This window comes from Dipodomys merriami, unplaced genomic scaffold (assembly GCF_024711535.1).
Source record: "Dipodomys merriami isolate MVZ:Mamm:240054 unplaced genomic scaffold, mDipMer1.0.p SCAF_308, whole genome shotgun sequence".
Lineage (NCBI taxonomy): Eukaryota > Metazoa > Chordata > Mammalia > Rodentia > Heteromyidae > Dipodomys > Dipodomys merriami.
This window is the reverse complement of record NW_027204582.1, coordinates 1,173,458-1,245,546: the sequence shown is the minus strand read 5'-3', so window position 1 is coordinate 1,245,546 and position 72,089 is coordinate 1,173,458. Positions and strand designations below refer to the sequence as shown.

The 72,089-nt window shown below is 45.1% G+C and overlaps 1 protein-coding gene, 1 long non-coding RNA gene and 1 other non-coding gene across 3 annotated transcripts; all 3 read left to right on the top strand.

Annotated features, from left to right (window-relative positions):
• Nucleotides 1–1,157: 1,157 nt before the first annotated feature.
• Nucleotides 1,158–3,864, top strand: LOC138840962 (uncharacterized). Its single transcript, XR_011376282.1, has 3 exons — nt 1,158–1,400; nt 1,788–1,904; nt 2,577–3,864. It is a non-coding gene; the product is annotated as an uncharacterized lncRNA (long non-coding RNA).
• Nucleotides 3,865–32,929: 29,065 nt separating this feature from the next.
• On the top strand, nt 32,930–44,533 carry LOC138840965 (arylsulfatase L-like). Its single transcript, XM_070041409.1, has 10 exons — nt 32,930–33,203; nt 35,082–35,649; nt 37,578–37,699; nt 38,577–38,699; nt 39,076–39,502; nt 40,392–40,528; nt 41,284–41,418; nt 41,508–41,670; nt 42,763–42,884; nt 43,369–44,533. Exons 1-10 carry the CDS (start codon nt 32,930–32,932, stop codon nt 43,821–43,823), a joined length of 2,526 nt encoding a protein of 841 aa, XP_069897510.1. The 3' UTR covers nt 43,824–44,533.
• A 22,598-nt stretch (nt 44,534–67,131) lies between these two features.
• LOC138840970 (U6 spliceosomal RNA) lies at nt 67,132–67,238 on the top strand. The gene has a single exon (XR_011376285.1). It is a non-coding gene; the product is annotated as a U6 spliceosomal RNA (small nuclear RNA).
• The last annotated feature ends 4,851 nt before the right edge of the window (nt 67,239–72,089 follow it).

The following is a 72,089-nucleotide window of genomic DNA, read 5'->3' as shown; positions in this document are numbered from 1 at the left end:
CCAAGGAGTCATGAGAAGCCCGGCAAGTAAGTAGAGGCATTGCCATTCTGAAATCATCTGGTATTTGAGTTCCCTGCAGGTTCTGTATTGGGGTTGGCAAGAGGTCTTGGGGGACGTGCTATAAGACAGCCAACGGGGCCGGTGGGAGTTGTCCCTCAGATTTCCTGGGGGGTAAACTATCCACTAGTGCAGAAGCTTGAGTCTGGCACTTTCTGACTGATAGTTTACAGGGTAGGCTATCCACTAGTGTGGACATTTGGGCCCATTTGTAGTCCAGCACTTTCTGACTGACAGTCTACAATGCACATGCTGTGAACATGTCTTGTCTCAGGGTTCAGTGTTTTGTCTGTGTGTCTTTTGGAATTCTTGGAATGTTTCTCCTCCCAGATTCATCCTGATGCAAGGGCTCAGAGGAGACTGGCTAACACCCCCTTAATATCTGTTTCTCTCTAGCTCCTTCTTTTTTTATGAAACTGCCACTGACCACCTGCAAGTGGCACCAGCAAGATCTTAGCCTCGGGCCTTAGCCCAGGGGGTCTGAGTACGGGGGAGAACCTGTCAGTCTGAGGGGACAGCCACTAGGAACTTCTTTCCCTTGCCCCAAGATGACTGGGAATTCTCCTCTGCCTTGGAAGACTCCTGGGTCAATGTTTGCAGGAATCAAAAAGAAAAATCTTCCCGAGGTGAGTAGAGGGGGTCCGAGTCCCCTGGTAAGTGAGTGATGTTGAGATGTTGCCCCATTCACTGAGACCTGATTTCGTCTTTGTGGCCACTTGTCTGTCTTGTTTACTTTGGTGTGTTTTCTGTTCTATGTTTTCTGAGGTAGGGAAGTTCTGGGTGACAGTGGCAGGCTCACTCAGCAAACTCTGGATTCAGCTTGAGAACAGCACAGATTTCTGGGGGCCCATTAGTCCCCAACTCAGCCTTTGGTTGTTGTTTTGTCTAGTTCCGTTTTAGAATTGGTACCAGTTTTAAATGTGAATCCTTGGTTTTTGTGTTTATCAGTGTTTTTGATATTTATTTGAACATCTCTGGGGGAATTAAAGTCTCAGCCTCCGGCTGGGCTTGGTCACAGACCTGCTAAGTCTCACTCCCCCCTTCTTTTGTTACCAAGCAGCCAAGAGGAGTGGCATGGACAAGCCTCAGGTGCACCTTCTCCTGGTGGAGGCTGCTGGAGAGGTTAGGGTGTAGATAGCAGTGAGCCTGGTCTGGACTTTCAGCTGCTCCAGACAGCTTAACAATTTGTAAAGTGCTTTTGTCAAAATTGGGTAAAAATCAGGCCCGTTCAGTTTCAGGTGACCCCCTCACCCAGCCCTCCTCCAACAGAAGGGATTCAAAAGACTGATTAGTGAAATACCTTGCTAAACAAGCAAGCCCTGGAAAAATGAAGCTCAACAAAGGTACTTCGTTTAAAAGAAATATTGTCTTAAAATTTTTTTAAAAACTTTAGAAAATGTACGTACAACTGATTTTGATTTTTTGTGTGCTTTAAGATCTGTGTGAGTGTTTTGTATGTGTTTATGAACATGTTCAAGATAAGAGTTGTCAGCATGCTGTAACAATGGGTGAGTTTAAGTTTAAAATTCAAAAGGTTATGAGGTTTGGACATTACCAAAAATTTTAAGGAATCTTCACATTGTTTTTAACGGCTTTTTAAGGATTCTTTAACTTAAAAAATAGAAAATCTGGTGTTGAGTTCTAATTTTATTCCCTTGTGGTCAGAGAGAATGCAAGGTTTCTGAATTTGGATAAGTTTGCTTTGTGGCCTAAAATGTGGTCTATTTTAGAAAATGTTCCATGTGCTGTTGAGAAAAACGTGTATTCTTGTGGAGAGCTGCGGGACCCACGACCAAAGACGGCCAGGCAGTAAGGAGTGGCCACAAAAGCAACATTGTAGCTCCTTGGTAAGATGGCGCTGGCTCCCGCCTTCTGTCTTCCCGGTGACAAGTGCTCTCTGTAAAAAAAACTCCTTATATGGCTATGACTTGGTTCCTAGTTTGCTTCCGTGTTTGCGACCCTATCGGTATATGCCACGTGGTGCTTCAGGATTGGCCATCCAGGAGACTTATAACCAGAGCGCGGGGGGGGGGGGGGGGGGGGGCGGGGGGACAGAGAAGCAGGAAGAAGTGGGCAGAAGAAGCAGGAGAGAAGATGTTGTAAAAGGTCCTGAATAAACCGCATTGAGAAGAATCCCGGGTCGCGTCTTCCTTGCTGGTCGAGGTGGTCGCGACATATTCTTATGCTGCTGGGTGAAATTTTCGGCAGATGTCTGTTAAATCTAGTTGATCTTTGCAGTTGTTTAGATCTGCGGTTTCTTTGTTGAGTTTTTGCTGAGTTGATCTATCTAGTTGGGAAAGTGGTGTGTTAAAATCCCCAACAATTAATGTCTTTGGATCTATGTAGGATTTGAAGGAAAGTAGTGTTTCTTGGATAAATTTGGGTGCTCCGTTGTTTGGTGAATAGATATTTAGAATTGTAATATCCTCCTGAAGGAGAGATCCCTCAATTAGTATGTAGTGACATTCTTTGTCTCTTCTCACGAATTTTAATTTGAAGTCTATTTTATCTGATATTAGGATTGCAATTCCTGCCTGTTTGTGGGGGCCATATCACCTTGCACCAGAATCAACTCCAAATGGATAAAAGACCTCGAGTCAAAGCAGACACTCTGAAAACATTACAGGATGGAATAGGAGAAACGCTAGGTCTCCTTGGCACAGGCTGAAAATTTTTTAATAGAGACCCAGAAACACAACAAATCAAAGAAAGGTTGGACAAATGAGATTGCATGAAGTTAGAGAGCTTCTGCATGGCAAAGGACATAGCTAGCAAGATCAATAGAAAGCCTACGGATTGGGAGATCTTCACTAGCCATACAATGGACAAGGGTCTCATATCTAATATATACTTAGAACTCAAAAAATTAAATCCCCCGACAACAAATCCTCAAAGAAACAACTGCCCAATAACTAAGTGGGCTAAAGACTTAAAGAGAAACTTCTCTGAAGAGGAAAGAAGGATGGCCAATCAACACATGAAGAAATGCTCAACCTCTCTAGCCATAAAAGAAATGCAAATCAAAACAACATTGAGATACCACCTCACTCCAGTTAGAATGGCTGAAATCAAGAACTCTAAAAACAACAGATGCTGGAGGGGATGTGGAAAGAAGGGAACCTTACTGCATTGTTGGTGGTCATGTAAAGTTGTTCAACCACTTTGGAAAGTAGTATGGAGGTTCGTCCAAAGACTCCACATAGAGCTCCCATATGACCCAGCAATCACACTTTTGGGCATTTACCCAAAAGTATACAAACAAGACCACCAGCACGACTATGTTTATTGGAGCACTATTTACTATAGCTAAGTTATGGAACCAACCCAGATGCCCCTCAGTAGATGAATGGGTCAAGAAAATGTGGTATATATACACAATGGAATTCTATGACTCCATCAGAAAGAATGACATTGCCCCATTTGTTAGGAAGTTGAAAGACTTGGAAAAAATTATATTAAGTGAAGTAAGCGAAGCCCAAAGAAACATAGGTCCCATGGTTTCCCTTATTTGCAATATCTAGTATATGTCTGAGTCAAGCAGAAAAGGTCAGATCAGGTGATGTTAGGAAAATGAACTCTAAGATATGTATTCAAATGTGTTTTTTTCTTTCATGCATTTGTTTCTAATGCATTTATAAGATTATTTCTTTGTTGCTTTGTATGTCCCTCCCCCACAGTATAACCCCTGCTTTCACTGTATTTGATGTCGGTATAATTTGTGGAGGGGAAGGGGAAAAACAAGTCGTTTAAATAAGGATACAGGTGGACCCGTTGCAACAATGAAAAGTACAAGCTTTCATGTGGAAAACCAACTTTACAACTTTGTTGAGGGGGGGAGGGGCGGGAAGGATTGGTTGGGGGGGTGGGGGGAGGCTGGGAAGGGATGGAAAGGGGAAACAAAGGAGGAGGCTACAATGCTTGATAAGAAATGTACTCATTATCTTGCCCATCTAATTGTAACCCCTCTGTACAGTATTTTCACAATAAAAATAAATAAAAATTAAAAAATTAGAAATCTGGTATTTTAAAATCTAATATTTTAAAATGCATAAGGCTGTTTATACTGTAATCAAGATATCTGGGTTAACACAAATACATTGGCTGTTTGGAATTTAGTTCCTTGGCTAAAATTTGGGGATAAATATTAGAAATTTAAGTGTAAAGGTTAGTTTAACACTGTCAAAGATGTTACCTGTTCTTTCTGTCTAGAACTGTGTATTTCATTCGAGAACCAAGAGATAAGAAAAGGGAAAACTTAGAAACCAACAGAAGACCTGTCTTTAGGGGTGAGGAGTGAACAGGCAGAAGCGCAGTTCAGCTGGTCATGTATGGTGGGACAGGATCTGAGGAAGTCCACAGATAATGGGACAGGCCCTGGGAGGAGTCCATGCATGGTGAAAGGGGGCAAACTGGCACAAAGGCAGTTCACCTAACACTAAAGAGTTGGCTTAGGTACGTGCCCATTCCATAGGAGGGGCCAAGTGGCCCATCTTTGTTCTGTCCCTTTTCCCTACAGATTGACACTGGAAACATGATTGTTAAAATGAGTGATGTGATGGTCTGATTAGTATTGCTAAAACTGCCCCTTGGACTTAACAAGAGGGTTAAAAAGTTTATTTGTATAATGTGATTTGCTTTCAATGATGTTCTACAAGTAGTATATGTTTCTAAAAGTCCTAAGGGTGTTATGTCTAGCTTCTTGGTACAGTGATGGTGATTGTAATTCTTGCATTAAGGAAAAATTGACATTTAAGTTTAAAAGTTTTAGTGTGTATCTGTTTTAAAACAAGCAGCCAAGAGACAATGAATGACACTTTGCCTCAAGATTTTAAGAGATTTTTTAAAATGCAACTAAAAACTAATGTATAGAATATTAAAAAGGAGATTAATAGGAGGCTTAAAAATTAGGAATGGATTTTTGGATATAAAGTTTAAGAGTAAAATTGTTCTTAATATTTGCCTCAAAGTGCACAAAGGAAAAATTAGGATTACCAAAATAATTGCTATTCTAGTTTGCTCTTATAGGTTTTTTTTAAAACAGTTTCCAGCAAGCCCAGAGCAAAGTACAAAGGATTCTTACAAGTTTGTTAGATGTAATTTTGGCTTTTATAAGTTCCAGGTAAGAGCATGCTTAAAAGCTACTTCTATGTTGACCACCTTGTTGCTTTTAATTGGAATAAAGTGGCCTTCTATAAGACTCATTGATCTGCAAACTGGTTCGAAGCCAGCAGAGGGAAGAAAAAGGTCCCTGTGAGACTGTCACCTCTAATCATCCAGCAGAGTGCTGAACGAGCAAGCAGAGTTGCTTTGGGACTCAAAGTGGCAGAGTGCTAACCTTGAGCTGTAGAGCTGAGGGACAGCACTCAGGCCCTGAGTTCAAGTTCAGCGACCAACTAAGGGAAATGCCAATGAGGCATTTTTTCCAGTGTGGAGAAGACACTCCTGGAACGAAAGCAATGGTGGAGCATCCAGAGGTAGTAAGCCACTGCTTGGATGGCAGAAATGTCGGATCCTAGAGTCATTTGTGCATGGCCCTTCAAGAATTGATCAGAGCCAGGAGGTCATGCGAAGACAGTTTGTAAGCATGCCTAATGTCCATGACTATTTACCTCGTAAGGGACAGGAACTTGCCATCCTGTGACAGTAGTAAAAAGCTAAAGTTATAAAATGTGGGGGATAGTTTAAATCCCAACCCTTGTATGTGCCAAAAATTCTAATTGGCAATAATTTTTGAGCTGACACCAGCTACATGAAATTCATTTCCATAGGAAAAAGTTTGTAAACCTGTAAGTGTGTTTCTATTGATATCTCTCTGAAGGTCTGCATAGGTAACTGGGGCATCATTAGAGACCACATTCCTAAGCCATCCAGAAAGATGCTTTTGCAAACCAGAAGGCTAAACAAGCTACAGTGCTGTAGCCAGAGAAATGGTTTGTGCATTTGCCAAAAGTTAAAATATTGTTCTTTGTAAAATAGGCTAAGGTTATAGGTTCCTGGCTAGGTAGGATCAACACCCCTGAGTCAGCTTAAAGAAGTTACAGAAGATGAATATTCACCCATCTTCCGCTTTTAAGAACAAGGGACCAGAGTCACTTTAAAAAGTTGTGTCCAAATAGACAGAAGGAAAAGGCATGGGAAATAGTACAGGCCTGAGCCCTCTATATCTGCCTAGAAAATCAGCCTTATTAAAAGAACTATCTAGTTTAAAAAGTTGTCATCTTGGTAAATTGTCGTGGGCTATTGTCTAAATAGTCTTAAAAACTAGTGGGGTCACAGCCTGCCTAGCCTATGCAATGTATCCTTAACCAGTCTGTGTAGGAATTTGCAGCCCAGCAGGAGGTGTGACAGTCCCTTGAAGCCACTGAAAGACCCTGCTGCTGCTGCTACAGCTTGACAGTCCCCTGGAAGAAATCTACATTGTTACCCTGACCACCTCCACTGTGAAAAAAGTAGAGTGAACTGCCTGATTCCATCACCTGAGACTGCATCCTGGTTGAAAGCTGCTAAAACTGAGATCTTGTGGTTCATTCTTTTGGGTGATATCCAGAAACCTTCTCTATTCCCACAGTGGATATTGGGGGCAAGGATATCACTGGCTTGCTTGCCTTAGGCACTTCAGTGCATAGTGACTGAAAATCCACTCTATAGTCACAGCCAAGTTTGGCTCTGGTATGGTAATAACCTGAGTTTGTTTTCAATACAGGTAGTAATGAGACCCAGCCCTGCTCTTAGCCTTAAAATCTAGCAAGTTTCTGCATCCCAGTGGTGACTTGAGGCTGCTCTGAGATAACTTGGTTCTGCAAGCCAAAGGAAAAATGGGCATTTTAAAACTCTAGCCACAAAGAAGTTCAAGGAATTGCAAACAAGAGGAGGGTAGTAAAGAAAGCCTTGGGAAAGGAATTGGGAAAAAATTAGTATCCTCTTTGGATAAAAAAGGATTTGAAAAGTAAGGATTGTCTTAAAACATTAAGTCATTGGAGTAAAGAAGACAAACCTTAGACAGTTTAAGTATGTAGTAAATGGTATGAGTATGTCTTAATATTGGAGCTTCATGAGTACTGCTGGTATAAAATTAAGTTAACTGATATACAGAGTCAGGACTGGTGGAAAAAAATGTAAGGGCCTTTGGTACTGTTAATTTTGTTACTCACAGTCGGGTCCAGTGTTGTAAACCGGCTAGGGATGTTTGTTAGAAAACGCATTAACACTGTACAGCTGATGATCTTAAAGGCTCAATATCATCTGGTACCCAATGGAGAACATGATGTGTGCCCATAAGGACCATGATTGGCCCTTAAGGCCTATCAGAAAGGGGGAAATGAGGAGCCTGAGGCCTGAGTGACTCCATCTTGAGCTAGATGTCATCTTCTGAAGTATGAGTTATGCAGCTGACCATGAGCCCGACCTGGGAATGAACAGAAGAAGCAATTCCCTGGCAACTAGGAACATAAACTATCCTTGGGGAAACCGCAGGCAGGCAGGTGCTGGAGGGCATGGTGACCCCCCGCAGTCAGGCCACAGGTGGTGTTTGTTTAAAAAAGGAACCCTGCAGTTTAGCAAGTGTGTCCTTGAGACTCCCTGTGGTGCAAGCCAACCAGTTTAAAGTACTTCAACCCTCTGATCTAACCAACAACCTGTTTCTGCTTTGTAGTGCGCCAATCATACTATAGAATTGTATTAAGAGTTTCCCTGCGATGTGTTATAATTTGTTGTAAGATGCTATGATGTATACAAAGTCCTTGCCTTCCCTAAAAATTGTATAAAAAGTACTATAACCCTGGTCTTGGGGCCTCTTAGCGTCATGGGCTGCTGCCATGTATGTGGTGGGACCAAGTTCTAGCTTGCAATAAAGACTCCTTTGCTTTTACATTGTTGATGGTCTCTGGTGGTCTTTTGGGTAAGGATTTCCAAATTCGGTTTTACACTGTCTTTCTTCCATCCTGTTTCTGGCTCCCTTATCAAAGATTATGTGCCTGTAGGAGTGGATTCATTTCTGGGTCTTCAATTCTGTTGTATTGATGGAATTCTGTGCTTCTATCGGAAAGAATGGCACTACCCCATTCCTGAGGAATTGGAAAAACTGGAAAAAATGATATTAAGTGAAATAAGCCAGATCCAATTAAATATATACTGCATGATTTTCCTCATTTATAATAACTAGAATATGCCCATAAATCTACAAGTTAATCCACTAGGTAGTAAAAGACAAATAATTATACTTGGGCATGAATAACTAACAGCAATCTAAGCATTCACATGGTGAAAACAAGGGCAGCTATTCTTAGGAGAGGATCACAATGGCTCAATACCTATGTACATATGACCATATTGCAATGAACTCTAAGAATCAATCATGCATATGAAATACATATATCTGTATATAATTTAATAGATGTCATAAAATAACCTACTTCCCGGTAATCTCAAAGCAAAATTGTAGGTTTAGAAGATAAAATTGAGGAATGTTTTCAAAACAAAAACAAATATATAGAGGAAAAAGTGGGAGAGAAAAGATAAGATGAAAAGTAGAGTAGCTATCTATTGAAGAATTCATAAAAAATTTCCAAAACTATACAAGAGAGCTGGGGTACAGCTCAGTTGTAGGACTAGACTAATATATACAAAGCCATGGGTTCAATCTCCAAGAAGGCATAATAAGGTAATAAATAGTAATAATAAAATAATTACTTGAAATAAATGCTTTCATGTTAGAGAGGCCTGATTCTTAAAACAGTATACAAATTACTCTCAATTCTTGTATCCAATGACATAAAACTACAAGAATGAAGAGGAAATAGTTTTCCTTTTCTATCCTTTCCTTTAGTTTTGTTTTCTTGTTTTCTTTTTTCCTTTGGCACTACTGGTGCTTGAAGTTGCTAAGGCTCTGACCACTATTTTTCAGATGAGGTCTTACTTCTTGGCCAAGCCTCCTTTGAGCAATAATCTCTTACCTATGGCTTCCACAAACATGAAATAACAGGGAAATTACACTATACCTAGCTTTCTGTGTTTTTATAGTTTCTCACTTTTTTTTTTGTCAGAACTGGCCCTGGATGTTGGTGTTCTAAAGTTCTGCCTTCTAATTAGCAAGCTTGGACTCAGACTATTTTCCAATGTAAACATTCGATATTGACTTCTATTTTCTAGATATCATTAAATTCTATTGAGCTTAGTATGGATCTTTATGATGTTATAAGAAGAACACAGAGAAATCCCTTGAATATTTTCCCAGTTTCTTTAAATATTTATAGAATGACATCACAAGTAGGACATTAATATTTCACAAGTGCCTTATGCAGACTTCAGTTACTTTAATTATTTTGTGCACATATTAAGTCTAATATAATTTTATCAATTCTATATTAATATATCATATTTACAGATAACGTTTCTTTACCAAAAATGAGTCTTGTCTCATGCTTCCCTTTTATAATTAAACCCACTACTTCTCTTTGTCCCATCCTAAACCTGTTTCATCCTGGCAACCAACACATTTTTTTTCTCCAACTTCTAGCTCATGCAATAAATAAGCTTTTAGAATTTCCTTCAAATCTATGGTAGATTATTGTCAGTTGTTGTATGCCTTAATAATGTATTGTATTCCCAGAAGTTGCCTTTAGTTCTGTCATTATAGAATGTAGCACAATTCATTTCCCATTTACCTGAAGAAAGCCTGAACTGACTAGAGGAAATAATGCTGGTATAAACCTATGTGTTTTGGCCTTTGGGTGAATGTTACATTTTATTTCTATGAGACAAAGCCTAAAGAACTCAATTCCTGTGCTATACTGTAGGTTGTTGCATATTTCATATTCTAGGAACCTGTCAAAATGTTTTCAGAAGTGGCTTTCCCATTTGAATTCCTGCCAGCATCCAGTTTCTATGTTTCTTGATAGCATTTAGTACGGACATTGTTGTATTATGTGAAGTAATTCTCATATATGTTTTATAATGTCATTTTAGTTTTAATGTGCATTCATTTGATGACTGATGATGCTTTTCTTGTGCTTATTTTTCACAACATGTATTTTGCTGGTTTCTAATCGATTTTTTTTTTAACATTAGGTTTTGAGCATTTTATGTAGAGTCTACATTTGAGGCATTCTTCAGGTACAGGATTTGCAAATATTTTATCCTTGACTATGGGTACCCTTCATCATCATTACCACCACCATCATCATCATCACTATTAGTATTACTATTATTAATTTTGTACATGTATGTATGGTCCTGGGGATTGAAATCAGGGCCCCTGAGATTTGTTGCATTTTGTTAACAATTTGCCATTTGAGGGGCCGGGAAGGTGGCTCAATGTAGAGCGCTTGCCTTGCATGCATGAGGCCCTGGGTTCTATTCCTCAGCACCACACAAGCAAAAAAGAAAAAAGCCAGAAGTGGCACTGTGGCTCAAGTGGTAGAGTGCTAGCCTTGAGCTGAAGAGCTGAGGGACAGCACCTAGGCCCAGAGTTCAGGCCCCACGACTGGACCCAAAAAATAAAAAATAAAAAAAAAATAAAAAAAACAATTTACCATTTGAGTCATGCCTCACTTTTGGCTTTTTTGCTGATTAAGCAGAGATAAGATTCTCAGGGACTTTATTTTGTGGGCTGCCTTCAAACACTAATACTCAAATCACAGCCTAGCTGTGATGAGATAGATGAGCACCCTGCTCCTAAATTCTATTCACTATTTGTATACGAGACTAAATTATTTTAGACTTTTATTGAGTTTTATTGAGTTATACTATATCAAGTTTTCCTTTCCAATAATTTTAATGCCATATTTAAGTATGCTTAAATTGTCAAGACATCTTCCTTTGCTTTATATTTACATCACTCTTTTGTTTTATATGCCACTTTCAAAACCTGCTTGAAGATAATATTTGAATAAATTGTTATATTTAAGTCAACGTTCACTTTTTAATTCTCCCCAATACTGTCTAATCTATCACCACTTATTAAAGAGAATGTCATTCCACAAGTGTTTGGTTTTAAACTCTTATTAAATATTCCTTGATAATATGTATGTGGCTCTAATCTGGTGCCGTCCAGACCCATTGAGCTTTATAATCTTTCCTCTATAAATATAACAATTTTACACTAATACCTTTAATATTAGACAGAGAAATATATTCCAGTTTATTTTCTTTTGTCAATGAGTCAAGAGTGCTGGTCAGGTGTTTCAAGAAATTGTCATAAACTTATAAATAAAATTGTGAAGCTAGGCACTGTCAGCTCATGCTTATAATCCTAGCTGCATAGGAGACTGAGATCTGAGGATTGCGGTTCAAAGCCAGCTGGAACAGGAATGTCTGTGAGACTCTTATCTCCAATTAATCACCAGAAATCCAGAAGTGGCACAGTTGCTCAAGTGGTAGAGCACTCACTTTGAGCTGAAGAGCTGAGGGACAGTACCCAGGCCCAGATTTCAAGCCCCAAGAATGACCAAATAAAAGGAGGGGGATGAAGCAGGAGACAATTAAATAACTTTGCTCAAATGTATCCTCCAATCCACAAAAATTATGTGTCTGTATTTACTTAGATTTTTGCCTTTATATTCAGCATTTTATAATTTTCAATGATACTGGGTGAACAACACTGAAATACATTTTGACGATGTGTGGAGATAGCACAAAGACATTAACAGAAAACAGTTGAAAAATAAGGGGAAACGGGAATGGAGAAAGACAGAAACAGGTTAATCAGGCCTTTGATCAATATGTGCATGTGCAAAATATTTCAATAAGATTTCTTCGTACAATTAATATGCACCAATTAATAAATATCTTCCAAAGGCATTGGTATTCATGTATGACATAAAGGATAAATACAGATTCTCTGGTGAAATGAAACATAGACGCGAAAATACATAATTATAGTAATTGTGTAAACGAACTAAGAAATTTGGTCAACATTCTGAGGGCTCATGTTTCATTAGACTAGAAGGCCATTGGTGTCTAAGATAATACTAAAATGTTAGACTTGAGCCTATCTTTAAGACTGCTTAATGCTAAAGTAAAATCAATAAAGGACATGTTTGGCAAATAAAGTAAAATGATCGCTTATGGACAAATGAAAATAATAATATACATATATAGTTATTTGTATATATACACATATAAATATGAAATATGCATAGGTACACATAGTATGTATATATATACACTTATTTAAAGAGATTTGAATCAGAAATATATTAAGAGCATATTAATGCCAATGAAAAACTTTAACCATCCTGAATATGTTATCCAAAAATCCAAATACATATCTCTGTAATAATATACCAACAACCAAAGAACATATTAAAAGATCATAGCATACCTAGACATTGCATACATATAGAGATTAGTGGAAATAGAAACAACAATAAGATAGCACTGCACAACCACTATTTAGAAATTGGAATCCTTATACATTGTTGCTTAGCACTTACAGTGATATAGTCAGTTTATTAAACATACTGGCAATCTTTAAGATACTACACATCTAGTTGCTCTATTATCCAGCATTTTAAGTCATAGTTTTATATACAAAATAGATTTCAACACATGACCAATGAGACACATGTACAAGAATATAGATAGCAAAACCTTTTACAATAATATATAATAAAATATTGAAATGCCCATTGAGGACATTATATAATTCTATACATGTATACAAAACAATATGGTCTATCTATCAGAAAAATTTACATGAACTTACTTGGGAAACACTAATATTACATGGGAGAAATGGATAAAATAGACTGCATTTTCTAATTAAATGAGCTTTTTAAAATTGGCACATCTGTAGTGGTAGACTATGAAGTAATGGTTGGTCAAGTGGAGGGTAGGTTGAAATGATGACAGGAAGTGACTACTAATAAATATTGGAGTATTTTGAGGGGGTAGTAATGATAAAATGTTCTAGAACTGAAGGTGATGTTCATAGTCCAACTCTTAACTTTCTATGAATCATTGTACTTTATCGAAGAATTACAGATTGCATTTGCATTAACCTTAGGAAAAATTTTAGAATAGTAGTGGGTGAATCTGAGTGTTAATTTAGCATTTAAAATCACAGAATTCTGTAATGCATAAGTTTAGTATGTTGATGAATGAGACTATCAATAAAATACGAATTGTGACATATCCTCTAAGTGACTATATATGACATTGTGAGTCAGTGAATCTTCTACAAAATTATGTAAATTGAGAGATGAGATAGGATTGAGAAGGATGAGAGACAATGATCATTAAGATGCATTGTACTGGGCTAGGAATGTGGCTTGGTGGTAGACTTACTTAGTGGTAGTGAGAAGCCCTGGGTTTGATTCCTCAGTACTACATAAACAAAACAAGCTGGAATTGGTACTGTGACACAAGTTGCAGAGTGCTAGCATGAGGAAAAGAAGCTCAAGGACAGTGCCCATTGTCAAGGCCCTAAGTTCAAGACCCAGGACTGGCAAAAAAAAAAAAAAAAAAGGAAGCATTGTATTAAGACAGGCAGTAGCAGCTCATGCCTGTAATCCTAGATACTCAGGAGGCTGAGGATTGAGTTTTGAAGCCAGCCCAGGCAGGAAAGTCCATGAAATTCTTATCTCCAGTGAAATCTGAGAAAAATCTGAAAGTGCTGCTGTTCCTCCAGTGATAGATTTCTAGTGTTCATCCAAAGGAGCTCAGGGTCAGCTCCCAGGCAAAGAGTTCAAACCTCAGGAGAGATAAAAGGAAAACAAAATAACTCACTAAACACTATTTATAAACTGCCTGGTCAAACAGCAACCCCCAATCACATACTTAAAGTTAATTAAAAATATGATTAGAATAAAATGCAAGTCATTTTAGGGACCAAACATAGATAGAATACAAAGGTTGTTTACATGGACAAAGTAAATTTTATATCACGCAGTTTGAGTTGAAATTTGTTCTTCAGTCTTATTAAATCATTTGTGAAATTGACAATAGTGCCAATTACAGATTTATTTCCTTGAGGAAAAGGGTGAATTCTGATGTCTTGTCATAGCAAACCATAGTGGTAAATTTTTTGCCTCTTTTTGAAGTATAACTGATATTTTAAAGTAGATTTGCCCTACTATAATATTAATTTAATCAATCATTTCATTAGGGCAATGTTGGTCAGATTTTTTCGAGTAAATCTTATCCCTTATAATAAATGAGAGCATGCTGTGTCAGTCTCCTATTAATATGACAAAATAGTTTATGAAATCAACTTAAAAGGAGGAAAGATTAATCTTGGCTTCTGATTTTATACATTTCAGTTTATGTTTCTTATCCTCATTGCTTTGGGTTGACACAGTACCCATGTCAGGAACATGTGATGGAGTATGTATATTCGTGGAAGCCAGGAAGAAAAGAAGAGGAGGAATAGGAGTGGGAGAGGGAGAAAGAGGGGTAGAGAGAGAGGGAGAAGGAAAATGAGAAGGAGACAGAGAAGAAAAAGAAGGAAGAATAGGAAAGGACTTTGATCTTAACGTCCTCTGATCACAAGTTCTCAGTGACCAAATCTCTACAGCTGTGCCCACTTGAAAAGGTTCACCACCTCTTTATGGCAACATAGTGAAAACTAATTATTAATCCCAATCCTTTATGATTTCAGATTTAATTTCTAGAATGGTGGGTAGATATTTCTGTACAATTGTGATAACTTCTGTTCCTAAGTATTTACTTCAATTAATCAGAGGAGCTATTTGGCATGGAGTTGGTTTGGTTATACAATTGCTGGAGAGATGAATGAAATATTTAGACTGCAAATACATTTTATTTAACAGATAAGGAAGCTTCAAGAGATTTCATTTTTGATCTTCAAAAATGACTATTTCATCTAACTCATAATGACTTGAATTTTTCATAATTTTATGGCATTTATATTCAAGTTTTTTTGTCATTTATAGTGAGGTTCATTCTTTCTAGTTGAAGGAAAAATGAATACTATAACTTCTATAGAGAGTAGGTATAATATGAATTTCCTGCCATTCAATAATGTTATATTCAAATATATAGGAATAATTGGATAAGTCATAGAATATTTTGCTTTAGTTAGCTCATATTGAGATTGATTCAATTTCTAAAAATCAGTGTTGACATAAAATATATGAAATTCAGTGTTTCTCTGAAATGACTTGGTACTCAAATCTCAGAAATACATGACCAGTAACTAAGATTTCTGCATATTCAAAAAATGTATGAATCTAAATTTTTATGTCAAAAAAGTTTAGGGTAAAAAGAATAGAAAATCATGTAGCTGCAATAGATAAAATTTAAAGTTAATGACAAATTGCTTCAGTCAGCCTGATAGATCCTATTGATTTTAGCTTACATGAGAAATTTGATTAATGATCCTTTTGTCGCTTTTGAATAATAGAGTATTCAATTTGTCCAAAGATTCTGTCATTGAAACCTTTAGTGCATAGTTTTTCATAAAAATGAAAAGTATTTTTCCACAGTACAGGTTCAGATTTAATAACTAAATAAATATCTAAATGTTAATTTGTTAAATTGACCTCTGGAATTCAAATAATAAGAAATTTATTTTATTCTTAGATATATTATATCTGTGCTGAATATGAGTGTCTCAAGCTTCTAATCCTTGCTATTCTGGAAGCTGGACTTCAAAGCCAGCCTTGGCAAGAAAGTTTGTGAGACACATCTCAATTAATCACACACACACACACACACACACACACACACACACACACACACACACACACAGAAAGCCAGAAGTGGAGTTGTGGATCAAATGTTAGGGCACTATCCTTGAGTGAATAAAAGTAAAGGATAGGCCTTGAGTTCAAATCACAAGAACAAAACACGCACACACACACACACACTCTCTCTCTCTCTCACACACACACACACACAGACATGTACAATATTATGTCTAAATTCTTATTTTAGTTTGAAGAAATAAACAATGACATGAAAAGTAATATTTGTTACATATCCTGCATTTTTGTGAAGTGCTTTTTAGTGGTTTTTAGTTTTTTGTTTTAAGATATAGCTTAGGTTATTAAAATTAATATTAATCTATTTAATAGTTATAATTCCTCATAACACATTGGAGTACAACATTTGGTATTTTTTCTATAGTGTTAAGAAGTATTCTGAGTAAAAAAAAAGAAATGAAGAATGGAAGAAAAAAGAAAGAAAGAAACAAAGAAACAAGAAAGAGAAAGAAAGAAGAGAGAAAGAGAGAGGTAGGGATGGAGGGAAGGAGGGAAGAAGGAAAGAAGAAAAGAAGGAAGGAAGGAAGGAAGGGACAAAAACAATTTAATTTATAAAATCTGATATTTAGCAGAACATAAATTTCATGTAAGTTAACTCTTTAGTAAATGCAAGGTTTCAATTGCCACTTCTCTGCATGTTCTCTATGCATGAATGAAACCAACAAATGAGGGATCATAAATAACCACCTGAATCTGTTTGCATCTGTAGTAAATATGTACACAAATCTTTTTCTCATTTTTTATACATCATTAAATAACTATTTGCAAACAATTTACATTTAGTTATAAATATTCTAAAAATTGATGTAACCAAAGGATGTCAATGTATTATATAATGTAAACTCTGGTATTTATAATGCTAATAATATTACATTCTTCATGTTATATTAATCATAACAATTACATTATGTATTTTTTCAGAGAAATTAGCATCCTCTAATTTTGGTGTCTGTGGGAGTCCTAATAGCAGACAGTAATTAAAATCAAAGGAGATCTGTATTTCTGAAAGCAATTAATTCATTGGAGATTGTTCAAATACATCAGAAGGGCCTTAGAAATATTGCACCATGTTTACATGATTACCTATGATGTGATTCAAGAGCCACTAAACAATCGTACTTCACTTTGCCATTACTATAATTATTCCCATTGTTAAGAAGAATCATTCACATAATTTACACGATATAGGTTTGTCCTTAAGTTATTATTTCTTATGAAATAATATCCAAATGATACACTACACTAAGAGTTAAAGCAAAAGTTGCAAAATATATTGGACGATGTAACTACTTCCAGATACACATTTTGAAATTGTATTCCCTGTCTGGTGACATTAGAATCAACTTTTCAGAGATGACCCTGAAATAATGATCCTGATAAAAGAAGCCCAATATAACTACTCTGCCATGTGAACGTTCAGCAAATAAATTATAATGAACCAGAAAGTAGACCCCCCATAAGACAAGGAATTGCTTTGAATAACCATTTTTATAACCAATGTTCAAGCTTCTAGAGTATGGGTAATATACTCCTGATGTTTTTAAGCCACTTACGTTGAAGTATTCTCTTATAGCAGCCCAATTGCTGACAAAAAGCAAAGGAATTTTTATTTAAATTTCAAATTTTCAGAAAAAAAGATTCATAATGTTTTATTATTGGAATTTGATTCTCCAAACCTCCAGGTTAAAAATATTTTTAAATGGGAATTTACTTGAGGTTAAACTCTCTATTCAACAATCATAATTAATTTTTTGAATATTTTAATATCTTTAACTACTTGTACAAAGGAGTTGCTATTCACTGAAACAGTTTATGGATACAGAGCATCTTGATCAATTTCACCCATTTCAACATTCTCATCCATCCCTCCCAATCAAGCCCAGTCTTTACGTATCTCAATATTATGTCATGTATGGAATTACTTGCCATTTAACAAAGCAGTTTATGTGTACAATGCACCTGGAATTGTGTTACCACTTCAACATCTTCACCCCAATTTCACACTACCCCTTGCTTTGTATATTTCAAATCTGGGAAGTATGCAATGGTTTCTTGCCTATCCTTTTCCCCTTCAATTTCCTACCCCTCTCACATTGCCCCCCACTGTCCTCTCTTGCACTACACATTTACTGGCATTTATTTTGTTGGGCTTTGACTTAATCTTTTAAGAGAATGATAATATTTTCACACTACATAGACTCTGACACTTCAGATAATTCATTTGTATCTGTTTGCATACCATCCAGTATGTTTAATAAATGTTTATAAATTTACATTTAGAATCAGCTGCTATCTACCACAAGTGAGGAAACCTAAGTTTCTCTGGGTGCAGTTAATTTCACTTAACATTATTATTTCTGCGTGTTTCATTTTCCTTAAGAATGGTACAATATTATTGTCTCTGATGGATGAATGGAATTTGAATATTTATGTGTATATATGTATGTATACATACATACATACATACTTGTAAATAGCGATCAATAAAAGTATATATGTCTTGTATATATATATATATATGTATATATACATATATATATATACATACATACATATATATGTAGGTTGCTTGATTTCCCTCATTTGTTGTATTAGAATGTGCCTATAATTCTACAAGTAAACACAATTGGATGATAAAAGTGAAAACATTTGACTTGGACATGATAAATTATATGGGATTCTAAAAATTTATACAGTGAGATCAAATGGAGGATGCCCTTTGGAGAGGATCACAAAGGCTCAATAGCTATATCAATATTATCATATAAAATAATGTTCATCAAAATGATCTCCAAGAAATGATAATGAGAGTTTTATTATTTTGCTTTTTCCTTCTGTCTTCTGTTGCTGTTTTTATTTCTGTACCTTTGGTTTTATATGTAAGTTTGGAAAGGGCAAGGGGAAACACAGAAATGGTGGGACAAAGGGTCAACAAATGTAGCAGTGCTACTCAATAGACACTACATTGAAAATGAACTATACAACTTATGGGGGAGGGAGGTTGAAAGGGAAAAACTGGGAGAACATGAGGGAAGAAGTGACACTATTCAAAAGAAAGGTGCTCAATATCTGACTATGTAATTGTAACCCTTCTGTACATCATTTTTACAAATTAAAAATGGACTTCATAAACAGGCCAGAGTAGCTATACAAATATTAGACAAAATAGGCTTTAAATTAAAAGTGGAATGAAAGTAAAAAGAGACAAAGGAGGACATTAAATATTGATAAAGAGAACTCTCCATCATGGGGATATTACAATTCTAAATATCAATGCCCTGAATCCTAGAGCTCCCAAATTCATCAGACAAATATTACTTAACCTAAAAATATGCATGCATCCAAACACATTGTTGGTTGCTTGAACACATCATTCTTACCACTGGACAGGCCATCCAGGTAAAACCTTAGCCAAAAAAACTTCAGACCTAAATAACTGCAATGACAAGCTATACCTAATAGATATCTACAGAATATTTCACCTAGCAGCATCGCAATATATATCCCTCTCAGCAGCCCATGGAATGTTCTCCAAAATAGGTCATATCTTAGATCACAAGGAAAATCTGTGAAAATTCAAAAGTAAAAATGAAATTACTCCTTGTATCCTGTCAAACCATGATGGGACCAAATTAGGTCTTGACATCAAAAGGCATTACAGAAAATTCTGAAACTCACAGAGACTGAATAACACATTGCTAAATCATCAGTGAGTCACTGAAGAGATATGGAGGTCAGTTCCAAGGTTTATGGAATTCAGTGGAAGTGAACACACAAAATACTACCTCCCCTGGGACACGAGGGCACAGGCAATACTCAGAAGAAAATTTATAGCTTTGAGTATGTACAGCAATAAATTAGAACAATCTTGAATCCGCACTAATTATGCACCAATAGGTCTTTTGAAAAACAGGAACAAGCCCAACCAAAAACCTGTAGATAAATTAAAGAAGTAAATAAATCAGAGTCTCAAAAAACATACAAGCAATCATAATTGACTTTTATATACTAGTAGCTCACAATTCACCCAATGAATGTCAATGTAGCTATTTTCAGAGATAGACTCAACCAGCTCAAATCAGTGAACAAAAAAATCTAGAATTCTAACAAGCAACATTCTGTTTGACCTTAAAAAATTCTCTGTTGTTATTATTAAGGTGATTTATAGAGGAATTGCAATTACATGAGTCAAGTAATGAGTACATTTCCTTTTATGAAATGTCTTCAGTTCCCTCATTTGTCCTGTCCCCATCCATGTGTTAAATAGTTCACTTTTATCAATGTTCAATGAACTCTACTGGTGCAATTTTTCACCCTTTTCCCTAAAGCTCTGTGCCCACCCCCCACTTTCCTGAAGACGTACAATGAATACACTAGGCACAAGGTAAAGAAGACAGAATCATCACAAACTATAAAGAACAACAAACCAAAACAAAAAAAGAAGTCTTCTGTTTCTGTATCTCATAGTTTGAGTATATACAGCATGTTATATAAATATAATTGTTTTTTATCATTAAGTCAATTCAGGGATTAAGGTGTGATAACTTATAATGTTGCTTTCTATTTAATAATGCTCTTTATTTTAACATTAAAGTTGTAAGTAACACAATTCAAGTCCTAGTGAAATTTGTTTTTTTTGTTTTTGTTTTTGTTTTTTTTGTCGGTCGTGGGGCTTGAACTCTGGGCCTGGGCGCTGTCCCTCAGCTCTTCAGCTCAAGGCAAGCGCTCTACCATGTTAGCTACAGCACCACTTTCGGTTTTCTAGTGGTTTATTGGAGATAGGAGTTTCACGGTCTTTCCTGCCCGGGCTGGCTTTGAACCGCGATCCTCAGATCTCAGCCTCCTGAGTAGCTAGGATTACAAGCATGAGCCACCAGTGCCCGGCGTCCTAGTGAAATTTGAAGGTTCAAATTTAAATTTAAAATTTCAAAATGTCTAATACTTCCACTTTGGCAACCAAAATGAAAAACAGGGATGTTTTATCCTCAAGAATGTAATTATTTCATGTGCAAAAAAATAAAATAAATGTAATATTAATTCAGTGGAAATAATAAATCAAATACTTATGCAATGCATCAATTCCATAGATTATGAGATCTATTGTTAAAATTAATAAAACTTGTAAAGTTGGTTTTTCGACATAACATCTTGTATATCTCATTGTTGCAATGGGTCCACCTGTATCCTTATTTAAACAATTTATTTTTCCCTTCCCCTCCACAAATTATACCAACGAGGAGATTGGAAGGAATGGGAAGGGGAAACAAAGGAGGAGGCAACAATGCTTGATATGAAATGTAGTCATTACCTTGCCCATGTAATTGTAACCCCTCTGTATGGTATTTTCACAATTTAAAAAATAATAAAGAAAGAAAGAAAAATAAATAAAACCCAGGATTGGCAAAAATTTATTTTAAAAGAAATAAATGATTAAAACTCGTATTAAGTAGATTACTTAAGACATGAACTGAGTGATAATTTTCTTTTCTAGGTGAAGTTGATATAGAAATCAAAATCTAAAGATTCCAGAGTTCTGTGTGCTTATACATGTCAATTTATACATATGCTTGACTCACCTCGACATTATATGAAGATAACTGAGAACAGGACTAGAATAAAAAAAATCACTCAAATGTTTAGCTTTATTTTGTGACTAAATATGTATTTTTATCTCTTTATTTTATTTGAAAAATCTGGTAATTTATTTAAGTCACATCAACAATAATGAGAAATACACAGCTCCTAGCTCCTTAAAAGACAATCAATAAGACAAAAAGAAAACAACAAAGAAAAAAATTGAACCTCATTTTGCATGTAGTCTTTGTATATTGTGGTGATTTGTAACTGTAGATTATGTGACTATCCCATGAATCTGGGCTCAAATCACTAGGGCTACTGGAAGAAAATTTCAAATTCTAGAGCAGCTAACACAGTTGTGCAGTTGTTTGTGGGTTTCACTGCAGTAGTAGCTTGGCCTGAACTGTACAAAGGAAATAATTTTAGTGCTTTGAAGGCAAAAATGTGATGAAAAGCATACTTTTATCTTCTTAGATGAAATAAGAAGACCACACTTTAAAGCTTACTAAATGATCAGCCCTTTAAAGAACAGTGCCATTTTTAAGGAACTCTAGATCATTCAAGTCCTTCATTCCATCCACAAGCATTGTTGCCATTCACAAATCATTGTCAAAGTGAATTTCCAGTTCTTTTTGATATTTCAAATGTTTTAGGAGTAACATAAACAATAATTCAAGTTGTTGAGAAAATTTAATTTAGAATAAGCAAGCAAATCAGATTCAACTCCATAGCATAACCTTTAGGAAAAATGAACTGAGGAATATGGCATGTCCTTTGTAATTTAATATTAGACATTAGGGCAAAATGCCAGAAGCAGACTCTACAAGGAAACCGAAGTCTTTGATAATATATATAAAAGATTACCCAGGGAAAAGTAATTTTACTTACATTTTCTATTGTATGATAACATTTTTGTCTGCTAATGAGAGACTCAAAAATATTTTTGAAAGACCCCAGACCCCAGTGCATGCTCACCCATTAGGTACTGTAAGAAAAACTGCTGCCCCTTCCCCTGCATACCTAAGAGATTGGGGCAGGATACGGGCGAGCCGCTAAACGAAACCTTGGGCTTCTGAGTCACTGCCTGCAGACCCCAGTATGACCCTAATACATGCCTTAAAACCAGACATTCCTGGAAAATAGCCGACCCACCCGTCCCTTCCTGTAAAACTTAGCCCTAATAGCAGGGTAAGGCAGGATGTAGTAAATCACTTGTCAAAACTAGGGAACGAACAGTTTCTGCGCATAACGACCAGCACAGGCCTGTCAAGACAAGTACCGACACGTCAACTTTCCCCCGACCCCGCCTACCCCATCTGGCCAACATAACCTAACCAATCCCTACCCTGAGCGTAATTTGAAATTAACCAATCAATACCCTGTAACCAGGCATCTCGCTTCTGTAACCTCGCTTCTGCTGCCCATAAAATAGGGTGCTTTTCAGACACTGGGCGCGCAAGTCTCCCGATAGACTCTGTCGCCCCGGGTACCCGAGTAACCGGTTCCCAGACACTCAACCCGAACCTTGTGGATCTCGAGGTTGAGTGCACCTGGGAGCCGAGGCATGCCCGAATAAACCTCTTGCTGTTTGCATCCGCACAAGTGGTCTCCTTGTTCCTTGGGGAAGGGTCTCTTCAGATCGAAGGGCACCCCACGCCGACGGGGGTCTTTCAATTTTAATTATGATATGAAAAATGTATTGACATAAATGAATGAAATCAGGGCGTAGATGGTACAGGAGCTGGGTGATTCTTTAATTATTTTCATTATTTTGAATGATCTGGTATTTTTGTATTGTGGAAGTATGAATGTGTCAAGAGCCCTGCAGGGAGTCTATCTGCATCATAGGCTTGACTATCTCACTGGAACATCAGGAGGCTGTTCACAGAATCCGGTCTTTTCATCCTGCCCCATACAAATACCGGTAGCTGCTAACAACCACCTTTTCACCCCCTAGTAGCTGCTAACGACCACCTTTTCACCCCCCATACAAACACCCGGTAGCTGCTAACAACCACCTTTTCACTGCCCTAAGCAAGCATCCTGCAGCTCCTACACCCAATGAAAAAGCTTCCTTCTTCTAAGCATATAAATACCCCAGTGTGAAAAAATAAAATTTGGCAGCTTGATCAGAATCCTTGTCTTGCTGTCCTTCTTCGTGTCTCTTGTCCCTTCATTCCTTCTCGCTTAGGTTCACTGCCCTCGTTGACGTCCTGCGGGTCGGGACATGAATGTATTTTATATCTGTGCAGGAAAGGTTGATTATTAGATAAGTGTCTGATACCCAATGTCAGGAATCTAACCTGAGTCAGAGTGGTAAATATGTGTGTGTGTGTGTGTGTGTGTGCCTGCCAGCATGTATTTAGAAGGAAGAATCTTATTTTCCTCAAGGTATATACTTAATTGTATTAGTTATATTACATTAATGACAGTAGATTAAGGTAATTAACATTTTGACACATATGTTTATATTCCTATGATTGCATGAACAAACTAAAAAGTTATTTTTGGTGTATGAGATTTGTGGAAGGTCAGCTGAAAGTATAAACATTTGGAATCTTGAGAAAGATACCAATGGCAATCATTTCAGTGTAGATCAGTTTTAGACAACACTTGCAAGGATATATAATCATATTTGAAAGTGCAACATTGGTTTATTTTCAAAAGCTACACTATTCTATAACTTTGTAGGAAATTTAAATTATGGAAACATAAAAGTAATGTGATTATTTATTGCATACAGTTTTACACTTTAGTTTTGCCAAATCAAAATACCATTTATTTCTACTGTATAGGAGGAAAACCCTAAATATTACAGTTTAAGCCATATTTCATTTTGGGAAGCCTTGTCTGTATGAATAAGTTTATTTCTTTTGTTTCTGCTTTCCTATTCATAATTCTGTTTCTCATAGTATTATTCTAAGGACAAGTTCTTTATCCCAATTTGGGGCTTGAATATAACTCATGCTCAGTTTGCTAACAGTAGTCAGTCTACCATTTGAACCATGTCTCCAGCCCAGAAATTTTTGAAGTTAATTGGAGATAGAACCTCATGAATTTTCCTACCATTCTGAAAACCATTATCCCCCAAGTCTCATCCTTCTTAATCATTAGGATTATAAATTTGAGTCATGGACCCCAAGAATCAATGACTTTTCATGTCTTATAGATTCCACATGTTTGCTAGTAATTGTAATAATAAACTACCACAGATTGGGTAGCATTAACACTGTAAATACATTCCCTCTGAGTTGGTGGAACTAAAACGCCAAGATCAGAGTTGGCTCCTTCTGAGTCCTCTTTCCTTGGAATATTCAAGGCCTTCTGCTTCTCTTGGAGGAGAGTTCAACTTAAATGCTACCTTTGAGATTCTCTTTCCTAATGCAGTCACTTTCTAAGGCAATGGGTTTTTGATCTTTAGTGTGATTTCAGTAGGACAGTATCCAACACATAATATATTACTTAATGGATAGGAGAAAATCTCTAATAGGAAATTATTTGGTTTGGGCATGGAAGTTATGCTATATTTAAAAAAAACAAAAGAGGCAAAGGTTTTATTAGAGCTTGTAAAATGAGTATGAAGTCTTGACCTCAGACATGCCAAATTCTTACCCTGACACACACTTAAATGCCTAGGAATACTGGATGATTGAACCCAAAATCCTATACTTGTGAAACAGCATCTCTTTTATTGCCATACCAGCAGATTGTAATTTGGTTGCTTATTTTGAGGTAGTATCACTATGCCTGGGCCTGCTTGGACTGCGGTCCTCCTAACACAAGCAAAACACATTGCACCCAGCAAATGGTTAGAGTTTCTGAAACTTCTTTTTTTTGTCTGGGCTTGCCTGGAACTGCAATACTCTAATCTCTGTTTTCTAAGTAGATAATATTGCAGGTTTGAGCCACTTTATCCAGTAAAACTATACAATTTCAAGATATCTTGATATTGTGTATATTTGTGCTTGACATATATTGCTAACCTTAATTTAATTTTCTCCCTCTTTTGTTTAGTACTCTGAGTTGAAAATATTGACTTTCTTGATATACATGGCTTTGTTTTGGGTGGAATCCCATCACAATCCAAAAAATCTCCCAAAAAGTTTATGTCAAGAATCATGGAAAAAAGGCTTCAGGTTGAAAAAAAAAACACTGATCCTTAACTTATAATTGCAGTATATTTATAATGTTAGTCAATGCTTTCTGAAGTATGAGAAGAGAAGGAAGACAGATATGTGAAAGGTGTCATCTCTGTAGAATTTCTGTAGTTGTCACTTCATGTTATCTTTCTTTCTTAAGGCTTGCTTTATTAAAACCCTCTGGGGACTGGGAAGGTGGCTAGTGGTAGAGCGCTTGCCTTGCATGCCTGAGGCCCTGGGTTCGATTGCTCAGCACCACATAAGTAAAAAGCAAAAAGCCAGAAGTGGTGCTGTGGTAGAGTGCTAGCCTTGAGCTGAAGAGCTGAGGGACAGCACCCAGACCCAGAATTCAGGCCCCACGACTAGACCCAAAAAATAATATAAACTGAATAACAACAACAACAGTAATAATAACAGGAATAACAATAGTAATAACAATAGCAACAACCACAGTAGTAATAATAGAAACAATAACAGCAATGACAGTAACAATAACAACAGTAACAATAACACTAATAACAACAATAGCAATAATAGCAACAATAACAACAACAGTAATAATAGCAATAACAGTAATAATAACAGCAGTAATAATAGTGTTAATAATAGCAACAACAACAATAATAGTCACAACAAGAGTAATAATAATAACAATAACAACCATAAAAGTAATAATAACAGTAGTAATAAGAGTAACAATAACAACAACAATAACAGTAATAATAGCAAGAACAATAGAAATAATAGCAACAACAACAATAACAGTAATAACAATAGTAACAATAACAGTAATAACAATAGTAATAACAACAGTAATAATAACAATAGTAAAACAATAACAGTAATAATAGTAATAATATAGTAATAACAATAGTAACAACCACTTCCGGCCTCCACCCCTCGAGCATCTGCTGCTCCGACCTCTTCACTTCCGTCCTCCTCACTTCCGGCCTCCTTACTTCCGGCCCCTAGGAGGTTTGGCGGCGGCCGCAGTCAGGGGCGACAGCACAAAGCCCACCACGCCCGGCCGGGCCCCACGGCGAACGCCCATGACCCCGTGGTCACGACCCTGCACAGCCATGCCCCGGATGCCCTCCCTTCCCGTCCTGCGGCTTTCCCCGACGGTGACCCCGGGACCTTTGACCCCCGACCCCCGGCCCCGCCCACCGTGACCCCGCCCCGTGGCGCCTGGAAGGAGCTGGACACAGGTGAGCCTCAGTTTACCCATCTGTTTCCTGCAGGCTCTTGGCGTGGGGGCGGAGGACTGAGGGGAGCCAGATAAGAGGTGGAGATTAGAGGTCACAGGGAGGATACAAGACAGTCAGAGGTCACGGGGAGGTTAGGGGTCATGGGGGGTCAGAGGTCACAGGGAAGTCAGGGGTCACAGTCGGGTCAGTGGTTGCAGAGAGGTCAGAGGTCATGGAGAGGTCACGGGGAGTTGAGAGGCCATGGGCAGGTGAGAAGTGGATGGGAGGTCAAAGGTAATGGGGAACTCAGGGGTCATGGAGAGGTCACGGGGAGGTCTCGGGAGGTTCACTGGGAGGTCAGAGGTCATGGGGAAGCCAGGAGTCACAGGAGGTCAGAGGTCACAGAGTAGTCAGAGGTCACAGGGAGGTCAGGGGTCACTGGGAGGGCAGAGGGCATGGACAGGTCAGAGGGCATGGGGAGGGGAGGGGCGAAGTCCTTTACTCTGTCTGTTGTCTGTGTTCCTGGCCGTGTGGGGCACAGGATGACTGGGGAGACAAACACACACGCACGGACAGACAGGCAGGCAGACATAGAGCAGACAGATAGATAGAGGGACGGATGGATAGACAGACAGACAGATAGGTGGATAGACGGATGAATGGACGGATAGACAGAGCCATAGAGAGACAGACAAACAGATGGACAGAAGGACGGATAGACAGGTAGACAGACAGTAGACAGACAAATGGACAGATAGACAGACAGATAGACTGATAGATAGATAGATAAACAAATGGACAGAGCCAAAGACAGACAGAGAGATACATGGACAGATGGATGGAGAGACAGACAGACATGGAAACATACATGGTTGGATGGATGGATAGATAGGTAGACAGACAGCTGGATGGATAGATAGACAGACCAATGGACAGATAGACAGACAGAGCCATAGACAAAGAGATAGATGGACAGATGGATGTGTAGACAGACAGACAGACTGATGGATATATAGACAGATGGGTAGACAGACACCAGACAGACGGATGGATACAGAGACAGGTGGACAGATGGACGGACAGAAGGACGGATAGACAGGTAGACAGATAGTAGATAGATAGAAGGACAGATGGACAGATAGGTAGACAGACAGACAGATAAACCAATGGACAGATAGACAGAGCCATAGAGAGACAGACAGACAGACAGAGAGATACATGGACTGATGGATGGATAAACAGACAGATAGACTGATGGACGGATAGACAGAGCCATAGACAGACAGACACCAGAGACATGGACAGATAGATAGAAAGAGACAGACAGACAGACCGGCCAATGGAAGGATGGACAGACAGAGCCATAGAGAGACAGACAGACAGAGAGATACATGGACAGATGGATGGATAGACAGACAGACAGATAGAAACATACATGGTTGGATGGATGGATAGGTAGACAGACAGACAGACAGACAGACAGACAGACAGACAGACAGACAGACAGACAGACAGACAGACAGACAGATAGATAGATAGATAGATAGATAGATAGATAGATAGATAGATAGATAGATAGATAGATAGATAGATAGATAGATAGACAGACAGACAGACAGACAGACCAATGGACAGATAGACAGAGCCATAGAGATAGATAGACAGAATGGACACAGAGATGAACAGATGGACAGATGAACAGATGGATAGATGGACCAATGGACAGATAGACAGACAGAGGCATACACAGTCAGAGAGACAGATGGACAGATGGATGGATAGACAGACGAGTGGATGGATGGATGGATTGAAAGAGATAACATGGACAGGTGGGTGGGTAGACAGACGGACGGACTGATGGATGTATAGACAGATAGGAAGACAGACACCAGACAGACAGGCAGACAGATAGAGAGACAGGTGGACAGACAGATGGACAGATAGCTAGATGGATGGACCAGTGGACAAATAGAATCATAGATAGACAGACAGAGCAATGGACAGATAGACAAACAGAGCCATAGACAGAGAGAGAGAGAGAGAGAGAGAGAGAGAGGGACAGAAGGAAGGATACACAGGTAGGTAGACAGACAGTAGATAGATGGATGGACAGATGAATGGACAGACAGATACATCGGTGGATGGAGCGACACAGACACATGGACAGATAGATGGATGGACTGATGGATGGATAGACAGATGGACAGACAGAGAGACAGAGGGACAGACAGATGGACAGAGGGACAGAGAGACAGAGGGACAGACAGATGGACAGAGAAACGGACGGACAGATAGATGGACAGATGGACGGACAAGTAGACAGACGAACAGACAGACTGACAGAGACAGACAGACAGAGGGACAGACAGACAGACATAGACAGACTGACAGACAGATGGATAGACAGACGGACAGAGAGATGGACAGCCGGATGGACAGACAGACAGAGGGACAGAGCACTGTCTCCGACCAGCACAGGGGCCCTTATCCAACGCCCTGTCCCTCTGTCCCTCCCTCCGTCCGTCTGTCCATCCCCAGGCGTGGAGCTGACCCCAGCAGCGCCCGACATGCATGGGATGGACACGAGTGGATCTGACACTGGCATGATGGACACGCGTGGAAATGTCACGCGTGGATCTGAAACTCACACGATGGTCATGCGTAGAAAGGACAGGCGTGGACCTCACAGAAGCAAACTGGACACGCATAGGCCTGCCACTGACTTGATTATCACGTGTGAAAATGTCACACGTGACATGGACACGATCAGATCCCTTCCACACTCACTGGACATGCGTGAAACGCACATAACTGAATCTGACATGAGTGGAAATGTCACACGTGTAAATGTCACACGTGTAAATGTCATGTGTGAAAGGGACACGATCATGTCCGTTATTCATAGGCCTAACACCAGTGGAAATGTCACGCGTGGATCTGACTCTCAGATGATGGTCACACGTGGAAATGTCACGCGTGAAAGGGACATGATCAGACCCCTTCTGCGTGGACCTGACACTCTTAGAATGCACTTACGTGGATCAGACACGCGTGAAAATGTCACGCTTGGACATGACAGGCGTGGAATGGACACGATCAGGTCCATTATTCATAGACCTGACACGCGTGAAAATGTCACGCATGAAAATGTCACGCATGGAATGGACGCGATCAGGTCCCTTCTGCATGGCCCTGATACTCTTGGACCGCACATGCATGGATCTGACACGCGTGTAAATGTCACGCATGAATCTGACACTCACACAATGTTCATACGTGGAAATATCACTCGTGAAAGGGACACGATCACATCCCTTCCACACTCACCTGATACACATGAAGCGCGCATGCATGGCGCTGACACACGTGGAAATGTCATGCACGCCTTCCCCACTCCCCCCGTGCTGCGTGAGGCGCCCACGGAGTTTGTGTCGGCCCACGCGGGCCTCACCCTGCACCTGCCCTGCACAGCCCAGGCCTGGCCCCCTGCAGCCCTACACTGGCGTCTGCCTGACGGGACCCACGCGAGACCCGTGCATGCGCACACGCACCCTCGACTCAGCGACATCTATGTCCTCCCCAATGGCACGCTGGTGCTGCGCCGCCTGCAGGCCCCGCGCCATGCAGGTGAGTACGAGTGCGTGGCCGCCAACACGCTGAACAGTGCTAAACGCACTGTGCACGTCGAAGTCACGCCTGCGCACGCGCGTCTCCCCCCCAGCGTCCGACCCCGAGGCCCGCTCGCCACGCGCGTGCCCCACGGCGCTGACCTCACGCTGCACTGCCACGCGCGCGGGGACCCCGCCCCACGTGTGTTCTGGAGGCTGCCAGATGGGCGCCTGGTGGATGCTGGGAGCAGGTGAGTGTGGGAAGTGGGGGGCATCCATCCGTCCAACCGTGCATCTACCCATCCACACATACATCCATCCACCCACCCATCCATCCATCCACCCATCCATCCATTCATCCATCTACCCATCCATCCACCCACCCATCCACCCTTCCATCCATCCATCCACCCATCCATCCATTCATCCATCCATCCACCCATCCACTCATCCATCCATCCACCCATCCATCCATCCATCCCTCCATCCATCCACCCATCCACTCATCCATCCACCCACCCATCCATCCACCCATCCATCTACCCATCCATCCACCCATCCATCTACCCATCCATCCACCCATCCATCCATCCACCCATCCATCCACTCATCCATCCACCCATCCATCCACTCATCCATCCACCCATCCATCTATCCACCCATAGTTGGGATAAAGATGAATGTGCTTGCGCTGCGCAGCAGTGGCAGCGACGCCGTGGCATGCGTGGCACACAACCTGGCGGGCGAAGCCCGGATATGGGTGTGGCTGCCGCCATGGTGGACGCGGGCTCTACCTCCTGCGGCTTCGGCTCTGCCCTCTGTGGTATTGACTCAGCCCCCTGGCGCGCCAGCTCTGCCCCATCACATGCCTGCCCTGCCATCTTGGGTGCTGGCTCCACCCCTGGTGCTCTGGCTCCGCCCTCTGAGGCAGCTCCGCCCCCTGGCCCGCCTGCCCTGCCATATTGGGCGCTGACTGCGCCCTCTGAGGCGTTGACTCCGCCCACTGGCGCGCCAGCTCCGCCCCATCACGCGCCTGCCCCGCTATCTTGGGCACTGACTATGCCCCCTGACGCGCCTACTCCGCCCTCTGAGGCGCTGACTCCGCCCCCTGGGGCGGTGTCGGGGGCAGCGCTGCTTTTGGCGCTGGGAGGCAGCTTCCGGCTGCGCTGCCCCACCTCCACGCTTCCGGTGTCCTGGCGCCTGCCCAGCGGGCTGGTGCTGCATGGGCCGCAGAGGCGAGGCCGCTTCACGCTGGGCGCCGATGGCAGCCTGGAGGTGCGCGCCGCCTCCAAGCGCGACCGCGGCGCCTACGTCTGTCACGCCCACCCCGGGGCACCGCCCGGACACACCCCCCGCGCGCCAGAGACCAGGATGTTCAGCTTCATTCCCGCCACTAGGCCGCTGGGTGCCATGGCAGGGCAACGGACTGAGGAGACCCGGATGTGGGCCTTCATTCCCGCCGCTAGGCCGCGGCGTTCGGTTGCCGGGCAACCAAGTGAAGATACCAGGACATTGGGCTCCACCGCAGAGTCTATGCCTCTGTGTTTGGTTGCCGGGCAACAGACCGAGAAGACCCGGATGTGGGTCTTCATTCCTGCCTCTAGGCCGCTGGGTTCGGTTGCCAGGAAAGCGCGTGAGACCTGGATGTCCAGCTCCAGCAAGACTCCTGGACCCCAGCTGGAAGATGCCCGGATGTGGGGCTCCCAACCTGCGCGCGCTGTACAGAAGCTGCGGTCCGACCAGAGGCCACGGAGAGGCTAGGACCCGGATGTGGACTGGGAGGGACCCAGATGTGGACTGGGAAAGACTCGGATGTCACCTATCTCTGGGTCCACTGAGGGGCCAGGACTCGGATGTGGACTGGGAGAAACCCGGATGTCACCTATCTCTGGGTCCACTGTGGGGCTAGGACCCGGATGTGGACTGGGAGGGACCCAGATGTGGACTGGGAAAGACCCGGATGTCACCTATCTCTGGGTCCACTGAGGGGCCAGGACCCAGATGTGGACTGGGAGAAACCCGGATGTCACCTATCTCTGGGTCCACTGAGGGGATAGGACCCGGATGTGGACTAGAAGGGACCCGGATGTCACTTTCTTCCATGTCCACTGACCCGGATGTGGCATGGAGGAACTGGATGTCACTTTCCTCCAGATGCACTGATGGGTCAGGACCCGGATGTCACCTTCCTTCATGTCTACTGAGGAGCCAGTACACGGATGTGGACTGGGAGGGACCCGGATGTCACCCTCATTTGCGTCCACTGACCCAGATGTGGCCTGGGGAACCCGGATGTCACTTATCTCCAGGTCCACTGAAGGGCCAGGACCCGGATGTGGACTGGGACAGACCCGGATGTCACCATCCTCCGTGTCCACTCCCCTGGATGTGGCGTCAGGGACCAAGATGTCACTTATCTTAGGTCCGCTGAGGTGCCAGGACTCGGATGTGGACTGGGGGACCCGGATGTCACCCTCCTCCGTGTCCACTCACCTGGATATGGCGTCAGGGACCCGGATGTCACTTATCTCCAGGTCTCCTGAGGGGCCAGGACACAGATGTTGACTGGGGGACCCAGATGTCACCTATCTCCAGGTCCACTGAGGGGCCAGGACCCGGATGTTGCATGGGGAACCCGGATGTTATGTAAGTCCACGTCCATTAACCCGGATGTGGACTGTGGCAGGGACCCGGATGTGTGCTGGGCGGGACCCGGATATCACATCCACGGGCCTGGCTGTGGCGTGTGGAGTCCCGGATGTCACGCTCCTCTCCTTCCACTGACAGGGTCTAAGACCCGGATGTGGCATGGGGATCACGGATGTCAGGTCCCTCCACATCCACTGAGGGTCCAGGACCGAGATGCGGATGTTAGACCGGATGTTAGGGACCTCCAGGTCCGTGAACCCGGATGTGGGCTGGGTACTCGGATGTTAGGGACCTCCAGGTCCATGAACCTGGGTGTGGGGTGAGTACCCAGATGTTAGGGACCTCCAGGTCCGTGAACCCGGATATGGGGTGGGTACCCGGATGTTAGGGATCTCCAGGTCTGGGAACCCAGACGTGGAGGCGAGTACCAGGATGTCACATCTCCAGGTCCACTGGCAGGCGCCAGGACCCGGATGTGTGGGGTTTGGACCCGGATTTGAGGGTTGGGACACAGATGAGAGGGGTTGAGACCCAGATGTGAGAGGTGGAACCCGGATGTGGGCGGAGCGGGCGCTCCACACCTTGGCCCCGGGCGCCAGCTGCGCTTTGGGCCGTTGGGGTCCTTTCCTAGACTCGGAGGCAATAAAGCAGCCCTGCTGCTTCTTGATGGAATTCTTCCTCACTTCCGCCCCAGCGCAGGCCACGCCCTCCTGAAACCCTCACTTCTGCCCCAGCACAGGCAACGCCCTCCTAAGACCCTCATTTCCGCCCACCACAGGCCACACTCTCATTTCCGCTCCTAGCACAGGCCACGCCCTCCTGGGGCCCTCACTACATTCCCAGCACAGGCCACGCCCTCCTGAGACCCTCACTTTCTTCCCAACACAGGACACGCCCTCCTGAGACCCTCACTTTCTTCCCAACACAGGACACGCCCACATAGGTCCCTCACTTCCGCCTCATTGCAGGCCACACCCTCCTGAGACCCCCACTTCCGCCTCATTGCAGGGCACGCCCTCCTGAGACCCTCAGTTTAGTTCCAGCACAGGCCACGCCCTCCTAAGCACAGGTCACGCCCTCCTGAGACCCTCACTTCCGCCCAGCACAAGCCACGCCCTCATTTCCGCTCCTAGCACAGGCCACGCCCTTCTGGGACCCTCACTACATTCCCAGCACAGGCCACGCCCTCCTGAGTCCCTCACTTCCTCCCCAGCCCAGGCCACTCCCTCCTGAGCTCTGGCCACGCCCTACTGAGTGCAGTCCACACCCCCTGGGCACTGGCCACGCTCCCTGAAGGTCCTGACTCTTATTGCAGCCCTCCATGTAGTTCTCGAGGTTTCCCTCCTCCCCTTCCTCCTGCCTCTGCCAGGCCTGGCAATTTCTTGGCGCTCAGCCCAGCAACTCCGGGCTTTTCCCTTCCTTCCCCACCTTCACCTTCAGCACCACATCCTGTTCCTTTCTAAGGAACAAAGGGGACTTTTATTTTGGAGGGGGGATGTGGTGCTTTCCAAGGAACAAGGGGACTTTTATTTTGGAGGGGGGTTGTGAGTTCTGGCTGCTGGAGTGACGTGGACATTTGAGCCCTGCCAGCTTCCTGGCTGGCAGGGAGAGCAGCAGGCCCAGGAGCTGATGGCAGAGAACTGTGGATGTAAGTTCGTCCTCTGGGGAACACGGGGAGAGGTGTGGGGACCCAGGGTGAGGGGGCTTCGATTGCTTTTTGGAGCCCCCCCCCGGATGTCCCACCATGCCCCGGGGTGGGGGCTGCAGGGTCCCGCCACAGGCCAGGAAAGACGAGGTGAGGGGCTGATGTACTGGTGGGGGCAACAGCAGCCTGGCCCTGGGGTGGCCGGATGTTCCTCAGCTCTTCCCCACTTCCTGCTTCCGGCCTTCTCTTCCAGGAATCCGGGAGCATCATGGGAAGTACGCGATCCTGGAAGCCATGTTGGTCAGGAGAGGGCCTGGAGGGAGGGGGAGTCCTTCCATCCCTCCTCCCATCCACCCATCCATCCATCCATCCACCCAACCATCCATCCACCCACCCACCCATCCATCCATCCATCCATCCATCCATCCATCCATCCAAGCATCCATGCATCCATTCATATCCCTATCCATCCATCCACCCATCCACTTATTCATCCACCCATCCATCCATCCATCCATCCACCCATCCACCTATTCATCAATCCATCCATCCACCCACCCATCCATCCGTCCACCCAACAATCCATTCATCCATCCACCCATCCATCCATAAACCCACCCACCCATCCATCCATCCATCCACCCATCCATCCATCCACTGTGCATCCATCCATCCACCCATCCATCCATCCACCCATCCACCCATCCACCCATCCACTCATCCATCCAACCATCCATCCAACCATCCATCCATCCACCCATCCACCCATCCACTCATCCACTCATCCATCCACCCATCCACCTATCCATCCATCCATCCACCCATCCATTCACCCATCCATCCATCCATCCACCCTTCCATTCACCCATCCACCCCTCCTCCTCCTCTGTCTCCTCCTCAGGTCGCACAGCGGCTGCGCAGCCCCACCCCTCGCCTTCCTCCTCCTCCTCCTCCTCCCCCCTGGCCCCTGCGCAGGCCCCACCCCTTGCGCCCCAACTTCCTGCTGCTCTTGGCCGATGACCTTGGCCTGGGCGACCTGGGCAGCTTCGGGAACCACAGCCTGCGGTGAGCAGAGGGGGAGGCCCGGATGTGGAGCCTTAGTTTCCCGGATGTGGGAGCTCAGATCCCTGGATGTTCCACCAGGAGAACTGCATAGACATCTAGTAACTCAGTTCCCCGGATGTTGGATGTTACTATCGTGGATGTTGGATATCAAATCCCCGGATGTTGGATCTTAGTGCCCCGGATATTGGATATCAGGTCCCCGGATGTTAAATCTTAATGCCCTGGATGTGGGAAATCAGGTTCCGGGATGTTGGACTTCAGTTCTCCGGATGTTGGATATTAGTACCCCGGATGTTGGAGACTAGGTCCCCGGATGTTGGATGTTAGTGCCCCGGATGTTGGATATCAGGTTAAAGGATGTTAAATCTTAGTACCCCCGGATGTGAGAGATCATGTCCCCAGATATTGGACTTCAGTGCCCCGGATGTAGGAGTTCAGGTCCCCAGATGTTGGAAGTTAGTGCCCCGAATGTGGGAGCTCAGGTCCCCGGATGTTAGATATTAGTACCCCGGATTTGTAGCTCAGACCCCGGATGTTGGATCTTATTCCTCCAGATGTAGGATACCAGTTGCCTGGATGTTAGATCTTAGTGTCCCGGATGTTGGATATCAGGTCCCCGGATGTTAGATATTAGTACCCCGGATGTTGGATATCAGATCCCCGGATTTGGGATGTTAGTGGCCCGGATGTTGGAGGACAGGTCCAAGGATGTTAGATCTTAATGCCCCGGATGTGGGAAATCAGGTTCCCGGATGTTAGATGTTAGTGCTCCGGATGTTGGAGATCAGGTCCCTGGATGTTAGATGTTAGTACCCCGGATGTTAGATGTCAGGTCCTCGGATGTTGGAGATCAGGTCCCCGGATGTTACATGTTAGTACCCTGGATGTTAGAGCTCAGTTCCCCGGATGTTCCACCAGGAGAACTGTATAGACATCTAGTGGACCTCAGGTCCCCTGATGTTGGATGTTAGGTCCCCGGATGTTGGAGTTCAATTCCCAGGATGTAGATCTCAGTTCCCTGCATGTTGAAGATCAGGTCCCCGGATGTTGGATATCAGATCCCCGGATGTGGGATGTTAGTGCCCCGGATGTTGGAGATCAGGTCCTCGGATGTTAAATCTTAGTATACCCCAGATGTGGGAAATCAGGTTCCCAGATGTTAGATGTTAGTACCCCAGATGTTGGAGATCAGGCCCCCGGATGTTGGAGATCAGATCCCTGGATGTTGGATCTTAGTGTCCCAGATGTTGGAGAGCAGGTCCCCGGATTTTTGAGCTCAGGTCCAGGGGTTGGATCTTAGTTGCCTGGATGTAGGCCCTCAGGTCCCCGGATATTGGGCCTTAGATCCCCGGATGTTGGAGCTAAGTTCCCCGGATGTTCCACCAGGAGAACTGTATAAACATCTAGTGGACCTCAGATCCCTGGATGTTGGATGTTAGGTCCCTGGATGTTGGAATTCAATTCCCCGGATGTTGGATCTTAGTACCTCGGATGTTGGATGTCAGGTCCCCGGATGTTGGAGATCAGATACCCGGATGTTTGGCCCTCAGGTCCCCGGATGTTGGGCCTTAGATCCCCGGATGTAGGAGCCCAGTCCACAGATATAGATCTTAGTACCCTGGATGTGGGATCTCAGGGCCCCAGATGTTGGATCTTAGATCTCCAGATGTTGGCCCTCAGGTTCCCAGATGTTGGATGCCAGGTCCCCAGATGTTGGACCTCAGGTCCCCAGATGTTGGATCTTAGTACCCCGGATGTGCGATCTCAGGTCCCCGAATGTTGGATCTTAGATCCCTGGATGTGGGATCTCAGGGCCCCGGATGTTGGAGTTCAGCTCCTGGGATGTTGGGCATTAGATCCCCGGATGTTAGACCTCAGGTCCCCGTATGTTCTTGGCTGTGACTCAGTTTCCCTCTCCCCCCCCACAGCACCCCGCACCTGGACGGCCTGGCCCGGGATGGCCTGCGGCTGACCCAGCACCTGGCGGCAGCGTCCGTCTGCAGCCCAAGCCGCGCAGCCTTCCTGACGGGACGCTACCCTGTGCACCTGGGTCGGTATGGGGGGGACATCCGGGGAACAGAGGGGGCGGTGGGGGGGAGGTGGGGGCGGGACATCCGGGGATCTGAGAGCCAACATCCGGGGTACTAAGATCCAACATCCCTGGACCTGATATCCAACATCTGGGGATCTGAGACCCAACATCCAGGGATCTAAAGCCCAACATCCGGTGAACTGAGCACCACCATCCGGGGCACTGAGCTCTAACATCCAGGGACCTTATCTCTAACATCCATTGTACTAAGACCCAACATCCGGGGATCTGAGGCCTAACATTCTGGGAACTGAACTCCAACATCTGAGGACCTGACATCCACCATCCGGGGTACTAAGATCCATCATCCAGGAACCTGAGCCCCAACATCCGGGGAACTGAGCTCCAACATCTGGGGATCTGAGGGCCAACATACCCGAATCTGAGCTCCAATATCGGGGTAGTAAGATCCAACATCCAGGGAACTGAGCTACAACATCCGGGTAACTGAAGTCCAACATCTGGGGTCCTGATATCTACCATACAGGGCACTGAACTCCATCATCCGGGGACCTGAGGTCCAACATCCAGGGAACTGAGGCCCAACATCTAGGGCACTGTGGTCCACCAGAGGGAGGGGAGGACTACTCTGAGGATCTCTAGTTCAAATCCCTGAGACTCTGGGACTTCCCCCCTGAACCGCCAGGAAACCGGAAGTGATGCCATATTGGTTTCCCCCGGGGGCTCACAGGGCTGGGGTCCTTTCCACCCCGGGTGGGCAGGTCCCAGACTATCCCAGACACAGCAGGCCTTCCCCCTGAAGGTGCTAGATGCCCCCTCCTGACCCAGGATGCCATCATCACTGACCTAGGGTCCTTCTCCTCTCTCTTGGAAGGCATGGTGACCACCAACGGGGCACGCGTGCTGCAGTGGGCGGCCGTGTCGGGCGGGCTGCCCACCTCCGAGATCACCTTCGCCAAGATCCTGCAGGAGCAGGGATATGCCACCGGCCTCATAGGTAAGAGAGAAGTCATCCATCCACCCACACATCCCCCATCAATCCACCCATCCATCCATCCATCCACCCATCCATCCATACATACATACATACATATACCCACCCACCAATCCATCCACCCATCCATCCATCCATCCATCCACCCACCCATCCAACCATCCATCCATCCATCCATCCACCCATCCACCCATCCATCCATCCACTGTGCATCCATCCATCCACCCATTCCCCTATTCATCCATCCATCCATCCACCCACCCATCCATCCATCCATCCATCTATCCATCCACCCATCCATCCATCCATCCACCCATCCACCCATCCAATCACCCATCCACCCATCCATTCACTCATCCATCCATCTCTTCCCCTCCAGGCAAATGGCACCTGGACCTCAACTGTGAGTCCCCCACTGACCACTGCCACCACCCCCTGAACCACGGGTTCGACTCCTTCTTCGGGGTCCCCTTCACCCTGATGGGGGACTGCCTGCAAGCGGAGCCCTCGGAGAAGGGAGCGCGTCTGCAAGGGCCCCTGGACCTGGGGGCGCAGCTGCTGCTGCTTTCCCTGCTCTGCCTGGCCGCTGGGAAGCTCACGGGCCTGCTGGGCCTGCGCTGGATGCCCTGGGTGCTGGGCCCCGGATGTGGGGCCTTGCTCCTGGCCTGCACCTCCCACCTCCTAGGTGTCTTCATCGTCCACACCGACTGCTTCCTGATGAGGGATCACCAGGTCATCCAGCAGCCTCTGAGTTTCGAGGCCAGTGTGGGGCTCTTCTTGCGGGAGGCTGAGGCCTTCATCCACAGGTCAGCCTGGGGTCGGGGAGGGGGACAGATGCCATCTACTAGATCTCCATAGTAAACTGGTAGATTCCCGGATGTACATCCAGTAGATCTCTATAGTCAACTGTCAACTTCAAATCCCTGAATGTTCCACTAGGAGATCTCTATAGGCATCTGGTAGACCTCAGATCCCCGGATGTACATCCAGTAGATCTCTAAAGTCAACTGGTCAATCTCAAATCCCTGGATGTTCCATCAATAGATCTCTATAGACATCTGGTAGACCTCAAATCCTTGAATGTTACAGCTAGTATATCTCTATAGACATCTGGTAGACCTCAGGTCCCTGGATGTTCCATCTAGTAGATCTGTAGAGACATCTGGTAGACCTCAGATCAGACCACGATCGATTATTGGTAGTATTGATCAGATCATGATCGATTATTGGTAATAACTGATCAGCTCATGTTCAATTATTGGTATTATTGATCAGATGATGTTCGATTATTGGCATTATCGATCACATCACGATCAAATATTGGTATTATTGATCAGATCCTGTTCGATTATTAGTAATATCTGATTAGCTCATGTTCTATTATTGGTCATATTGATCAGATGATGTTTGATTATTGGTAATAACTGATCTTATCTGTACGATTATCGGTAATAATTGATCAGTTCACGATCAATTATTGGTATTTTCGATCAGATCTCTATTGATTATTGGTATTATCGATCAGATCATGATCGATTATTGGTATTATCAATCACATCACGATCGATTATTGGTATTATCTGATCAGATCAGGATCGATTATCAATCATCTGATCGATTATTGGCAATACCTGATCAGGTCGGTTATCGGTGAGTTTATTGATGATGGAGGCGGGGTCTGACGTGGTTCCGCAGGATCCAGGCCCGCCCCTTCCTTCTCCTCGTCTCCTTCCTCCACGTCCACGTCCTGCTGGTCACCTCACCTGCCTTCCGGGGCCGCAGCGCGCACGGCGCCTACGGCGACAATGTGGAGGAGCTCGACTGGATGGTGGGTGAGTGCAGGGAGGGGAAGAACTGAGGCACTGTGCGTGGGATGGGGGAAACTGAGGCACGGGGGTGGGGTGAGTGGGATGGGGAAACTGAGGCACAGGGACGGGATGAGCGGGATGGGGAAACAGGCACGGGGGTGGGGTGAGTGGGTTGGGGGAAACTGAGGCGCGGAGATGGGGTGAGTGGGATGGGGGAAACTGAGGCATGGGAACGGGGTCAATGGGTTGGGGTAAACTGAGGCACGGTGCACTTGGGTAAACTGAGTCACTGGGCATGTTGGGGGTAAACTGAGGCACGGTGCACTTGGGTAAACTGAGGCACGGTGCATGTTGGGTAAACTAAAGCACGGTGCATGTTCAGGGTGAACTCATGCACGGTGCATTTGGGAAAACTGAGGTACGGTGGATGTGTGTAAACTGAGGCCCGCGTATAGGGGTAAACTGAGGCACGGTGCATGTTGGGTAAACTGAGTCACTGGGTATTGGAATAAACTGAGGCACGGTGTATTTGGGTAAACTGAGTCACTGGGCATGTTGGGTAAACTGAGGCACGGGGATGAGGTGAGTGGGTTGAGTAAACTGAGGCACCGGGATGGGGGTAAACTGAGGCACTGGGACGGGGTCAGCGGGTTGGGGTAAACTGAGGCACGGTGCACTTGGGTAAACTGAGGCAAAGTGCATTTGGGTAAACTGAGGCACAGTGCACGGTGGACGCTGGGGGTAAACTGAGGCATGGACCCATTTTCCTCCCCCTGCAGGGCGACTGCTGGTGGCGCTGGACGGTGCGGGGCTGGGGCGCCGCACCCTCATCTACTTCACGTCGGACCACGGTGCCTCGCTTGAGGCCCGGGCTGGGGGCACCCGCCTCGGGGGTTCCAACAGCGTGCACCGAGGCGAGGGGGAAACTGAGGCAGGGTGGGCGGGGCCTCCCACGCGGCCCGCCCCCGCCCCTTGACCTTTGCCCTTTGCCCCCCCCTTGCAGGTGGCAAAGGCATGGGCGGCTGGGAGGGCGGCATCCGGGTCCCTGGGCTGGTGCGCTGGCCTGGGATGCTGCCCGCAGGGCGCCTGGTGCCTGAGCCCACCAGCCTCATGGACCTGTTCCCCACTGTGGTGCGCCTGGCCGGGGGCTGGGTTCCAGCGGACAGGTAGGAGTTCGCCGGCCTGGGTCCCCACGGGGTGGGGGGGAAGGGGGGTCATCCTGGGCCTCGGGGATCCCAAGGGGGGGAGGCTGAGGCCTGCACATCCGGGTCTCTGGGGGCTCAGAAGCCTGCACATCCAGGTCTCTGAGGGCTCAGACCTGCGTATCTGGGTCTCTGGGGGCTCAGGAGCCTGCACATCCAGGTCTCTGAGACCCAAGACCCGGGGCTCAGGCCTTGACATCTGGGTCTCTGGGGGCTCAGAAGCCTTTACAGCCGGGTAACTAAGGGCTCAGGCCTGCAAATCCGGGCCTCTGAGAACTCAGAAGCCTGTACATCTGGGTCTCTGAGGACTCAGGCCTGGACATCCGGGTCTCTGAGGGCTCAGGGCTGCACATCTGGGTCTCTGAGGGCTCAGAAGCCTGCACATCCTGGGATCTCAGGCCTGCACATCCAGGTCTCTGGGTGCTCAGAAGCATGGATATCCGGGTCTCTGAGTGTTCAAGAGCCTGGACATCTGGGTCTTGAAGGTCTCAGAAGCCTGCACGTCCAGGTCTCTGAGGGCTCAGAAGCCTGCACATCCGGGTCTCTAAATGCTCAAGCCTTCACATCCAGGTCTCTGGGATCTCTGGCCTGCACATCCGGGTCTCTGAGCGCTCAGAAGCTTGGATATCCGGGTATCTGAGGCCTCAGGCCTGCACATCCAGGTCTGTAAGACCAGAGGCCTAGGTCTTGGACCTGCACATCCGGGTCTCTGGGGGCTCTGGCCTGCACATCTGGGTCTCTGAGGGCTCAGAAACCTGGACATCCGGGTCTCTGGGATCTCTGGCCTGCACATCCGGGTCTCTGAGCGCTCAGAAGCCTGCACATCCTGGTCTCTGAGTGTTCAGGAGCTTGGACATCTGGGTCATGAAGGTCTCAGAAGCCTGCACATCCAGGTCTCTGAGGGCTCAGAAGCCTGCACATCCGGGTCTCTAAATGCTCAAGCCTTGACATCCAGGTCTCTGGGATCTCTGGCCTGCACATCCGGGTCTCTGGGGGCTCTGGCCTGGACATCCGGGTCTCTGAGTGCTCAGAAGCCTGCACATCCGGGTCCTGCAGGGAGGTGGATGGCCGGAACCTGATGTCCGCGCTGCTGGGGATGGCGCAGGCCGCAGGCCACGACTTCCTGCTGCACTACTGCGAGGCCCGGCTGCACGCTGTGCGCTGGTTCGACCGCCCAAGTGAGTGCCTCCACCTCCGCCGGGCCCCGGGGTGGGAAAGGGAGCTGCATGCATGCACGCAGAGACCCGGATGCAAGGCCTGGGGGTGGATGTGGGAATCCCCGGATGTGGGAATCCCGGGATGTGAGGACCTGGATGGAAGGCATGAGATGGGAATCCCCGGATGTAAAGTCCCGGATGTGAAGTCCCCGATGGGAATTCCCAGATGTGAGGCTCCAGATGTGAGGTACTGGATGGGAATCCCCGGATGTGAGGTCCCGGATGTGAGGTCCTGAATGTGAATCCCTGGATGTGAAGTCCTAGATGGGACTACCCAGATGTGAATACCCAGATGTGAGGTCCTTGATGGGAATCCCCGGATGTAAGGTCTTGCGTGTGAATGCCCTGATGTGAATCCCCGGATGTGATGTCCTGGATGTGAATTCCCGGATGGGAATCCCTGGATGTGAGGCCCTGGATGTTACTCCCCCCACCCCCACCGCAGGCCGCACGGTGTGGAAGCTGCACTTCGCCACTCCGCGCTTCGACCCGCCGGGCTCGGGCACCTGCCTCGGTTTCCCTGCCTGCGCCTGCTCCGGGGAGCGCATGACCCGCCACCGGCGGCCACTGCTCTTTGACCTGACGGTGGACCCGGGGGAGACCCGCCCGCTGCGGGGCCCGATGGCGACGCGCAGGCGCGTGGAGGCCACGGTGGCCTGGATGCTGCGCACGCGCCGCCCCCGCGTGGCCCCGCCCCCGCGCGGCCCCGCCCCTCGCCCCTGCACACAACACCTGGAACCCGCGCCTGCAGCCCTGCTGCGCGCCCGGACCACTCTGCGCCTGCGACCGCCTGATCCCCGACCTCTGACCCCGACCCGACCCCCAACCCCCAACTGCCCGGGGCTACGGCAGATCCTGGCCTGCGACTTTCACATCCGGGGACTCACATCCGGGTATTAAACATTCGGGTATACTCAAATACAGAGGTTCCCACATCCGGGGATTCCCACATACAGACTCTCACATCCGGGGATTCCTACATCCAGGGATTCTCACATCCGGGGATTCTCACTTCTGCTGACACATCCGGGGATTCCCAGGGATGAATTCACACATCCGGGGAATCCCACATCCGGGGACTTTTATACCCGGGGATTCTCACAACCAGAGACTCTCACATCTGGGGATTCCTACAAACAGATTCTCACATCCAGAGATTCTCATATCCAGAGATTCCCACATCCGGGGATTCTCATATCCAGGCATTCCCACATCCAGGGATTCTCAGACCAGGGAATTCCCACATCTGGGGAAATCTCACATCCAGAGACTCTCACATCCGGGGATTCTCACATCTGGGGATTCTCGCATCCAGGGATTCTCACATCTGGGGAAGTCTTACATCCGGGGATTCCCACATCCGGGGATTTTCACATTCAGAGAGTCTCACATCTGGGGATTCTCAGACCCAGGGATTCCCACATCCGGGGACTCTCACATCCTGAGCCTCTCATCCTGGACCTCCACCTTGGGCCTCCCATCCGTGGCCTTTCCCCAGCCTCCCATCTGGGGCCCTGTCACATCCGGGCCTATGTCCTCTAACTTCTCACACAATAAAACCTCGTGAGCACCGCACCCCACGGCAGGGTTAGGGGTCACGGGGGTCAGAGGCCGGGCACTGATCCTGCTTTCCATTTCAGGTCATTTCTGGTTGATGCTAGGATACAGGGCTGGTCCTGCCTTCCATTTGAGGCCATTTCTGGTCATTGCTAGGGTATAGGACTGGTCCCACCTTCCATTTCTGGCCACTTCTGGTTATTGCTAGGGTATAGGACTAGTCCCACCTTCCATTTCAGGTCATTTCCGGTCATTGCTAGGGTATAGGACTACTCCCACCTTCCATTTCAGGCCACTTCAGGCCGTTCAGAGGGTATAGGACTGGTCCCGCCTTCCATTTCAGGCCACTTCCGGTCATTGCTAGGGTATAAGACTAGTCCCACCTTCCATTTCAGGTCATTTCTGGTCATTGCTAAGGTATAGGACTAGTCCCACTTTCCATTTCAGGCCACTTCTAGTCATTGCTAGGGTATAGGACTGGTCCCGCCTTCCATTTCAGACCATTTCCGGTCATTGCTAGAATACAGGGCTGGTCCCACCTTCCATTTCAGGCCATTTCCAGTGGTTGCTAGGGTATTGGACTAGTCCCGCCTTCCATTTCAGACCATTTCCGGTGGATTGCTATGATACAGGCTTGGTCTCGCCCTCCTCCAGGACGTCCCACCACCTAGATTCACACCTGATTGGCCTATTCCATGAAAGCCCCGTCCTCACTTTCCTAATTCACTTGTCATTGGTCCAGCTGTAAGAAACGTCCCTTAGCCCCCTCCCCCCCAAATCCAACTCGCTGCTGATTGGACCTCACACTACAGTCCCGCCCCTAACTACCTGAACTCGGATTCAGATTGGCCCAGTGGGATTGGAGATGTGGGGTACCCAGATGTTGAACCACTCTAAGGGAGGTGGGGGTGGTTGGGTGGATGGATGGGTGGATGACCAGGCCTGCGACCTCTTCCCCTTCTGTGCCTGTCCCAGGGGACCCCAATGACCTCTCCAGAGATTGACCCAGATGGGCCTATAGCTCCTTATCCTGGTAGGATAAGTCGAGGTCGGAGGTCTGTGTCTCCCTAGGCCTAGGATGCATTGAACCTGCACGACATCCGGGTCTTCTCTGGAGGGAGGGACCCATTGGCTTCCCCGGGGACTCCTCTAGCCACGCCCCCGCTCTTATTGGCTGACACGCCTGTCTCTCCATCCTTTGGCCCGGCCCAGGGAAGCTGGGGGTCCAGTCCCGCCTCTTCCTTGGGTGATATTGAAAGGCAGGGCGTGTTGTCAATCATCCCTGGGCCCCGCCCCCTGCTAAGCCAATAGCTGGAGAGTCGATATGTGTGAAGCCACGCCTCTTCGTGGCTAGCTCTATGGACGCTGTGGGTGCCCATCACCCAGAGGTCCCGCCCACTAGTGAATATATGGGCACAGGGACTGTCCTTCACTTCCAGGTCCCGCCTCCTGGCTGTTGGAAGGCCACAGGGGCTGTCTGTCTCTTCCAGGTCCCGCCCCCTGTCTGTTGGAAGGCCATAGAGGCTGTCTGTCACCTCCAGGCCCCGCCCAATGGCTGTTGAAAGGCCACAGGGGCTGTCTGTCTCCTCCAGGTCCCGCCCCCTGGCTGTTGTGTGGACATTTGTCCTGTCTGTCACCTTCAGACCACACCCTCTTGTATAATCATGTGTCCTGTCTGTCACCTTCAGGCCATGCCCCCTTGTATTATCAAGTGTCCTGTCAACTTCAGGCCACGCCCCTTGCAATTGGGTGGCCACACAAGCTTTCATTTACCTCCAGGCCCCGCCTCCTACTCGGTCTTAGGTCCTGTCAAGCCGAAGCCCCGCCCACAAGTGACTGACTGGACACTCTAGCTGTCCATCACCATCCTGTCCCGCCCTGTGCCTGTCTCCACACTGAGCTGGGGCCAGAGGGGAAGGGAAAGGCTGCCTGGGCTCGCGCACCAGGCATGTGCAGGGAGTGGTTCCAAAGAGGCGGAGCCTGCGCATGTGCCATGGAAAGATGGGCGGGGCAGACAGGCCTGACAGCGCGCATGTGCACTTTACGTTGATTTTATTCGTCCCTCTCCCCCAGGCTCCTTCTTATGCTTCCACTTCTGCCTGCTGCTGGAGGCCCTGGGTTCGAATCCAGCCTCACACTGGGGCGAGGCCTGAGGGGGAGGGGAGGCACAGGCTACAGCACCCGCGGGGGATCATGGGAGGCTCCTCCCCGCGTCCCCCTCATCCGGGCACCTTGGGAGGGGGTGGTTCCCACCTGCATCCCGGCCCGTGCCCCGGAAGCAGCGTCTGGACCTACAGACTAGAAGTAGGTGATGGCGGCACCCACCAGGGCCACAACCACCACGGACACAATGGGGGACACGACATGGGCCAGCGCGCTGCCTGGAGGGGGCGGGACCGGACCTGGAAATGGGGGGGAACACATCCAGGAAGGGGGTGTGGGGCGTCTTCCTGCATCTTCTGGTCGGGAAGTGTCCGGAAAACAGGAAGCGAGCCAAGGCGAAGGGGGCGGGACAAGGGTGCCTGACCGGAAGTGCTATCACAGCCGTGACAGGAAGTGTCCATGAACAGGGACAGGAAGTGCCCTAGTGTGTCAAGACCGGAAGTTCTTGTGTACTAGGGACAGGAAGTCTCCATAGTCAAGACCAGAAGTTCTTGTGTACTAGGGACCGGAAGTCCCCATAGTCAAGACCAGAAGTTGTTATATACTAGGGACCGGAAGTCTCTACAGTCAAGACCAGAAGTTCCTACACACTAGGGACCGGAAATGCCCTTCCAATCAGGACCGGAAGTGCCCTTCCCATCAGGACCGGAAGTTTCTATATACTAGGGACGGGAAGTCCCAGTCAGGACCAGAAGTTCCTATAGACTTGGGACTGGAAATCTCCACAGTCAAAATCGGAAGTTCCTATACACTAGGGACCGGAAGTCCCCATAGTCAATACCAGAAGTTCTTATACACTAGATACCGGAAGTTCCTCTACACTAGGGACTAGAAGTGCCCTTCCAATCAGGACCGGAAGTTCCTCTCCCCTAGGGACCGGAAGTGCCCTTCCAATCAGGACCAGAAGTTTCTGTACACTTGGACCAGAAGTCCCCATAGTCAAGACCAGAAGTTGTTATATACTAGGGACTGGAAGTCTCCACAGTGAAGACCGGAAGTTCTTACACACTAGGGACCAGAAGTCCCCATAGTCAGGACCGGAAGTTCCTATACACTAGGGACCGGAAGTGCCCATAGTCAGGACTGGAAGTTACTATATAGTACGGACCGGAAGTGCCCAGTCAAGACCGGAAGTTCCTATATACTAGGGACCGGAAATGCCCTTCAAATCAAGACTGGAAGTTCCTATACACTAGGGACCGTAAGTCCCCATCACCAGGACCGGAAGTTCCTATACACTAGGGACCGGAAATACCCAGTCGGGACCAGAAGTTGTTATATACTAGGGACCAGAAGTTGCCAATCAGGTCCGGAAGTTCCAATACTCTGGACCAGAAGTTCACATACTGTCAGGAGCGGAAGTTCTCATGCCGACCGGAAGTCCCAATACACGCCTGGGCCCAGATCATGAGGGGACCGGAAGTGGAGTGGCCGAGGGGGCGGGACTTACCCTGGAGGGTCTCTGTGGATCACGTGTTCGTCGCCAGCACCTGGGGTGGAGGGGGAGGAGAGACGCAGCCCTGGGAGCTCGGCCTCCACATCCGGGTCCCTACATCGGGGTACCCACATACAGGTCCCTACATCCGTGATCCCATGTCTGGGTCCCTACATCCGGGTCTCTACATCCGGGTCTCCACACTGGGGTCTCCTCATCTGGGTCTCCACACTGGGGTCCCTACATCTGGGTCTCTACATCCAGGCTTCCACATCTGGGTCCCTACATCCAAGTTCCCATGTCTGGGTCCCTACATCCGGGTCTCTACATCCGGGTCTCCACACTGGGGTCTCCACATCCGGGTCTCTACATCTGGGTCTCCACACTGGGGTCTCCTCATCTGGGTCTCCACACTGGGGTCTCTACATCCGGGACTCTACATCCGGGTCTCCACACTGGGGTCTCCACATCCGGGTCTCCACATCCGAGTCTCCACATCCGAGTCTCTACATCCGGGTCTCCACACTGGGGTCTCCACATCCAGGTCCCTACATCCAGGTTCCCATGTCTGGTCCTTACATTCGAGTCCATAAATCCGGGCCTCCACACTGGGTTCCCTATATCCGGGCCTCTCCATCCGGGCCTCTCCATCTCCAGCCTCCACATCCAGGCCTCCCCCCTTCCATGTCCTCACCTCCTGTGCCTGGCGGTGGTTGGGGCTGGGGTGGAGGCCGGCGTCAGGGCGGGAGGTAGACGTCTGCGGGGAGAGAGAGAGTGAGGGAGGATGGAGGCCAGCCTCCCCACCTCCCCTTACCCCCTCCCTCCCCTGACCCCTGATTCCCCCTGACCCCTCCTGACCCTGCTCACCTCCATCCCGACCCGGGGGTCACGGCCTGGGCAGGTCAGGCAGCTGCAGGTACAGCCCTGTGTGCCAGGAGCGGGCCGTACCTCAGTTTCCCCACCCTGGGTGGGCCTGGTGTGTGTGTGGGAGGACCCCACTCATCCGAGATGGGCTTCGGGGAGGGATCTGCGGGGGAAAAGAGAGAGGGTGGTGACCCCTGACCTCCCCTGACCCCCCCAACCCCTGACCCCAAGGCCTCAGGGGGTGGCAAAGGGTCACATGGGATTCAGGCCCACAGCTGGATCAAGGCCCCACGTGAGGCCTAGCGGCCAGGGTGAAGCCATGGGGGGGGGAAGGTGAGAGGTCAGGACTCACCGGGGTCATCCAGGCCGTTGGCGAGGTCAAAGTCGGCCTGGCCTGAGGGGGGAAGAGGACGGGTGTTGGGGACAGACGGATGGATGGGGAGACAGATAGACACAGAAACAAACAGACTGAGAGGATGACACACGGACAGACAGACAGACAAGGGATGGACAGATGATCAAGACAGGACAGACAGATGGACAGACAGAAGAAGCAGATGGACAGCCAGGTGGACAGACAGACCAACAGGCAGACAGACAGAGAGGAAGACAGATGGACAGAGAGGAGACAGACAGACAGACACAGGACAGACAGACCCAGACAGAGAGACTGAGAGGCAGACGGACAGACAGACAGACACAGAGACGGACAGACAGACAGACACAGAGACGGACAGACAGACAGACCGAGAAGATGACACATGGACAGATAGACAGATCCAGAGACAGATGGACAGACAGACAGACAATGAGACAGACAGAGAGGAGACGGACAGACAGAAACATGGACACACACACACGGACAGACACACGGACAGACAGGGGCCCAGACACAGACAGACCTGCAGACAGACAGAGACAGACAGATGCAGAGACTGAGGGACAGACAGACAGACAGAAAAGGGATGGATGGATGACCAAGACCGGATGGACAGACAGACAGGAGAAGCAGATGGACATCCAGGTGGACAGACAGACCAAGAGGAAGACAAACAGACTGCGAGGAGACAGACAGACAGACAGACTGAGAGGAGATGGACAGACCGACAGAAGCAGATGGACAGAGACACAGACAGACAGATGCAGATGGACAGACAGACAGAAAGGAAGACAGATGGAGAGGAGACAGACAGACCGAGAGGCAGGCAGACAGACATAGACAGACCAAGAGGAGACGGACAGACAGACAGACCCAGAGAGAGACAGACTGACACAGACAGACTAACTGACTGACGGACAGATGGACAGATGGACAGACAGACCCAGAGACAGACAGACAGACAGACAGGGACACAAACAGACAGACTGACAGATGGACAGACAGACAGATAGACAGACACAGAGACAGACAGGCCAACAGGACCAGGCCCCGGCCTCCAACAACCCGGCCCAACCTGAAAATCCACCACCACCTCCCCACCCCACAACCCCAGACCAGCCCCGGGCCCTGAAGGGGGGAACCCGAAACCACCAGGAGAGGAGGGGGGGACACTAGAAACCACCAAACAGGGGAGAACTACAAACCACCAAACTGGGGAGAGAACTAGAAACCACCAAAGAGGGGAGAACTAGAAACCACCAAAAAGGGGGGGGGAGAACTAGAAATCACCAAAGAGGGGGAACTAGAAACCACCAAACTGGGGGGGAAGTAGAAACCACCAAGTTGGGGGAACTAGAAACCACCAAAGAGGGGGAACTAGAAACCACCAAGGGGAGGACTAGAAACCACCAAAGAGGGACAACTAGAAACCACCAAACTGGGGGGAACTAGAAACCACCAAGGTGGGGGAGCTAGAAGCCACCAAAGAGGAGAGAACTAGAAACCACCAAGGGGAGAGCTAGAAATCACCAAGGGGGGAGAACTAGAAACCACCAAAGAGGGTGGGGGAACTAGAAACCACCAAGGCCTCACCCCAGCCTCCTGGGCCCAGGCCTCAGAGCAGGGTGGCCAGCAGCAGCAGCAGCAGCGCAGGTCCTCCTTGAAACTTACAAGGCTATGGTCAAAGTCACCTTAAGCAGGAAAGTCCTTGAAACCCCTGTCCAACTTCACTGCCAACAAAGCCAGAAGTAGAGCCGTGTGGCTCCAGTGGTAGAGGGCTAGCCTTGAGCAAAAGCAGTTCATGGACTGTGCCCAGATCCTGAGTTCAAGGTCTGGGACTGGCAACAAACACACATACACAACAATCTGTGCAGCCATCCAGCTAAAGAAGGTCACCCTCTTGTCCCCAACTGAATTGGACAGAGTTCCCTGGGAAAGGGGCTGGGGGAGCCACTGTCATCTTCACTCTGTCCATTCTGCCTGCATCACAGGATTCTGGGCACACCATTATTTCATGGTTCTTTGTGACCAAAGGGATACAAGAATGGTGGCCATGCCCACATTCCATGTTGCCTGGTAGATGGACTAGGCTCTGTTAGCACACTCGGAGGCTGAGATCCACAGGGGGAAAATCCTGCCACAGGAGTGTGTGCCAGCTGCAGGCACACTCTGGCCAACCCAGCAGCTCAGTGCCAGACTGAGCTGGAGCCACAGGCCCTCTGCCCCATGAGCTGCCACCACAGCATGCATGGGGATGGGAAGCAGGACACATGGGCATCTGAGAAGAAAATCTGCTTCGTCCATGACCTGCCTGATGAGGTGGACTTCCAGAGTCCAGCAGGTGAGCTCCACCATTGATGCAGCCAGCTGTTGGCACACATCCAAACCATCGAGGAGTCCCTCATGGTGTGTAAAGAGCAGATGTTGGTCCTGAATGAGCTGTGCTGGAAGAAAGCCCAGTGCATGCACTGGCTGTAGCAGGAAAAGATGGAAAAGAGGAGAGTGCTGCGGGAGCTGCTGTCACTCCTAGCAAGGGAAGGCACAGACAGCAGTCTCCAGATGCCAGCACAGGCTGAACCCCCCCACCCCACCACCAACACTGCTTCAGATGCCTCAGGACGTGTGGTGGGTGAAATGAGGGAGGATCAGAAAGGTTTTGAAGAATTGCCACTTGAAGACAGCATGGAAACTGCCAGAGGAGAGGTCAGGGTTCCTGACCCCATAGTGGACTCCCCCAAGGAGCACGTCCTGCGCCAGATGCCCCACATCCAGATCCGCCCACAGCTCCCAGGCTCAGGGGAAGAGTGCTCCCTCACTTTCTCTTGTAGACTGATGCGGATGATGACTCTCTATGTGACATACTGACTCTCAAAAGCCTTGGCAGCCACCAGAATTAAGTGGCCAGGTGGGTTTCTCTCAGGCCTCCATCAGCCGGATGATGGGAAGGTTAAACTGGGGGTCGGGTAAGGCAGAGGCTGCAGGGAGGCGACCCAAACTCAAGGGATATCTAATGGCCCATTGGTGGCCAGGAAAGAGGCCCATGTTATGCTTATCACAAAGAATAAAGTGTTTTCAAAGCAAAATAAAAAGCCTTCAACAAAGCTTTGTTCTTCCAGCCCTGGGGTTTGAACTCAGGGCCTGGCCATTGTCCTGAGCTCTTTTTGATCACATTTCCCAGCTCTGCCAGCTTCTGCTAGTGCTCCCAGTCCATCTGGTCTCCTAGTCCTCCCCAAGAGTCTATCCATGTATATAGCCTTTAGAACCCCATCAAAGTCCCCAACAACGCCCTCACCCCAGGTCAGACACCTCTCTGGAGGCACCATGACCCCCTGCTTTGTTTTCTGTCCAGGCTCTGAAGAGCCACGTGTCTCAGGACTCCTTCACCCAGCGTCCTGGCCTAGAGATTTAGTGAATGAAGAGTCAAAGCTGGTTGTTCCCAAAGGGAAGGGTCTGGCCCTGGAGAAACGGGGAGGCAGTGTGGTTCTGCATTATTAGAGCATTGTTCCCTTTGGGTGGTTGCCCCTGGTTCTGACAAGGGAAACCCTGTGCTTAAGCTGGTACATTGCCCAGATGAGAAAGAAACTCCGGAGAGGCACTGCTCTGAGTCTGTGTGTGTGTGTGTGTGTGTGTGTGTGTGTGTGTGTGTGTGTGTGTGTGTGTGTGTGTGTGTGTGTGTGTGTGTGTGTGTTTGTTTGTTGGGAGAGCAGGGAGGATGAGAACAATGAAAATATATTTAAGTCACCATGTCTAAAAAAAGCAAAAGCATTTTATTTGTTGTTCATTTTTCATTAATGTCCACTAGGAGACCAGCCACAATTTTTGTTTTCTCTTTCACCGTTTCATGGCTCCTTTAGGGAAGGTTTCAGTAGATGTTCCTTTCCACCTCTTTCTTCCCCTTTCCTGCAGCCCACGGTAACTGCTGGGCCTGTGTGGGTCTCCCCTAGGAGGCCTGTGTGAACCACAGACCAGTGTGGACACCTGCTCTTCTGTCTTCAGCCAGAAGGCTCATTAGACTACTGTGACCACAGCAGCACTCTTCCAGCCAGTCTGCTCTGGTGTGTATAGTTGGAGCTAATTCAAGGTTGGGAAGGAGTCTGCCAAATATAAATAGGGAACGAGATGGGAGGTAGTAGGGCAGGGGTTGTGAAGCTAGGAGAGTCTGGGAAGTGACGATCGGTGTGACATGGCAGATGGTTCACCACGACCGAGGATGAGAGGGGAATCTTACCCAGGGTATTGACGGTGTACATGGGCATCTTGGCATGGGGCTCCAGGCCCCCAATGGTGGCATGGATTCCCTCCAGGGGCAGTGCACTGGTGGGTAGTCCTCCCTGGAGTCCTGCAGACTCCAATCTGTGTCCCTCCTGGACTGTTTCCAGCTGCGCAATTGTAGGCAAGTATGTTCCCTCTGCTGGAGCCTGCTTGGGATCAGGACATGGCAGTTAGCTAGGGCTCTCTGAATGCCATTTTCTATAACCCCCTGTAGGCTGTCTTGAAGGAAAAGGGGACCACTAACTTTGGAACCCTTTAAGTTTGATTGGAACATGTGAAATGCCAGCTTTTCCAGGGTTTTTCCTTGAAGCTGGCAATTTCTGACTAATGCTTGGGATTCTGGGTCAAATTAGATGGACCATTTCAGCCACCAAACAATGACGTTCAAAGCAGCACAAGCAGAGTTCCCTAGGCAGATGGTCTCCTGCTATGAACATCGTGCCTTGACTGCCTTTCTCCGGCAGCTGCCGATTCTTCTCCAACTCTCTCTAGGGTGACCACCTCAGTTGAGGATGTTGTGGGGAGCAGAGATTGTGATTTCACCATCTGCAGCCTACTAGCTGTGAGTAGAGACAATTCCCAGGACCTGTACTGGACTCTGGGAGATTCAGAGACCCAGGATGCCTCAGGGATCCTACCTCTGGAACATGAAACTTGGGGGCCGGATATGGTGGACCATCCTGTCTGGCCCCAGGGAGTGGAGAGGAGGCCCCTTGAGCCAGGCTTTCACCTCAGGGCAAGCTTGTTCACAGCTGAGTGGGAAAGTGAGTGCCACACAGCTGGTCAGCCGCTGGAGAGAGATCCTTGAGAAGATAGGCCTCCCAGAGGCCCTGGAATCCAGTGAGTACATCATGGCTCACGTCCTTAGAACCAAAACAGTTAAGTGTGGTGGCACCAGGAGGGTGGGAAGAGGGAGGAGGGAGAACTGTGGGAGAGCTACATCAGGATTTACCCCCACCCAGGATGCTTACCTGAATTGGATGGGACTTTTCTGTCGTATTGTCATAGACAGATGCTCATTCACCAACAAACCGTTACAGTGTACGCCAGGTCCTGGGGGGAGGGGGAAGGGGAGGGGATCATACACGATGAAAGGTTCCAGTGCTGGTTCCACAGCACATGAAGAAATCTTGGTTTGAGCTGGATGCTGGTGCCCCACACCTGTCATCCTAGCTACTTAGGAGGCTGAAATAGGAGGATTGAAGCTTAAAGTTCAGGCAGAAAAGCCTGTAAGACTCTTATCTCCAACTAACTACCAAAAAGAAAATGCCAGAAGTAGGCTCAAGCTGTAGACTGTTGGCCTTGAGTACAAAGGCTCAGGGACAGCACCCAGGCTCTGAGTTGAAGCCCAGGAGTGACACAAAGAAAGGAAAAAGAAAGAGAGGAGGGAAGGATGGAGGGAGAAAAGGAGGAAAGGAAGGAAGAAGGGAGCATGCAAGCCTTGGTTTGGAGTCCCTGGATCAAGGGAGCCAACCATTCACAATCTCTGTGGGGACAGTTTCAGAGCCTAAAGCTAGTGTGTAGGACCAAGCCACTGACCCATTCATGACATCAGCAACTTCATGACATCCAAGATCTGAGTGGTCGCTGACTGCAGAGGGAAATAGCCTCGGGTAGACCCTAGGGCTCAGGGTGGGTCACAGAGTTTCAATCTCCCCTGGTTCACCAAGTTTATTTTCTGGTCAGATAAGAAGAAACTGTCCAAGGGCTAGGGAGGTATAGTGTGAGGGAGTGTCAAGAGGGGGGTGGCAAGGGATAAGCAGGAAGATGAAGAGGGAGGATGATCCCAGATCAGGTGTGTCAGGCCATTGAAGCCATGACCTCACCTGACAACCTAGACATCAGTGATAGAGCCTTCAACCCAGCCACATGCCTATGAAAAGTCCTGGCACTCTGGGTTCACCATTGACGATTTGGCTGTCATCTGCTGCAGGATGCCTGTGAAGTACATCCTTGGGGACTGGGACTTTTGCTGGCTCAATCTGAAGATGACACCCCCAGTGTTCATTCCTCGACCAGAGACAGAGGTAAGCGGGCCACTGGAACAGGACACCCAGGGAATGAGGGCGAGAGTCAGACCCGTGTTGCCCTCAGACTTCCTTTAGGGGACTCTAGGGCCCCGTGACTGCCATCCTCAGAGGTAGAGGTGGGTCTCTTTGCTGGCTCAGCCATTAATCTAGATGGCAGATTGGGATTCAGAGAGGGCCGATTGAAGGTTGAGGCTAGTGGGAAAACCAGAGGCAGTGGGCTCGGAGCAGGGTTGTTTCTTTGAGGATACTCACAACCCAGGAACATTCCTGGGATGGATGAGCCCTTTTCTCCTCCCTGAGAGAGAGGGACCTAGAGCCCTCCAGTCTGCATCCCTTGGCTGAGAAATCCTTTCATTCCCATATCCTGTAGTTGTATAACTAGACCTCACCTGACTGCCCAGTGTCGAGGCAGGACAGTGAGAGATCTTGAGTCCTTGATGAGGTCACGGGATCCTCAGTATGAGATTGTACTTGAATGTCCTGACTTGGTGCATGGTCAGTCCCATCTAAGACTGCCATGATCTAGGACATAGAAGCTAGAGAGTCAGAGCAGGATGGGGTCTATTCTGTGAGTCTTGAGTATTATGTGTGCGTTTTGAGCTCCCATGTGCTCACCTGCTTCCTTTCCTTGGGTGCGTCTATGCTAGAAAAAGCTTAAAACTAAGGCCTGTGTCCCATCACTTGTTTTATGCTCAAAGCTAGCACTTTACCATTTGAGCCTCAGCTCCACTTGCAACGTTTTGGGGTGTTTAATTGGAGATAAGAGTTCTCAATGACTTTGCTGCCAAGGGTGCATCCAACTGCAGTCCTCAGATCTCAGTCTCCTGAGGGGATAGGATGACAGGCATGAAAAAGCCTCTTTGGCTGGGTGCCAATGGCTCATGGCTGTCATCCTAAATACTCAGGAGCTGAGATCTTAGGATCATGGTTCACAGCCAGCTTGGGCAGGAAAGACCCTCAGATTCTTCTCTCCAATAAAGCAACAGAAACCTGGAAGTGGTGCTGTGGCACAAGTAGTAGAGTGCTGGACTTGAGCTGAAGAGCTCAGGGATAGCACCCAGGCCCAGAGTTCAAGCCCCACAACCAACAAAAAGAAAGAAAGTAAAACATCTTTGCCTGCAAAGGATGGTGGAGGTGTGTTTGTGTGTGTGTGGGGTGGGGGTGGTAGACATTTAGCGCCCCACTCAGTTATCCTTTTAGATGGATTGTCCAAATCTCTTAGTCCACGGCAGCCGATTCTTGACCACAGGTAAAGCTCTGGGTTAGATGTCGACCATCGGACCTCAGTCTCCTCACGGGACAGTTGTGAGGAAACAAGGGACTAATACAGAGGGCTCTCTAGAGCTGGGCCAGGCACAGAGGGAGCAGCTGTCAGATATGGTTCTCAAAAATTCTGTGAGCATATGACAGGAAGTTACCTAGAAATGGCTCAGATGGGGTCTGTTATTAATCCTGCAACAGGTATAGGATTATGAAACAAAACATGGCTGTCTTTCATCATTAATCTATCCCCATGAGGAAGGTGATCCTTCACTGTATTCAGTCTTGCAACTGGGGAAAATGAGGCATTGACAAGCCAGGTGACCTACTCATGACCTCCAGCTGACAGGAAGCTCGGCCTGACTTCTCTGCCATGCTTCCTAGGACAGTGAGTGTTATTCAGCCCACTTCTTGTGGTGGGAGATCCACTTTTGTCATGTGTGAGCCTTGAATTTGAGGCCTGGATGCTGTGCCTGAGCTCCTTAGATCAAGGCTAGCGATCTACCGCATGAGCCACAGCATCACTTCCGGTTTTCTGTTGGTTCTTTGAGTATAAGAGTTTCACAGACATTCCTGCCTGGGCTAGCTGTGAATCATGATTTTCACATCTCAGCCTCCTGTGTAGTTAGGATTATAAGCCTGAGCCGCCAGCACCTGGCTTAAGTGTAATTCTGGCCCTCTCTTCCTCTTTCTCTCTCTCTCTCTCCCCCCTCTCTCCTCTCTCCCTCTCTTTCTCTCTCGCCCCTCTTTCCCTCTCTCTCTATCTCTCTCTCTTTCTCTCTCAGGAACTGGTTGAATAGGTCCTGGAGGAGGTGCCCCAGCATCCCCATGTGGCTGGAACGGAAGGTGGCCCTCACATTCTGGAGGTGGGCTGAGGGTCAGGAGCTGTTTTGCTCAGCCTATTGAACTAGCTTCATGAGGTAAGCCCCTCTGTGCCCCAGCTAGACTGTGATGGTTATTCCTTGTCCATCCCTTGAGTCCTTCCTCACATCCCTCTTCTACACCGTTGAAGGAAAGTGGATGAGGAGATGTTGCCTTGTCCTTCTGCCCAGCACAATCCTGGGACTCTGACCCATACCCCCACCTATCTGGTCAGGGCCTGGCTATAAGACAATGAAAACAGTCCATGTCTAATACCTTTTGCTGGGGAGTGTAGTTTTGGTTAGGCGGGTGGGGTGCAGACGAAAGACCCAAGACCTGACACCTTCCGTTGGACATTTGTTCTTGTGACAGAGCCATGTCATTGCTGTGGATAAGGAGGAAGCCACATCAGACTGACCCAGAACAATGCTCAAAGATAAGTAGGCTGTTGAAGTATCAAACCCACTCATGTCTGCTTCCTACTCCCAACAAGGAGGTGTAATGTGGGTGGCCCACCCCATTATAAATGGATGGTGGCGGTCAGAGGCTCATGGCTCCCATCCATCATCCTGGCTCTTTGGGAGGCTGAGGTCTGATGGTCATGACTCAGAGCCAGGCCGGGCAGGAAAGTCCAGGAGATTCTTATCTCCCATAAATCACCTCCCTCTCCAAATCCACACACAAGCCAGATGTGCTGTGGCTCAAGTGGTAGAGCCTCAGCCTTGAACAAAAGAAGCTCAGGGATAACACCCAGACCCTGAATCCAAGTCCTAAGACTAACACAATCATAAAATAAATGAACAGTGTACACCTTTTATCTGACTACTAAGAAAGATGGATATAGTTATCTGCTGGTACTTGTAGCCAAAGATAAGGGGCTTCCCTTGATGTTCCCCTAAACCTCTCCTCTCCTTTATCTGTCCAGGCTTAGGTTGCAGGACTGAATTCGGATCATCCCCCTGGATGTAACCTTAGTTACCCTCCCCCATCCACCTTCCTTGGGGTCAGGCTCCTGGATGCTCTCCCTGCTGGGAGGATGAGGCACCACAGAGATGAGGGTAGGTATCCCGGACACTTATACACACACACACACACACACACACACACACACACACACACACACATACACATATGAACACACAAACACCCCTAAGCCAATATGATCTTATACATAAATATATGTATGTATTATAAATATATCATATATAGTTATATTTTAAATGTGTACCATAAATATTGACTTATATTTAAATGTAATTCATCTCATCATTTATACATATATATATGCATACTTTTTTTTTTGGTCAGTCTTGGGGCTTGAACTCTGGGCTTGAGTGCTGTCCCTGTGCTCTTCTGCTCAAGGTAAGAGCTCTACCACTTGAGACATAGTGCCACTTACAGTTTTCTGGTGGTTTATTGGACATAAGAATCTTTGGAATTTCCTGCCTGGGCTGGTATTGAACTGTGACCCTCAGATCTCAGCCTCCTGTGTAGCTAGGATTATAGGCATGAGCCACAGGCTCCCGGCTATATTTACATCTGAGATTTGTTAGTGGAACAAAGGGTACAGAAACTATTATTCTTATCATGAAACAACTTCACACTGACAGGTATAATTAAAAAACGATTAATATTCTCAGTGGCACAAAAATCCCTTAGGTGCCTAACAAGACAGCACGTTTTTCCAGACACTGCATGTGGTGTGAGCGGATTGCAACCCAAGCAACTGTAGAAGATAATAGACCCTAAACAAAACTGATAATTGCATGAACCCAGTCCTCTATGACAGATTTAGGCAGGCCTATCTTAGCGATTCTTGTTAGGGACATGATGAAAAATTTATAGTTTAGTTGTGATTACAGAACTCTTTTACACATGTCACTTAGCCATTAACTATATTTAACATAGTTCCCTTTGCTCTAACTTATATTTTCATGGCTCACGAAACTGTTTTTTGTTTGTGAAAACTTGGCTGTTCACAACATAGACATGGGTTTTTTAATACTTTTGAAATTACTGTCTGCATAGTGTTCTATGAGATGAGCTTCTCTTTACCATATCATAGGAATAAACTTACTCTGATTCAAACTTGGACAACAGCTACCTTGTTCTCTCTCCTAGAAAACCATCTGTATAGACTTCTTTACATGTAAACAGACCCTCATTTACTTGCAAAAGTCTGTCAGTGAGTCAAACCTAACTCACCCAAGTGAGGTGAATTCCTCTGTCATGCTTCCTTTACATTAAAAATGGGAAGAACTGTTCAGTAATGCACATACTTTTTAATGCGAAGTGTGACTCCTATTTTCCATAATGTGAATCAAGCAGAGGAATCGGTTTAAGATGTGAAAGAGCCTTACAAATAGTCTTGGACCTTGGAAATTGCCCTGGGTATGAATTTTTGGAGAAATATCCCTTCTAAGACAAAGGACTCAGTTTTTTTTTTTTATATTGTGCTGGTACTGGGGTTTGAACTCCTGGCCTTGAGCTCTATCTGGGCTTTAATTCTCAATGTTTGCTCTATACCACCTGAGCCATACCTTCACGTCTTCCTTTTACCACAAGTGCAGAAAAGAATCTCTTAGGTTTATCTACTTAAAATAGCTTGGAATTGCAATTGTCAAATTTGAACCTACTGAGTATCTAGGTGTAAGCCACTGGTGCTGTGCTAGAACTCACTTCTTAAGAATAAATAATCACAAAAAGAGGAGAAATAAATATTTGTTCAATTGTGTATGTGTTGTCTGATAAACCAAATCACTTGCTACTGGAAAAGAAAAAGAGAGAAGATAGAGATTAATATGGAGGAGAGAGACAAAGAAAAAGGGGTGGGTAAATGAGTGGAGGGGAGTGAAAGGGAGGATATGAGAGCAGAGGGTAGTTGAGTAGAATTGTCTACTGCTCACTAAGGTATTGTTGGACAATTTATGTATTTATGGCATTTATGTAGCCAAAGCTTTATATTTTTGGTAGTAAGCTGAGATATAAAATACCAGTTTACAGGTAGTAACCTGTTAGTGTGCTTCCTCCTGCACCAAGGAAGCCATAGTTAGGTTACTGTTACATAGAAGGCAAGAGTAAGCTGTTTAAGTTATTCTGAGAAACAATAATTGGCATGCCAGGAATTCTCCCTTGTATGGTGAAGTCAAGCATCACTCTTGTTCCCTGCTCCAGTCTTCCTCTCAACAAGAATAGCAGAAACAGAAGAGGAAGGAGATATCTGAGTAATATCATCTCTCTGTTTACCCTCTTCCTTTGGCCTCTCAAACAATAAAGCCAAAGGAGACTTAACCTGAACTAGTGGGGAAAATGGGGGGAAAAGTTCAGTCTAGCTTATTGTGAAACTTTTTAAATAATTGGGGCAGCATTTCAAATACTGAAATAAAACTTTTTAAATTATTAATAAGTTACTCGAAATTTATTGAAAATTTAGAAGACTACAGGGCTCACTACATAGTGGAATCTGCATAATTAAAACTGACTCGTGCTCCTATCATCAGAAATTGAAGATTGTCCCTAAACATAGACTGCTGAAGTGATAAGTGATGGAAATTCATGATGGATTGCATAATGCTGAGACCATGGAAATTATTTCCTTTCCATCTTCAGTGTGTAGAGAACAATAAAGGTCTCTAGGATGGCCCTGAAGGTGCAATTCTAAATTTAGGACAGAAAGTGAATAGTAAAAGAGACCTATGTCAGTCATTCAGAGATTAGAAATGTGGAGAAATATATTCATTTATGTGGTCAAACATGGAAGAGAGGATGTGGCAAGCCCATAGCCAAATGCCAAAGGTAGAGATACTTAATAAAATACCATGAAGTTGAAACAAGTCTTAAAAGGGGATCTAGGCTTAAAGGAAGTAGGGCAGAAGGATGGAGAGGGAAATGGTGGACTAATACAGTCATAACACTCAATGTACATATGTGAGAATATATTAGGAAACTTGAAGGGATAGGTGGGGTTGGGGTAAGGGAAGGAAGAAAAATGGAAAGTTTGACAATGATCCAGATGCAGTGAACATTGAAATGCACATACACTCTATTCAACACTGACATGATGGACTGAAACCCCTTTGCACAACTTGCTAAAGATAATTTTTTGAGATAAATAAGAGGATAGTATTGACATATTGTTGAGGCTTGTGTTCCTTTCAATATACAAAATTAAATAAGTATCAAGTCTGCTGCAAATTTCTTAAACTGTAGAGAACCAAATTCCAATATTCCTTAATTTTCAATAAAAATAAATCTTATAGACCTTTAGGTTTCCCAGTTGTTTCTAAATATCTTAATGTAATGCATTGGAACTAATTTCATTCCATGTTTAAGTTTAAAATGTAAATCACTAAATTCTTTTAAAATCCTCTCGCTCGGGCACAGGTATGGGTAGATAACTGATGTGGGCAGAATCAGAATTATTCAGAAGGTCGTAAATGGATGCTTACCTAGTTTTCTCTCTGCTGGGTCATAGAATCCAGAATGTCCTAATTGGAAAAGGTTAGCCTTCCCAGGTTTTCTGCATATAAACACTCCATCAATATTTTGTTATTAGAGGATTATTCAAGATTAGCTATATGTTGATTGATAATGACTAACCATGACAGGAAGGAGAGGGAAATCCATTTACACTTCAGTGAAGTTCTGATTTGTGCTTCACAAAGTGTTATGAAAGCTCTCCATGAAAATCTAGCAGCTGCATTTCTAAAAAGTCCTTGTGTGGTTACATTTTCTTTCTTTCTTTCTTTCTTTCTTTCTTTCTTTCTTTCTTTCTTTCTTTCTTTCTTTCTTTCTTTCTTATTTTCTTTCTTTCTTTCTTTCTTTCTTTCTTTCTTCCTTTCTTTCTTTCTTTCTTTCTTTCTTTTTCTTTCTTTTTTTTTGAGTCCGGTTGTGGGGCCTGAACTCTGGGCCTGGGTGCTGTCCCTCAGCTCTTCAGCTCATGGCTAGCGCTCTACCACTTGAGCCATAGTGCCACTTCCGGCTTTTTTTTTGCTTATGTGGTGCTGAGGAATCGAACCCAGGGCCTCATGCATTGCAAGGCAAGCACTCTAGCACTGAGCCACCTTCCCTGCCCTTGTGGTTACCTTTTCTGATAATGTCTCAATTCAAGTATTTCTCCTTGGAGTTCCATACTATTCAATGATGCTGTATTAGCTTCTTGTTAAAATTTGCAGACCGGTCTTGGTGATGACATTTGTGCTTTTCAAAATTGCTCTCCCAATTCCGTCCACAAACTGCAAACAAAATTTATCTGAAAAAATTTGTATCTGTTGATAGTGCATGTATTTTTATGTTTCATTACAAACCTAGAATAAAGTAACAATTTTCATAGCAATTACTCTGCACTAGCTTGTGGGAAGATTCTAAAGTAAATAATATACTGTGTTTATGTAGAGAATTTGAGTATCCCAAGTTTTCATATACCTGGGTTCCTAAAACCAATACCTTACTGATATTGAGTGATAAATACAACTTCCTATAAGTACAGAAGTTTTCCTTGTATCTTTTTAATATATATTTTTATTGTAAATATACTGTACAGAGGGGTTACAGTTACCTAAGTAAGGTAATGAGTACATTTCTTATTTAACATTGTTACCCCCTCATTTGTTTGTCCTCTACCATACCATTCCTTCACACCTCCTCAACTTCCCCATTCACCCCCCCCACCCCTTGATAGACTGTCTTGTACATCTCATTGTTAAAATGGGTCAACCTGTATCCTTTCCTTGTATCTTAAATGAAGAAGTGCTAGCTTGATTTATGCTGATTCTACTTGTGTAGACACACCTAAAATCACTCATCAAGGCCAAGAGCACATAAATGAAATGCCATCATTTTTTGTTACTTCGTATAATTGTGTTCTACACATTTATTGACAGGTTACAAATTATTCTCAAACTTTAAAACATTAAAAATATTTTCTTTTTTTCTTATTTTCTTGGCCAGGAAATCAGCAAGACCTCAGTCAGCATTTCTCACATAAGACTTTTCACATGGGTTAGTTAAATGTATGTGTAGAATCCAGTCCCTGGAAAAAGCTCAAGCAAGGATGCCATTTAAAGCCTTATAACTTTATTCTTTACCAGGGCATTCTCCTGCTACTTTGATTGTTGAGAGTTTCTACAAGAGCAAGCATTCTGTGGGGAGCAAGGAAACACCATATGAACTTTACTTACTGAGATTTCTGTGTGATTTGCTATCCCTTGTACTGCATTTTGCAAGTGGAATCTCTCTAAATGTACAAGTTTTAAGAGATAAGAGAGTGGTAAAAGAAATGCTTAGAGACAAATACATCTTGAACATACTTTGTTCCAAGCATTCCATTTAAGGCATATTCAACAACTAGTGAAACTTTGTGTTGGCTGTTTCTATGTGTCTTTCTCCATGTGTGCATGTATACATGTGTACATGTACGTGTGTATTTGTGTGTACAGTAACATACATGTGTACATATATAAGGGCATATACACATATGTGTGCATATATAAATAAATATACTTATACAAATATATGTGCATATATATATATATCAGTTGTTCAGTGATTTAATCTATAGTTCACAGCACATTGTCATTCTCACAAAGTGTACATGATAAATTGCTCCTAGGATCTGTACTCTATGATGGGCATTCTTTGTACTCACTTCCCACATTCCTTTGTTTTTCATCCCTGTGAGCAACTTCGGTCCACTTTCCATAGGATAGCTTTGTTTTCATTATATGTATTTACTAATTGATAATAAAAGAAAAAGGTTGTTTGTAAAAGAAAAAGAACTTTTAGGTCACAGGTTAAAAGTATCTTATCCATCCCAATGATTCCTATGAGATAAAATTTATAATAGTAAAAGTGAAAAGGAATTCCTAGATATGATGTTTTGCCATTTATTATGGCAAAGAATAATATCAAGTCACTCTTATAACTCTTAAATAATGCAAGGGTAACTGATGGTCGCTATCATGTTCCCACAAAACTAGTGGATCCTGAAGGATAATAGTAGACCAGCCAAAATTCTAAGTACCAGACATGGAGCATGAAAGAGAAAGAGAGGAAATGGGAGAGAGTGAAAGAGAGAGAGAAATATCACAATACTAGAAGTGCATAACAGACAAACAAGAGCTGTATGAGAATATTCATACTGCTATCTTTAGACTCTATGTGTACATTTGAAGGTATTTGATATATGACAACAAATCAACATGAAATATAAAGTTATTTTGATAAAAATAAAAATAACTCAGATGAAATTATAAATGCAAAAACAATCTTCACAGAAGCAAACTCTCAGAGATATTTATGACTTTGAAAAGGATAAAGTGGCTGAAGTTAGTATAAATTTAGAAGTACAATTCACAAAAATATAAAAATATATTTATATCTTTCATTATATAACCCAAAGCAGAAAGCAAATGTTGTTTAGATGATATTTTAAAACAGTTTCTCAGGTGCTGGGAAGGTGGCTCAGTGGTAGAGTGCTTGCCTTGCATGCATCAGCCCCAGGGTTTGATTCCTCAGCACCACATAAGCAAAACAACATGGAAGTGGTGCAGTGGTTCAAGTGGTAGCGCTAGCCTTGAGCTGAGGGACAGCACCCATGCCCCAGAGTTCATGCCTCATGACCAACAAAATCAAAATAAAGAACAAAACACAGTCTATCACTGTTTTGGCCTCAACTCTGTAATACCACTGCTTCAGCCTAGGGATAAAATTTTAGGTGTAAGCCAGGCACTGGTGGCTCACTCCTGTAATCCTAGCTACTCAGGAGGCTGAGATCTGAGGATCGCGGTTCAAAGCCAGCCCAGGCAGGAGAGACCGTAAGACTCCTATCTCCAATAAAACCACCAGAAAACTGGCAGTGGCGCTGTAGCTCAAGTGGTAGAGTGCTTGCCTTGAGTTGAAGAGCTGAGGGACAGCGCCCAGCCCCAAAGTTCAAGCCCCACGACTGACCAAAAAAAAAATAAATTTAGGTGTGGACATTTATCAACACTTCTGACTCAGACTCTATTTGATAATTTTTTAAATAAATACTTTGTTCTTAATTTTCCTCTTTGTAAATTAATATGCACCTATAAAAATTGGTTTGGCCATCCAAGTAACCTTCTCAAAGTACCTCCTAATGATGTTTTACAAATAGTTTTACTAGGGCTGGGAAGGTGGCTCAGCGGTAGAGCGCTTGCCTTGCATGCATAAGGGCCTGGGTTCAATTCCTCAGCACCACATAAACAAAAAGAAAAAAGCCGGAAGTGGTGCTGTGGCTCACAAATGGTAGAGCGCTAGCCTTGAGTTGAAGAGCTGAGGGACAGCGCCCAGGCCCCACGACTAAACCCCTCCAAAAAAGTTGTACTATATTTCAACAAGTAAAACAATGCTACAAATAAAGAAAACAATAATTAAATGTTAATAATTAATAAAATAAAAAACAAATATTATCACTGTTTTCCCTATTTGAAGTGTACTACATATTAGATTTTATTATTTGCTCATAATTCTGTACATTTAACACTGACTGAGGTTGTGATGTTCAAGAAGAGTTTTATAGAATATGAGTAGTCTTTAAAGCTACCCACTAAGATTACTATTTATGGCTCTTCTCATTATTTGTTTATGGCTTATATCATCATTTTTCCTCATTAACTTATAAACTGAGGAAGCCCTAAAGTTTTAACAGACCGTGTAGTTAACAAAGTGTTAACACTTCATTCTGCTTCTTTACACAAAAACTTTGCAACTTCTCATTAATAAAGTTTCTCGAAACTCTGAAATGTACATACTTAGTAGTATATGTCTGCTACCATAAATCTTAAATACTTTATGGAAAAGTTTTATATCTGACAAACAGTCCTAATTTTGGCATATGTAAACAAATTCCCAAAATTAAATATATTTAATACATTAAAAATTTTAACAAACCTTAACGCTTGGTGCAGTGTTCATTATGACAGGTGCCTTGTATAGAATAATTGAATCCTCCTCCTACACATTTCTTGAACAACAAATATCTGGGATTATTTTGTTTTTGACATGTCAATCTTGACTTTATTCTTAAATTTGTGCTTATGTAAGAAATTTATGGTTCTAAAATTTCATGACAATTCTTTTGAACTTATTTTTTGTTGAATTGTCTAGTTTAATAAAATCCAACTGCACTTTTTTGGGGGGGATCCATTCGTGGGGCCTGAACTCTGGGCTTGGGCGCTGTCCCTCAGCTCTTCAGCTCAAGGCTAATGCTCTACCACTTGAGCCACAGCACCACTTCCAGCTTTTTTCTTTTTGCTTATGTGGTGCTGAGGAATCGAACCCAGGGCCTCATGCATGTAAGGCAAGCGCTCTACCACTGAGCCACCTTCTCAGCCCCCACAATTGCACTTCTGATATAAAAAATATTCTGTGCTCAATTCAGCCACACATACACTAACATTGGAACGATACAGAGAAGTTTAGCATGGCACCTGTGCAAGGACGATATGCAAATTCGTGGGGCGTTCCATATTTTTACAACAACAGATGCTGGAGGGGATGTGGCCACAAGGGAACCATACAACATTCTTGGTGGGAGTGTAAACTTGTTCAACCACTTTGGAAGACATTATGGATGTTCCTCAAAAGATTCCACATAAAGCTCCCCTTTGACCCAGCAATCCCACTTTTGGGGATTTATCTAAATGATCACAAACAAGACCATACTAAAACTACCAGCAAAACTATGTTTATTGCAGCATTTTTTTACCATAGCTAAGATATGGAACCAACCAGCTGTCCTCACTACATGAATGGATCAAGAAAATGTGGTGTATATACACAAAGGAATTATATGCCTCCATCAGAAAGAATGACATTGCCCCATTTGTTAGGAAATGGAAAGATTTGGAAAAAAAATTATTAAGTGAAGTAAGCCAAGTCTAAAGAAACAGGTCCCATGGTTTCCCTTATTTTCAATAACGAATATATGTCTGGGGTAAGCAGACAAGGTCAAAAGCTTTGTGCATATGAACAGATATGATAACGTTAAGGGAATTGAACCCCACGATAGGGAAACAAGTAGTTTTTTGTTTCTTGCTATTGTTTCTAACGTACTTATAATGTGCGATGTGAATTTTTGTTTCTTTGTATATTCCTCCCCCACTCTATAACCCTTGTTTTCTCTGTATTTGAAGTTGGTGCATCTGCCTCTTTTATGTACGCTTCTCTAATTTGGGGAGGAGAAGGGAAAAAATGAGTGCGCATGAACGCATGTGCATGTATGTGTGATGGTATGCTCAGAGTTTGAAATCAGGGCTTAAAGGTCTTGCTAGGCCTTTCCTCTCTAGGTTGGTGAGGTACTATATGAGCTACATCTTCTTTCCTGGGTCTTTGCTAGTTCATTAAAAAGTATGAAAAATAATTTCATGAATTTTTTTTTTTTTGGCCCTGATTGACTTCCAATGGTTATCCACAAATCCCAGGTTCCTGAGTAGCTATCCTGAGTAGATAGGATTACAGATGTGACTAGCCAATACAAGGCTTTCAGAATAATTTTAAAAGTAGAAGAAAATTTACTTCATGGGGGCCTGTTTTATTATCTCCTACTTTTAAAGCATTTTGGATTGATTAAGTGTGAATTTATTTCATTTTTGGATTCTTAAAAGACAGTAAGTGATGATATTTAAAAGTTTTGGTACTTTTTAAAAAAGGAAACTGGAACTGTGGGACAGAAGAAATTTGTCTCTCTTTGGACCTCAATTTAGAAGCTCAGCTCTGTGCATGATAACCCAATGTCACCAACATAGTCTCTGTTGGAGACAAAATGTGATAGAAAACAATCACCATGGGCAATATTTGCTATGCTATAATTTCTTGGACAATATGAATATTGAATTGAGAGTGTAAGAGAATGGAAAGAATTTACCTACCTTTTGTGTATTGCTGAAAGATTTTTGGAAACTTTGACTCGTTTCCTTCCTCACTGTGTGTCTTTGGGCCATGCACTTAGTGCCTTTAATTATAATTTTTCCCAACACTAAAATACTAATAACATTAGCATTATAGCAAATGTTATCTTAAGAATTAAGAGAAATAAAACTTGTAAAATACTTAACATAAACTTCTATGAATGAGCTTTGAGTTTAGCCAGAAGTTTTTTTTAAATACTAAATAGAATGTCATAAGTATTACAGAAACCATTACATGTAGTGAGCAATGTTATCTATTAATCATGCTCTACTTCCAAGGAAGCCGGGTAGATAACTTCTCATGCTGTAAATCAAACTGGTTATTTTAAGTCTTGTTAGTGTAAAAATATCAGGCACATAATAATGAAGGAATGTTGTAGACTGAGATGAAGTCCAAAAGAAAATGTACAAAACTGATAAAACAAAAGTATCTGAGCAGTATATTGTGTTTTACATCATTTAAGTTACATCTCAAAGATAAGGCAGACCTAGAAGAATGAATTGTCTTTTTGATATTCTATCATAGGTCTTTCCTCATTCTTGTAGAGGCATCATCAGATTTGAGGAACTAAGTTTTTGGTTTGCTTCCTTCCATTTAAGTTACATCATTTAAGTTACATCACAAAGATAAGGAAGACCTAGAAGAATGAATTGTCTTTTTGATATTCTATCATAGGTCTTTCCTCATTCTTGTAGAGGCATCATCAGATGAGAGGAACTGTATTTTTTTTTGTTTGCTTCCTTCCATTTATTCTTCAGTTTGAAATCTGAACTACATGAGACAGAAAGAAACCAAGGGAAATTAGTCATGCATGGTTTGGAAAGAAAAATCAATGTAAAATAAAATACATAGCCTTGTATAAGGTCTAACTAAATTGAGTTATATAGTCTCAAGCATTAACAGAAAATGATTTAAGCAATATCATGTTATTGAAAACTGAAAAATGTTAGGAGTTGCTTTATTTTTTCCTTTCTACTACCTTGAATTAATTATTGATTTTGTACAGAGATTAAAGATGAGATTAACAAGAAACTTGATTAAAAATTGTCAAAATTTCTGAATAGACATGTTTACCAAAAAGCTCTGAAAATTGCCAGTGGGTTTACAAAGTTGTGTTTAATACAACTTCTATGCTGGCTTAATGTTTTGTAAACAAAAATCATTAGAGAAATGCAATTCAAAATTACTATGATACTACTTCATAACTATTATAACTCTTATCAAAAAAATCAAAGGAACCAGGTGTGGTGGTAAAGGCTTGTAATTCGAAGCTTTTAGGAGGTTGGAGTAAAAGGATTTGGGTCTGAGGTCATCTTGGGTATTGCACACAGTAAATACCTGCCCTTTAAAAAAACTCAAAAGGTAATAATGTTGGCTGGTGAGAGTGTGGAGAAAAGGAAATTTTCTACACTCTTGGTCAAAATACAGGTTAATACTCTCCTTGTAGAAAGTAGTATGCAGTTTTCTAAAGAAATCCAAAGTTGAAATATCATCTGACCCACCAATCATGTGATTATTTCTCTCTGGGTAACTCATAAATATATCTGTAGTTCATTGTTATTCGCATTATTCACAACAACAGCCAAGATATAAATCGAAGTTCAGTGTTCAACTACAGACTAATAAACAACTGTGGTGCATGCACAAATATATTTTTCTGTTTCATCCTTAAAATAGCAAGAGACTTCTCCCATTAGCCACAACTTATAATGACCTGAAAGATGTATTGTAAATGAGGAAAAATGTTGTCTTCTGATTTTTGTGAACACACACACACACACACACACACACACACACACACACACACACACACACACACACACACACATCAACCTCAAACATTAAGAGTGAAATTTTTTGAAAAGTAAAGCAAAGTGGAATTGCTGGGGCATTTAGGTCACAATGTAGAAGATAGTAGATATACAGGATGAACCGGTATAGAGTTGTAATGTACAGCATGAGGATACAGGGGACAACACTGGCCTTACATAGGAATGAAGCTAAATAAGTAGGAGTTGTTCTTCCTAGTAAGGGTTGCTCTTTTGGATGCTCTTCCTCCAGTAATGGATAAGATGAACATAATTCTTTAAATATACCTGCCTGTTTGCAGAAATAATAACAAACAATATAGCAATAATGTTGTATGCTCAACATAGGACATGAGATTATCCTTGGTGTAAACTAATTATTACAAATAAGGGAAACCGTGGGACCTATGTTTCTTTAAGTCTGGCTTACTTCACTTAATATAATTTTTTCCAAGAACTTCCATTTCCTTACAAATGAGGTGGTATCATTCTTTCTGATGAAAGCATAGTATTCCGCATGTGTGTGTGTGTGTGTGTGTGTGTGTGTGTGTGTGTGTGTGTGTGTGTGTGTGCGCGCGCGTGTCTCATTTTCTTGATCCATTTATCTACTGAGGGGCATCTGGATGGATTCCATATCTTAGCTATGGTAAATAATACTGTGATAAACATAATTTTGCTGGTAGCTTTAATGTGGCCTTGCTTGTGGCCACCTGGTTAAATGCCCAGCAGTGGGATTACTAAGTAATAGGGGAGCATTATTGTGTACATCAAGGATAATCTTAGTAAATGAGCAGAATAGCCCTATAGCTCTGTACATATGATTGTATAAGGTGATTCTAAGTGAAATGAACCCCAAGACATGTTCTTTGATGTTTTTGTTCTTAATGTATTGCGTGATTTCTTTTTATCCTTTTGTGTTTTCCCCACCTATGGTGTATCCCCTGTAGTCACTGTATTTGATTTTGATACCCTGGTTATTGTAAATATGTTAATCTGAACTAGGGAAGGGAAAGGGAAAAAATGATGAGGCAAAGGACAAAGGGGGAACCTATGCAACAGTGATACACAGAAGACAATATGTTGGAAATAATCTGGAGGGGCTGTTGGGAGGGAAGAGGGAGAAAAATGGGGGAAGGGATAACAAATTAGAAAAGAAATAAATTCATTACCTTACTTATGTAACTATAACCCCTCTGTACATTACCTTGACAGTAAAATTTAAATAAAAAGTAAAATAAAGAAGGGATGGGAAGGGGAAACAAAGGAGGAGGCAACAATGCTTAATAAGAAATGTATTCATTATTTTGCCCATGTAATTGTAACCCCTCTGTATGGTATTTTCACAATAAAAATACAATAAAATATATGAGAGCAGCAATACAGGATATGGGACTGGGGAAAATACTATACAAAGAGTAGAACAGCTGTGGAGAATAATAATTTTACTTTAGCATAGGAAGTAATTAACTAGCATACAGATTTTCAGCCTCATGTCAGTCACTAAAAAGGGAAAACAACATACAAACCAGTAGAGATAAAATAGAAAACTAAACAATAAGGATGAAGAGACAGCTTGGACCAAAAATTACAAATGAGACAATTAGGAAA

Coding starts and splice junctions, on each gene's coding strand:
- LOC138840965 (XM_070041409.1), top strand. CDS start 32,930: ATGTTATGTAAGTCCACGTCCATTAACCCGGATGTGGACTGTGGCAGG. Junction 33,204..35,081: donor CCAGGTCCGTGAACCCGGAT/GTGGGCTGGGTA, acceptor CTTATTCATCCA/CCCATCCATCCATCCATCCA. Junction 41,671..42,762: donor GGCTGGGTTCCAGCGGACAG/GTAGGAGTTCGC, acceptor CGGGTCCTGCAG/GGAGGTGGATGGCCGGAACC.